This window comes from Monodelphis domestica, chromosome 3 (assembly GCF_027887165.1).
Source record: "Monodelphis domestica isolate mMonDom1 chromosome 3, mMonDom1.pri, whole genome shotgun sequence".
In the NCBI taxonomy this organism is placed as follows: domain Eukaryota; kingdom Metazoa; phylum Chordata; class Mammalia; order Didelphimorphia; family Didelphidae; genus Monodelphis; species Monodelphis domestica.
Genome location: NC_077229.1, coordinates 260,634,863 through 260,706,951, shown reverse-complemented (window position 1 = coordinate 260,706,951; position 72,089 = coordinate 260,634,863). Strand labels below are relative to the sequence as shown.

At 36.3% G+C, this 72,089-nt stretch overlaps 1 protein-coding gene and 1 long non-coding RNA gene across 2 annotated transcripts; one reads left to right on the top strand and one right to left on the bottom strand.

Moving 5' to 3' along the window:
- Window positions 1-13,539: 13,539 nt before the first annotated feature.
- Window positions 13,540-18,749, bottom strand: LOC130458384 (uncharacterized). Its single transcript, XR_008917671.1, has 2 exons — window positions 16,220-18,749; window positions 13,540-16,128 (listed from the first exon to the last, which is right to left on the bottom strand). It is a non-coding gene; the product is annotated as an uncharacterized LOC130458384 (long non-coding RNA).
- Window positions 18,750-19,238: 489 nt separating this feature from the next.
- Window positions 19,239-68,565, top strand: RAB12 (RAB12, member RAS oncogene family). Its single transcript, XM_001364739.4, has 6 exons — window positions 19,239-19,779; window positions 49,785-49,845; window positions 59,100-59,238; window positions 64,156-64,245; window positions 64,964-65,068; window positions 66,615-68,565. The coding sequence occupies exons 1-6, from the start codon at window positions 19,272-19,274 to the stop codon at window positions 66,726-66,728; spliced, it is 1,017 nt and encodes a 338-aa protein (XP_001364776.2). The 5' UTR covers window positions 19,239-19,271; the 3' UTR covers window positions 66,729-68,565.
- Window positions 68,566-72,089: the final 3,524 nt, after the last annotated feature.

Genomic DNA, 72,089 nt, shown 5'->3' with positions numbered 1-72,089 from the left:
TAATAGATAGACCTGTCCAAAGTGAAATTGATTGGAATTGGTTCTCTCGGGAGGTAATGACATGCCCTTCACTGGAGACCTTCACATAGAGATTGGATGGCCACTTGCTAAGTAGTTATATTGGGCCATCAGACTAGATGGTCACTTAGATTCCTTCCAACACTAATAACATTCAATGATTCTATAAGGGAGGAGGGAGAGAATGGTAACATCCTTTGTTATTTCTGCTTTGTTTGTCTCTTACTTCCTATGATTTCAACTCTTGTGCCTTTTACTTACTGTAATGACTAAGAAGAAAGTGAAATATAGAAAAAGGGATCTGATTCTAAACACAACTGGAAAAATGATATAATCATAATTAAGTGTTTCTTTCTTCTGAAACTACTAGCCTTCATAGATGTATTTTGCATTATATAATCCTAAATTCATAATTATTCTGATCTAACTCTATGTCCAAAAGTCTTGTTTAAAGGGTGTTTAATGCTCTGTGGAAAAAGAAGACGCTAGCTATTTTAGAAAATTGTTTCAAGTTGAGGCTGTCAGGAGTAGTTTGCAAAAGACTTGTAAGCTTTTCTGTTAGTGTGAACTACCATGAGATACCCCCTAGAAGTCTAAGGTACCACTAAATATAGGTGCTTTATGACTAAACTAACAATAATTGGGGGAAATTAATGGCTCATAATATCACAGAAGCAAGGTGCCAAAGAAACCTTTTAATGGGGTAGTGAAAGGGAATAAAAAGTCATTAGGGGTTTTCATAATGAAAACAGGAGGTGGGACTGGGAAAGTTAAAAGGGTACATTTTCTTTGATTCTTTTTGGAGCAGTGATAGAAAAGTTTTTAGATAGAAAAGTGAGTTTTTCTCACTAAAGTAAAATCACTATCTGCAGAGAGATAAGAGAGGCTGAGAGGGCTCTGACATCTGGCGAAGCTTGAATTCTGGAACTCTAGATAAGTTTTCGGGACTCACTGAGGTAGGAAGGGAGGAGAAGAAATTTACAGGCTCTTCTTTGAAGCCAAAAAAGGTAAAAGAGAGGTAGGACTAAAAATCGTAACAGGCAAAGATTAATGAGTATTGAATTGGGCCTTAGATTTTGGTTTTCTTTAAACCTTGATCTATGTTGATATAGAGATATTCTTTAAATATAGAATTTTGTAAATTATATTTTTGTAAATAATAAATGAAAAACTATGGTTCTAATCTGGATTTCCGGTTAAATAAATGACATGTAGTTTGAATCATGGACTACCTGAATGAGACACTATCGCCACCTAGTGTCATAATATCTCATTGCAGCAAAAAAAATCCCAGGGAGAAAAAGTGATTACCCCAAGTTTAAGTAACAGAAACATTACAGTGATACACAGTTGTCTGTTTTCAAATACCTTTTTTATGTCAATTTTGTATTCACAAACAACCTATTGAACTCTCACTAACTTGCCTGGAAAACAAGAACTGAAATTTAAATTAAGTAATAATTATAATAGAGCCATCTTAAAGTAGATAGTTATAGTAATTAATTTAATTAATTAACATTTTATTATTTATTAATTTTTTGTTAATTTAAAATAAATTAAATTAAAATATTAACCTAAATTAATATAGTCTAAAGATACCCAAAATAAAAACTGCTTCATTCACCATAGCTGAACTTGCTATAATTATGACTATTTCATCATGCATGAACTGTCACCATAATCCAAGTAGCTTCTACATCATTTGATTACATAAGAAAAAAGCAAGTTCAGAGAGGAAGACAAGGGACAATCATTTGTGAGTGGGATGGGGGTAGGGAACTAGAGAAAAAGTTGGCTATGGATAGAGAACTTGGAACAATTTTGCTGGGGGTTTAAGTACTTAAACTTGTGGCACTAATCAACTTCCTCCATGGAGAAAATTTTATTTATAGACTATATTCAACATCAGGGGTGAAACAAAGTTATACTCAATAAGATCCCAGAGCAGACTATGTCCATTCGTATCAAAACTATGCTCACCATAATTCTCACAAGTTTAATGTGTGAATAAGAGAAAAGATAAGCAATAAAACGGGCTGTATGACATTCTGAGACAGGTCTTAGAATAAATAAAACTCATTGAAATGCAACATGAAATTCTCATATGCTTAATGCCTCGACTATCTTGAACCTTGCTATCTGACTATCTTACCTATTTAGAATATTGCTGAATATTAGGAAATAAACAAAATGGTCATTTGAGTAAACAAAACAAATATGGCAGAATTCACACACTAAATCCCCTGAAACTCTTACTCTTGCTGAGTAAACCATACAGATCACCAAAGAGCACCAACATGGGTTAAACTAATTAAATAAATAGGCCCAGTAGTCAGCCTTTCTCATTGTTAAACATTATTAATAGCAACACCTTTTACTCCTAAACAAGTTTACTATTCTATTCACCTGGCAAAAGTTTGGTACTGTCTATCCCTTTAGTGCTGAACCAGAACTTTACCTCCATAACTCACTGTGGTGCTCATAGTTTTAATATTATGAAGGAATAATAGAACACTTTGAATCTGAAATATATTCATGGTACTCATAAATTATGTGGAAGCTAAGGGTGAGTGAATTATCTAGGTCGAGAATTAGGACCATATTTTAATTTAAAATCTAAGAATTTTTTGAATTTTGATTTTTTTGTTTGAGATTGTATTTTTATAAAAATCCAAGAATTTTGATTTTTTGTTTAAGATTGTACTTTTATAAAAAATTCAAGATTTTGATTTTGTTCGAGAAAAGATCTTCAAGAAAGAAGCTTGAAACTTTTATATCCAGAGAATGAACTGTTGCAGAAAGATGCCAGAAAACTTACACTTCATCAAGAAGATCAAGAATGAACTTTGGATTTGATTGATTGAACTGAACTTTGATTGAACATTTATTGTAAATGTACACATTTATGCCAAAAGGGACTGCCCCTAATTTGGCTTTCTGTCAATGCGCCTAAGCAAAACATTGCTTCCTTTTCTTTTCTATTTCCTCTCACTATTCTAATTTCTCTTAGAAAATTGAATATCGTGTATATCTATAGTTAGAAGTGCATTTTGAATTACAAAATTGATTATGTTAATTGATCAATGGGGAGACTAGTCTCCCATGATCATCAGGGGGGATTATAAACCTCAAAATTTCTCAGACTTATGAATGTTAGGGGTTTCCCCCATTGGGGAATCTTCTACTTAAAAAAATTCCCTACCAGATGGTGAGAACTCTACTTGAGTGTGGAGGCTCCTTGCCTTGGGAATGTCCCTGCTCCACCCTACTTAAGACTACTTTAGGACAGAAAACTGCTTGCTAAACAATGAAAGTACTTTGATCCATGCTTATGGAAGGAACAGGAAGTTCTTTGAGTCATGACTGTTTTAGAATTGATACAATGGGATACTAAGTACCTATAAAGGTGGGGCAACTTGTAAACTACTTAAACCTAAAAGGGTGATAACTTATTCAGAGGTTTTTTCTTAATGAAATTTGTCAACACAGCAGCATTTTTTCCTGACTTACTAAAGAGATTAAAACTACTCAGCTGTGAATTCAAAATGGGCGGTCCTTTAGAAACCTCTACAGTGATTGGTAGATGTAAGGACTTAGGGGAGGTGACAGAGGAGATTTTGCCCTTAAAAATAAGAGCTCAGAGAAGATCAAGGGCTCTCGATTTCTGACTCTCATTCTGAAGGAGAGCTCCTTGAGGAGCTCCTCTGAGGGGCTCTGTCCCTCTGAGGTAGGAGCTCTGGAGGCTCTTAAGAGAGAGGCCCTTTAACACCATTCATAAGCAAAGGATAAACTATGGGAGTGGAAACACCGAGAAAAAGCAACTGCCTGAATACAGAGGTTGAGGGGACATGACAGAGGATAGACTCTAAATGAACACTCTAATGCAAATACTATCAACAAAGCAATGGGTTCAAATCAAGAAAACATCTAATGCCCAGTGGACTTACGCGTTGGCTATGGGGGGTGGGGGGAGGAAAAGAAAATGATCTATGTCTTTAACGAATAATGCTTGGAAATGATCAAATAAAATATATTAATAAAAAAAAAAGAGAGAGGCCCTTTGAAACAATCTCTGGCTGGAAGACTCTTTGAAGAAGGATGCTGGCCTGGTGTTACTAGAATCCTTGTTTACTCAGACCTTGTGGTGAGTGTTAAAAAACTGACTGATTTCTCTTTTAAGACTCAGGTCTAGGCCATATTGGCTTGAGGCCCTTCATACTTATTCCTTTCTTACTCTCTCTCTCTTTCTTTGATTACTCATTGTATTGTTAATTAAAAATCTCTATAAAACCCAATTGACTTGGGTATTTGAATAATTGAGAATATTTCCCTGGCGACCACCTTATATTTGATTTTAAAACCCAAGACACTATAGTGAAACATATTTCTGTGGTCAAATTTACTCACCCTCTCTTATATCTATCACAATTTATATCTTCCACTATTTTAATCACTACAGTTTAAGACCTCAACCATTTTAAATCTCACAGGACAGAGATTAGGAATTCATGAAAGCAATCTTCTAGAAAGAGATCAAGTTATTTTTCTACTTTCTACTAATTAAATTTTCTTTTCCATTTTGAGGGTATGTAGAAAAGTAAAACTGATATAGGGCAGGGAAAGTGAGAAAGATGTGGTTTTGTAGTTCAGAAAAGTTTCCAAAATTCATCCCCTGTCATGTCTTCCCCTCATAGATACCATCCTATGCATTTCCGAGTTAAAATTGAGCCAGGAGGAATAGTAAAGACCTGATATATCCCCTTTGGGTCAGAGGATCACTTCAATTAGGACCCTTCAGTTAGAAGGATATAGGGATATTTCCCGGTGATTCATTATTATTTAAGTTTTCTAACAGACTCCCTATTTCCTGTAGAGACTGCTGGAAACTTGCCAACTGAGATATCAATGTTAGTATTATAATTATCAATAGACATCTCATTTTCTTCTAGCTAATATCTTCTAGGTGGAGGAGAGGAGTAACAATATATAGCTAGCAATCATGGCAATGATGCACACTAGTCATCAATATTCCCCATTGATGGGCAATTGATGTTGAATCCCAAGGGTGGGATGCATAATTTTCTGACTATATCTGCAATGCTCAAATCCCTTCTTAGATGTACTACATGTCTTGGCACTAAAACAGCTCGAGGTTTGGCTATGGACTATGGAAGACTTGTAGGACAACAACATAGATTTGCCACAAATATTGTTTTATTTCTCTAGGGGTACAAAATAATAAGGGACAAAAGAAGGGAAAACCTGGATTACCACAACTGAGCTACTACAAAATTTGTAGACACATCTATTCACTTTCCTACATGTTACAAGCTTTGGGATCAAAAACTCACTATTTAACAAAAATTGATGGAGAAAACTGGAAAGTATGTCACATTATATACTAAGATAAGGTCAAAATGGGAGTCATAACTGATATAAGAAAATTAGGGGAGCATGGAAAATATTTACTTGTAAAATCTATGGATAATGGAAAAAACAAACAAAAGATAGAAGGGATCATGGGAGGAATAATAGGTAATTCTGATTACATTACATTTTAAAGAGTTTTGCACAAATAAAACCAATGCAACCAAAATTAAATGGAAAAGAGGAAACTAGGGGAAATTTTTTGACAAAAAGTTCTCTTATAAAGTTTTCTTTTCTCAAATATATAGGAAACTGAATCAAATTTATAAAAATAAGAACTATTCATCAATTAACAAATGGTTAGTAGATATGAATAGACAGTTTTCAGGAGTAGAAATCAAAACTATATATAGTCATATGGGAAATGCTCTAAATCACTATTGAATGGAGAAATGCAAATTAAAGCAATGCTAAGATATTACCTCACCACTATCATATTGGCTTACATAATAGAAAAGGAAAATAACAAATGTTGGAAGGGATTTGGAAAAAAAGAGGTACACTAATAACAGATGGAGTTGCAAACTGGTCAAACCATTTTAGAAAACTACTTGGAACTATGCCCAAAGAGCAATGAAACTGTGTATACCGTTTGACCCAGCAATACCATTACTAGGTCTTTGCCCCAGAAGAAAAAGGGAAAAGTCCCAAGTGTACAGAAATATTTATAGCATGTCTTTTTAAATGATGTCAAAGGGATGTCTATAAATTGGGAGATGGATGACTGAACAATTTATAATATGTGTTTGTGATCAAATGCTATTTTGCTGTAAGAAATTATGAAAGGAATGGTTTCAGAAAAAAACTAAAATAGGAGATATATAAATTGAAGCAAAGTGAAGAACAAGAACATTGTTCAGTAATAGTAATAGCAAGACTGATGATGAACTGAGTGCAGATTAAAGAATATTTTTTATTTATTTTTCTTGCTTTTTAAAAAATATAGTTAATATAGAAATGTGTTTTGCAAGACTTCATAGTATATTTGATTCTATATTTCTTCCTTTCTAAATGGGTTGGGAAAGGGTGGAGGGTGATAAAAAATTTGGAACTCAAAAAAAATTTTAATCAATATAATAAATAAATATGTAGAGCTCCCGGCCTGAAGTCAGGAGGACCTGAGTTCAAATCTGCCCTCAGATACTTCCTAGCTATGTAACCCTGGTCAAATCACTTAACCCCTTTTGCCTAGCCCTTGCCCTTCCATCTTAGAGTTATTACTAAGACAGAAAGGAAGGCTTTAAAATAAATTAATGAATGAATAATTTGAAAAATAAAAACATAAAAAGTTAGTTGGGCTAGAAAAAATGCACAAATAGCTTTACAAATATTATTTCATTTGATCTTTGTAATCACTCTGGGAAATAGACTTTATTATTATTCCTTTTTTTACTGATGAGGAAAATTATAAAAACAGAAGTTTAATGACTTTTCTAGGATCACAGAGTCAATAACTACCTGGGGCAAATTTCAATTTAATTCTTTCTGACTCCAGGTCCAGAATGAGACAGACAAACAGACAGACAGAAAAAGAGAAACAGAGAGACAGAGATACCATCTAGATGCTAGTTCAGAATCATTTCTCATCTGGACTATTTCAGGATTCTTCTGATTAATTTCTGCCTCAAGTCTCTCTCTCCCTCTAATACATCTCAGCTGTCAAAACTTATTTTACTAAAGTTAAAATTCATTCCTTACTTTATTCAGTAAATTCCTGTAATTTCCTATTACTTCTAGGATCTAAAATAAACTCGGTTCGGCTTTTTAAGCTCATTATAAGCTGACCCTAATTTACCTTTCTAGATTTATTATTCCCCATCATGTGTATTATGGTCAAGTTGGCCCTTTGTTTTACTTCCTTATATATAGTACTCTATTTCACACCTGGCTGCAATAATTTTGTACTTCTTTGATTTTTCTAAAAGTGTTCATTTTAGACTTCTCTACTAGGTTCCTACATTGTATACCTTTCTCCTCTTCTCCCTCTCCAATTTTCTTTTGTATGTTCTGTTAGACTATAAGCTCCTTGAGGACAGGGACTATCTTTTTCTTATTTGTACCTGTAATACTTAGCACGATGTACATAGTAAATGCTTATTAATTTTTTATTGATTAGTAGTTGCCTTCAGATTTTTGTACTAATGAACTTATGCACTCCTTTCTCATGTCCATTTCTCAGAATCCAATTTACTTCACATCACAGTTCACCTGCCACCTTCTACATAAAGTCTTTCAAAATTTGTTCCTACCTCCTAATGTCTTCTACCTCAGATCTAGTACTTTTTTCACATTCATGTATCTATATATTTATTTCCTCTAGCAGTCCTGCAAATTCCTTGGGAGCAGAGATTACTCTTACTTTTGTTTTTGTACTACAGTGCCATCTCTAGGGTCACTCACTTAATGAATGCTTTTTGACCCACTAATTGAAAACACTTCTATTCTACATAATCTCTAAGACTCTTTTAAGATCTAAGAATCTGTCATTCTATGGTGAAATCCCCAGGAGCTCTCTCTCTCACTACTCTCACAAGGTTATCAATCCTTGGGAAACAGGTAGAGTTTCCTATTCCTAAACAGGCACTGTTTACTCAGATGGATTAGGAACAAAGTAGGTGAAGATGAGAACTTCTGCTTGAGCAGAAATTTTGTACTTCCACAGTAACAGAAATATTAGATGATGATCATTTGTGAAAACTTGGCTACTCAGCAATGAAATGATTTGGGACAATCCTGAAGGACTTATGATGGGAAATGCTGTCCACCTCCAGAAAAAGAGTTGGAGTTATATTTCACATCAGCACATTTATGGTTTCATTTGGGGGTTTGAGTTATGTCTGAGTGTGAGTGTGCTCTTACAACAATAACCAATATGGAAAAATGTTTTGCATGACAATAAAAATAAAATTTAAAAGAAAAAAAGAAATGTTGTACTTCCAGTCAGTCATGAAGCAGAGTTACCCACAGTGGCAAATGTTAGAAGTTATATCTCTGATCTGAACTCTAAACAGAAGAAAGAACATCAACTACTACAATGGATTACAAAAGGGTCTTTTCTGCTATATTTTACATATGGACTGTAATATCTTCAGTAACCTAACCCTAGAATATAAATTTTAGAATTAGCTTAAATCAAGAGGTGAATGAGAGAGAGAGGGAGAGAGAGAGAGAGAGAGAGAGAGAGAGAGAGAGAGAGAGAGAGAGAGAGAGAGAGAGAGAGAGAGAGAGAGAGAGAGAGAGAGAGAGAGAGAGAGAGAGAGAGAGAGAGAGAGAGAGAGAGTACTAAAACATTGTGTCTCACTTTCTTTCCTAACTTTCTATTCACACAACTAGCATCAAAGCTCAGACCCTCATCCCTCACTAGTACTCTTAGGATAGGTTAATTAGCTTCTTTATGTTCACATCCTTCCCCCTCTAATCCATTCTGCATATTGCTGGCAGATTTATTTTTGTAGAGTACTGGTTTAATTATGGCACTTTCTTGCTCATAATTTTCAGTAGCTACCTATTTTTTGTGCTTAAAATTCCAACTCCTTGGCTTGGAAAGTCCTTCATTATTTGGCTTCAATATACTATTCCAACCTTAACTTGTATTGCTCTGGGTAACCTGATCTTCTCACTGTTCCCCAAACACATCTTGCCCTTTTCAGATTTCACACCTATTATCCATGCCATTCATTCCCTCTGAATGCTCTTACTCTGTTTCTGTAGATTGATATCTTATCAATTTTCAAGACTAAGCTCAAATGCAACCTTTCCATAAAATCTCTTCTCATCAACCCAGCCAGAAATTATCTTCCTTTAAATCCCTCTAGCACTTTATTTCTACCAATGTTTTGTAATACTTATCTCCAATTGTTATACTACCCTCTCCAACTAAACTGCAGTTTCTTGGAATTGGTCTTTGTCCTATATTTATTTGCATTGCTTACAGTACATAACACAGCACCTTGTCAATGGGGGGGGGGGGATTAAAAAATGATTTCTGAATGAACAAATTTTTTAGTGATTAATACCTTGATTGAGGGTGTAGTAAGGGAAATTTTTTTTATCAAAAACAGATAGTCTATTAGACTAGGAATCTCTGGCCTAAGTAGTTTTAGGAGGAACAAAAACTCTAGAATGTAGTATTACTATATATTCAGAAGGAAAAGGCAAACCACTCCAGTATCTTTGCCAAGAAAACCCCAAATAGGGTCACAAAGAATCAATCACAACTGAAACAACTGAACAACAACAACAATATTCACTCAGGCACCTTCCTTGACCCTGGAATCAAGAGTTCATGGAAATTTATTATGAAATATAGAATATTTTTTCTTCCTATTATATTCTTTTTAAGTTTGACCAAAGAAAACCCCACAGAAATTGAGGAAGTAATGAGGTATGAAGATAGAAGCATCCTACTTCCTCAGAGAGCTCGATAAAGCCCTATAATGGCAAACCAATGGGTAACAGAGATTCCTGGGACTTTGTGTTACCAGTCCCACAGTGAGAAAGGGTTGTGGATAAGATGAAAGCCAAGCATGATGTCTGGCTTACAATTACAGTTTCTCCATCAGAAAAAAAAAATGCAGATTATAACATTAGGCAAATGTCCAGATATCAATGAGGCTAGCCCAAACCTGAAAGAAATGGTTTGAGAAAGATATTTAAATGCTAAGTATGAAAAATGGATTTTTTTGCAGGAGAAAAACAATAGCTCCATCTCTAATGAGATATTATTCATGAATAAGTGACTAGTCACAGTGGGAAACAATAGCTTCAGACTGTGGGGATGAAATTAAAGAAGTATGAAAGAGAAATATGTACCATCTATATGATGAACTATCTTGAATCTAACAATGTTGCATAAACACCAGCTCTGAATGATCTCACTTAGCCTTGTGGTTTGCCTGTGTGAAACTCTACTTGAGAGACAGTGTCACACTGGAGAGGAGTCATTTCACACCATTAACACCAGCAAGTATGTTCACTTTTAAAATATAGAATCCCTGGGGTTAATCAAAGTCTGAAAGCCTTGTTCCAGAGGAAAATAAAGATAAAACATGGATTTGTTTTTCCATATAGCAAACATTAATGACAAGTCAGATGGATATAATGGAAATAAATCATTAAAATATATAGCTACCTATTAACACAAGTTTTCTGCTTTGTGCTAAAAGTATCTACAATACTTCTTTCTTATATACTTGCTTTATTGGAATGGATACTAAAGTGTATTTTCTTTATTGCTTCCAATTTTTCTAATTACTCTGGGAAGTTTTGGGGGGAAACTAATTATGAACATTTAGATGTTAAATATCTACTTTCTCTTTGCTACCCCTTCCATGAAACCTTTCCGGATCTTCATATTAGAAATAAGTTTTCCTTCCTTGAACCATGTATATTTCATTTTGTATCTCATTGGCTCACTGACCATGTTTTATTTCATACCATAATTATTTGTATATGTGTAGCATTCCTTCTTTTAAATTATAAGCCAAATAGATTCAGCAGTTCTTGGTTCAAATTCCTTAAATACTTTAACTTTAAGGATATAAGTTTCTTCATCTGTAGGATGAGAGGTTGAACTAAAAGACTAATAAAGTTCCTTCTACCTATACTACAGCCTATAGTAGCATCATAGACAAACCCTTTAATCCATTGAGGTTAAAGACCTATTCTTTACTAATCTTGGGAATTTCCTTTTGTGATTATTCATACACTGCTTTCTACAAACCAGATAAACATATGTTCATTTTAATTTAATCTATTATTTTAACTATATGGAACAGAGCTATGTGAACAATACTAATCTTTCATTTTTAAGGTGTGATGGAGTGGAATCATCATGTTTGCTATTTTTCTCAGTCAAAAATATTTTTAAAATAAAGTTTAGAAAAAAGTTATTGGAACAATATTAATTTCTTTAAATGAATTAAATTAAAGGAAATAGAGAGAAGGGGGATTCTTTAAATTGCTCATAAAGTATTGAGAGAAAAAGCACCCTCCAAAAAACTCAATGTGTCTTTCAAGGCCCAAGTTATCCTATTTAAAAAGTGGTATAAGAAATTCTCTTGCAATGAGACAATACCCATGTCACACTATTTTAGGTATTTTGATCTTAGGGGCCATTGGTAGAAAGGTACAGAGTTAAGGCAAATTGCACAATGCCATTCACCTTTCCTAACACTCTCCAATTGTTTACATAAGTGAAATACCATTAAACTGGATGCCAAGGGCAGCTTTAGACAGGAAATGAGCCAAAAAGAACAATCTTAGTGTGTGGAGAGGCAATTACCTTCCCACCCCCATTCTATCCCAGAATGATACCATCTGCTGCCAAGTAGATTCTGATAGTATAACCTGTCCTTGACTCACTCTTCCTTAGGCATGGTTATGACTTACCCTACTTTCTCAACCATGGTGTAGTAAAATAATGATCAGGAAATATAATTGAGAGTATCTCAGGCTGGGCTCTGAGAGTTGATGGCTTTTGTAAACTCAGACAAGTCACTTCCATTTTTTCATCTAGGATTTTAGCATTAGCTGACCTCACAGGCCTTACACTAACTCTAAAAATCTTTTAAATGTTTTTCCTCATTACTAATATCCTAGGGAAAATTTATTTTATAATAGCTATTTTCAAGCATTTCAAGGACCGTTACATGGAGAGAAATTCAATTCAATAAAATCAAAACTTTGACCTTAATTAGTACAGAAAATAATACTCATTAGTATCATAATTATAATCCAATTCAATTCAACAAGCACTTAAAAATTTGATCTCATTTTATTTTTAGTTCAAAATTCTCTCCCCCCTCTCATTGAGAAGGCAAGAACAAAGCAAAGCCCATTACAAATATGGTTAGTCATACAAAACAAATTTTCACATTAGCCTTGTTCTCCCTAAGCCTGTTTTTAAACAAAGGAAGAAAAAAGAGAAAAATATATGCTTCAATCTACATTCAGAATCCATCAGTTCTTTATGTAGATATGGATAAGTTTTATTATGAGTACTTTGGAATTGTGGTTGGTCATTATATTTATCAAAATTACTAAGTCTTTCAAAGTTTATTATCTTTACAAAGTTGTTATTATTGTCTACAATGTTCTCTTGGTTCTGCTTACTTCACTCTGCATCAGTTCATATACATTTTCCCAAAATTCGGATGCCTTCGTCATTTGCCACCATTTTCTCTGGTTGCTTTCACTGTCACCACCATCATCATTATCATTATCATTATTCCCTCCACAAACTCATCACCAAGAAATTCATCATTGTGGAAATTGCTTCAGTGGCTTTAGTAGTCTCACCTCTTCAGTAGCCCCTTTTGCTTCTGCCTCTCTGATTGGAGAGCTGGAAAGTGGATCAAAAATTTCTCCTTTAACTTCCTTTAATTTTTTTTTTAAACCCTCACCTTCCATTTCGGAGTCAATACTGTGTATTGGCTCCAAGGTAGAAGAGTGGTAAGGTCTAGACAATGGGGGTTAAGTGACTTGCCCAGGATCACACAGCTGGGAAGTGTCTGAGGTCCGATTTGAACTCAGGACCTCCCATCTCTAGGCCTGGCTCTCAATCCACTGAGCTACCCAGCTGCCCCCTACTTCCTTTTATAGAAGTCTTAAATCCCAGCCATCTCTTCATTTACCAGCCATTCTTCTACTTGGTTTTGACTCCATCATCATCATCATGCTGTTTCCCCCCACACACCCTTTCAATGTCCTTTTGAGTATTATCTTTCCCCATTAGATTGTAGCCTATCACATAGCAGGCACTTAATATATTTTTATTGTGTTTTATAAGCATATTTGTATACACATTTTTTCTTGCTTTAACTTGCACAGTGTTAAAGTCTCTGATACCACAGGGGCTGTTCCCCAGAAATCTGGCACTCTTACTCTTGTCATGTGTGGGCAGATGGTCTTCCATCTAGTCTGTTAAATAGCATCCCTTTCAGTGCCATGGTATCAGAATAATGGCATGAAAAGGAGTATATGTTTGGTTAAGCTGACTGAGTATGTATTAGGCTCATGGCCAAAATAAAAAATGAAATATGAAAATTCTAAGAAACCTTTCAGCATAAGAAAATAATTATCAGATGGCATAAGAACAGGCACATTGCTAATCTTTTATTTCAAATAACAAGAAAAATAAACCATAAATCTATAAAATCTAAGGAAATTACATTTTAAAACCAGTTAGGACATACAAAAATGTTAAACACCACGAACAGAAACATGAAAAATTAAAAGCAACATGTAGGATGTGGTTTGCATTTAAATCTGGGTTATGCAGATCTGGTGACAAAGTGACTTACACTAACCATTACTCACTTAAGACAATAACACTGATAGAATGTCAGTAGGTTTTCATATTTTAAAGGAAATACATATGTGTAGAAGCATAACATATTTTATATCAAGTAACTATGAAACAAGAAGAATATTAATGAAATCATCCCAAGTGATTCAATATGTAAAAATAATTTTGAAGACTTTGGACAATTTTTGTTATTATACCATCAAGTATGACTTTCCTGACTCAACTTGGGAATTTCTTGAAAAAGATACTGGAGTAGTTCACCATTTTTTTCTCCAGCTCATTTTACAAATGAGGAAACTAAGGCAAACAGGGTTAAATGACTTGCCTAAGATTACCCAGTGTCTGAAGCTATCTTTGAACTCAGGAATAAGTACCTTCCAGACTCCAGGTCAGCAATCTATCCACTCACTGTACCACTTAGCTGCACCCTACTAGACACTTGGGCTGACTATTCAACTTTCCAAATTTATGTCCTATTGTACTATGAGCAACATTTCTGCTCTACTCAGACTGGTATTATTATCCTAAAAAAGGACTTTGTGACAATCTATAATGACAAATCAGTGGGTGTAAGCTTAAAGTATTTTGTGGCTGCAGAAATGTATATTTCTGTCACAATGGGGAAGATTGTGGGTAAGATGGAAACAGAGTTTTGTATCTGCCAGATTTGTTCCTCATCTCCAGGAGGATAAAAAAAAATGATCATCAGACAAATACTGAGGTATCTGATCCAACTCTGAAAACTCAGCAGATCTGTTGACTATCATAATTAAAAAAAAATCTAACCTTTCACAAATTATTCTTTTCTGGGGTTTCCTTTCTGATATTTTTGTTTTAGTTTTCTCTGTACCAGTTAAACCTAAAAGAAATGTTAGAAGTAAAACAGTATTGAGAGAAGTATGGACTAGTGACAGTTTTGTTGTTCTCACTGCTCCATCCTATAGAAATGCTAGCAACACAGAGGGTCCTCTGGAAAAGAGGGTTTGGCCTGAGTCTGACGGGAAGATATCCCTACTTAATTAAATTCTCAATAACTTCATTAAAAATTTGGACCAGAGAATTTCAGCTTGGAAACTGAGGGAGAAAGGGAAAAAGAAAGAAAAGGGGATAGAAGTAGAGAGAGGAGTTATACTTATTTGGGAGGATTTTCAATTGAGCAGCTTATTGTGCCCTTCTTTTCCCCATAAAGAATAAGGCTACTAGGTTATTCTCTAAATTCACATAGTCCATATGTAATGTAAAACCCAGGTGTAATAATAGTTTTACTTGGTGAGGTCTGTGTTTGATGCTTGGGGAACTCTAACACCAGGCAAGGCCAGTAGCAGTCTCATGCTAGCTAGCCAGCCATAGTAATATCAAAGCCAAACAGCTCAGTAACTGAGGTGCCAGTTTTCTCTCTGAATGGGACTTTCCTCAACCCTTTTTTCCAATTGTGGGTCTCCATAATTATGTATAAAGGTTTAGATCAAGGGTGCTTAACTTTTTTATATGCCATGGACCTCCATGGCATTCTGGGGTTGTCTCCGGACCCCTAATGGCAATTTGAAGAAGATTATGGATTCCTTCTCAGAAGAATGTCTTTTTAATGTATAGCAAGGCTATCCTCTCTATGTAGAATGGGGGTGTTGTTGAATGGCTCAAAGGGAAGTCAGAGTAGACAATCTAGCATCTCCTCCCCCATATTTCTCAAAGGAAGGTTTTAATTCATTCCAGGAAGGAAGCAAAAGGTTGAGGTCAAAGACTTGGCCACTCTGCTCTCCTCAGAAAATGGGGACACCAGACTAGAATTGTTCCCTTATGCTTATTGGTCTAGTGAATGCAGTTTTCATGTTCAGGCTAATGTATTTATTAATGGGGGAAAGAAGACCTTAATATTTATATACAAGGCTTGATTCCTTTCCTACGAAATACTAGTTTCACAATGAGCACACACATCACAAACAACAAAGAAATCCACTTATTTAAGTCAATAGAAATCAAAGAAAGCATATATATGAGAATATATGCCAGAAAATTAAGGATGAGAAACCTTTTTCATTAGAAATTAGTTAAACCAGTCAATAGAGTTATATATCTCATCTAAAGAGGAAATTTCCCAAAGTCCCTAGTGTAGTAGGTTGAGGATGTGGACATGGTGAAGACCACTGGCTTCTCTCATGTCAACTTTTCCCCAGAATCTTAGTCTTCCTTCAACAATCTAAAGTGAGGTTGGCATCATCCATCTTCTCTTTTGAAGCTGGAAGTCAGAAGTGTTCTTTAGCAACTGGAGAGTCTGAAGAGCTTCTCTCTCCCACTTTACAGCTCTATCCTGTCCAGGGGCAGGGGACTGATCTCCATTAGTGAAAAGAGAGTCCCAGAGCAATGAGCTTTACTACCTGAATTACAAACGAACAAAATAAAATATATAGGTTTATAAAGGAAGCTATAGGTTATCGAAAAAGATGTAATTTCACTCAATTCCCTTACATCTGTCCATATATCTCAAGTTAAGCATCTCTGGTCTAGCAGATAGTCTGGATTCATATCCTCTTTCACCAATTGGTTCCAGAGTCTTCTCCAATCCAACTTTCACTTAAAAGGAAAAAAAAATCTCCCTCTTTAAAAGAAAAAAAAATTATCTTTCTCTTCCAATTATACCCCACTGGTATAATTAACTATATCAGTCAGGGTTGTTGGTTATCAGTTTTATCAAACAATTAAAATAGCAAAGAAATGAAAAGATTTAACAGGGAAATAGAAGTTTAAATGCTTGCTACCTTTGATCAACAGTGCAACTAGATGGCATAGTAGAAGGAGTGCCAGGTCTGAAAGCAGGAAGACTCATCTTCCTGAGTTCAAATCTAGCCTCAAACACTAACTATATGATTTTCCACAAATCATTTAACTGTTTAACTCAGTTTCGTCCTCTGTAAAATGAACTGGGGAAGGAAATAGCAAACCACTCCAAGTATCTTTGCTAAGAAAACCCCAAATGGAGTTACAAAGAGTGAGGGAGGGTTAAACAACACCACCTTTGAAAACAACACTATGCCTTTCACTCCTTTCGTTAAGCAGAAGGGAATCAGGAAATAAATTGTCCAGCAGTTAAATGGAGAACTTAGCTTCAGGCTAAGCACCCATTAAAAAGCAAAGAGAAGAAAAAATTTCAACTGTCTCAGCCATCAAATCTAACCCAAATATGCACATCAACCTTCAGCTGTCTCTGGTTATTCCTCATCATTTGCCATCTCCACTTAGGTCAGCAAAGAGTCCATAGATGAAGGTCACACTGCCCATGAACCCTCCCATTGCTCCTCCCCAATCAGTTCAGCTCCTCTTAGGCTAGATGGATACCGAGTCCTGTCCCGTCTTTCAATCAAATCTTCTTCCAATACTACCAATACATGGTATTGACCAATGCCATGGGCTTGGGGGGAATTCTAGGCAAAAGTAAAGCAAAAGTTACAAGCACATTAGTGGAAACATTATAATGTCAAGAACACTGGATTTAGAGTCAGAAAACCTTCATTTGGGTCCTGACTTTTTTATTTATTAGCTATTCCACCTTGGTGAAGTCTACTCCTTTGGGTCTCAGTTTCTTCAACTATAAAATGAGAAGCTGGATTTTACAATTGCCAAGTACAATTAATATAGGCTTTTTCATTTCTAACACTCTATGACTCAAATGGTAAAGATTACAGACCTATATGGAAGGAGACAAGCATTTAGGATTTATTCTACATTATATCTATTTTATAGGTGATTTCCTTAGGGTTACATAAGTAGGAAGCATCTGAAGCTGTATCTGAACTTGTCTCCCTGACTATAGGGCTCTATCCACTGTTTTACCAGCTGCTTGACAAAAGGTGTTATATTTTAGGCTAGGAAACTTTGAGCCCCTGAAACCATGACACTAGTAGCTGCCTATTATATTTATGATGGCTATCATTATATGCTGAAATTGATATAATTCAAAGTTTAAGACTCTTTACTGGTGTACCTTGCTTTATTGGTCAACAAATATAAAAATTCTGTAATCATTTTTGGATGATGAAGGTAAATCACAGCATTACACTTTTTAAGAGTTAGAAGGGTTTTTAAAGACAAAATTGTAAACACCAGAGGAGTTTCTTACTTAAAGGAACTCTCTTCTATGTTACATTTTGTACAAATCAAGATTTTCATACCTTAGGCTTGCTGAAAGTATACATGTCTTATATTTGCCAAATACAGTGTCTAAATATAGCCCAAAGAGTTGAATTCAGTTGGTAACTTAATCACTCTTTGCAAATGTGCCAGCTCATATCATTTTTAGAACCCCATGTTCTTATGTGTTCTGTTCATGGAATGAATTTGCTAAATGGATACAAAGGCAACAAATGACAAAAGATAGGTTTTCTATACCCTAGGAACTTCAAATAGAAATTAAATGTATGTCTAATCTATATTTTCAAATTTTTATGGTGTTTCAACAAATATCATTGTTTGATTTTCTAACATCTAAAATACTAATACTTACCAAGTAATACTTGCAGGCATTTACTTTATTTATTTGTTATAATATGAATTATGAAGAAGATTTGATTGAAAGACAGGACAGGACTCAGTATCCATCTAGCCTAAGAGGAGCTGAACTGATTGGGGAGGAGCACATGGGCAGTGTGACCTTCATCTATGGACTCTTTGCTGACCAAAGTGGAGATTGGGAAAGATGAGGAATAATCAGAGACAGCTGAAGGTTGATGTGCATATTTGGGTTAGATTTGATGGCTGAGACAGTTGAAAATTTTATTTATATATTTATGGAGATACAAATATACATTATCTCATTTGATCTTCAATGTCATTGTTGTGGAGTCATTTCAGTCATGTCTGACTCTTTGTGACCCCGTTTAGGATTTTCTTGGCAAAGATGTTGGAATAGTTTGCCATTTCCTCCTCCACTCAAAAAAGGAAGGAAGGAAGGAAGGAAGGAAGGAAGGAAGGAAGGAAGGAAGGAAGGAAGGAAGGAAGGAAGGAAGGAAGGAAGGAAGGAAGGAAGGAAGGAAGGAAGGAAGGAAGGAAGGAAGGAAGGAAGGAAGGAAGGAAGGAAGGAAGGAAGGAAGGAAGGAAGGAAGGAAGGAAGGAAGGAAGGAAGGAAGGAAGGAAGGAAGGAAGGAAGGAAGGAAGGAAGGAAGGAAGGAAGGAAGGAAGGAAGGAAGGAAGGAAGGAAGGAAGGAAGGAAGGAAGGAAGGAAGGAAGGAAGGAAGGAAGGAAGGAAGGAAGGAAGGAAGGAAGGAAAGAGAAGAGCCGGGTAAAGGGAGGAGGGAACACAAGCTGCGCGAGGGGTACACTGCAAGTCAGAGTTGGTGCCATCCTCCAGCTCCATTCCCCACCGGAGCTCGGACTTGGTCCTCCCTACCGCCAGGGGTCGCGAGATGCACGCTCTCAGCGACTCCCCGCCTGGGCCAGACCCCTCCCGCTGGCTCCACAGCTCAGCGGCCCGCCCCCCGCGCCCCTCCCGCGGGCTCGTCCCCCTTCCTGCCCCTCCTCGTCCGGGATGTTGCTGCCGCTGCTGCGGAATAGCTGCTTCCCTTCTTCCTCTCCCGGCGGCGGCGACGGCGACGCGGGTTCGGGGAGCCGGCCGGTGGGGCAGCTGCTGCACGAAACTCGCGGGGGGGCCGGGCCCGACGAGCCGGGAGACTACGAACCGGGGGCCGAGTCCCAGCTGCGGCAGCGGGAGGAGGAGGCGGTGGGGCCAGAGGCCGGGGGCCGAGCCCGAGGGGCGCCTCCGCCGGGGAGCGGGCCGCGGGCAGAGCGGGAGCCGTATGTGTCCATGGATCGGGGAGCCGCTCTGCAGAGGCGAGGCGGAGGCCTGGGCGGGGGCGTCTCGGCAGCCGGCTCCCCGGCGCTGTCGGGCGGCCAGGCCCGCCGGAGGAAGCAGCCGCCCCGGCCGGCCGACTTCAAGCTGCAGGTCATCATCATCGGTTCCCGGGGCGTGGGCAAGACCAGCCTGATGGAGCGCTTCACCGACGACACCTTCTGCGAGGCCTGCAAGTCCACCGTGGGTAAGCTCAAAGCCTGCCCCCAAGAGCAGGGGGACGGGGGACAGCAGGAGGAGACTAGTAAGATACTGGGGAGAGGACTCCTTGGGTAGGACAGGGGAGACATCCTGAAGACGACCAGGAAGGCTCCCCTCGGCCTGTGAGAGGCCTAGGACCCCATTCCCCCACCTTCGAGATGAAGACCGGGACCCTGGCAGCTGGAGCCAGCCCCGAGGCACCTCCTTCCTCTTTTGTCCCGCCTCTCCCCAGCCCCCAAATTCCGGGGTCTCCCCTCTCCAGATATCCACCCTCCCCACCACCACCCCGCGACTCCTCTCCTACCTCTCCTCGCCCCTTCCCCAGATTCCCGGTGTTGACCTCATTTGTCCATGTGTCCTTGAGCCTTTCTCCATTCCCGGCACTTTCCCACAACTCTGGAGTGAATTTCTCCTTTGCTTCGATCCGACACAGAAAGTGAATTCACTGAGCCAGGAGCTTCTCTGGGAAACTTATGGCCGCTTCCTACTCTGACGCTTTCTTTTTTGTTGTTGTTGTCATTTGATTGTTTGTTTTGGGAGGGTAGCCTTAGGGTTATTTTTCTTATCAGCTTCCACTGATACTAGTATCTTGGTCCTTCTATATTTGTGTATGTTCATCTTTCCACAAAATTTCTCTTCTCTTGTTCCTCTCCAAACAAAAAATCAATTTTTTTTTCTTTTGATACTTTTCAGGATGACCTGCTCTCTAGACCCTCTTTATTTGTCTGTACTGAGGTCAGATAACTGAGTGATGCATTTGCTTTGGTTCAGCTGTCCTAAGGAGTACCCAATCGAGACTCCTGACAGTTTTAAATTACTTGGAAAGTGGGGGGGTGGGGGGGGGAAGAGCTGGGGAGAAGGGGAGGTCACTTGATACTTCGAGGTGGGACTCTGGCAGCATGTTGTGAAATTGAAGATAAAGATAACATTCACCTGCTGTGGCATACTCAGTGGCTTTTATGACCTTGATTAAATAAGTGATAAAGGTGTATCAAGTTTTATCTCTAGCAAATTTTTACCCTCAGAATTTGATTTTTAAAAAGCCAATTCTTTGAAAAGGAAAAGAACCACAGTAAAACTGAGTGTGTGCAATAATGAACTTTTATGTGATGTACTGAAATTCAAAATACTTTTTAAAACTAAAGAAATGGATGAAAATATTAGGATAGTTCAAGTTTGTTAATAAACAATATATTAAAGGACAAATGAGAAAATAAAAGACTAAACTTTGAACCCTGTTTCACTAACAATAATTCTGATAATCCATTAACAATTAAATGACCACCCAAGGAGACTTAATAAATACTTAGTACTGTATAATAACATAGTAGAATATCACATCAGAAAATAAGATAGTACTACTTAATAAAACTGAAGGGAAATTTTATGAAAGAAGGCAAATTTATTTATAGTAAGTTCAAAAAAAAAGTTCACAGAGTTCATATCATTTTATACCTAGCATAGTTATGCAAAGAACCTTGGAAATTTAGGCGACTCTGTCCTTTTGTAAATGAAGAAAGTACTTTGTTTTGTACAGTTATCAATAGCTGTTTTTGTGAAAAATTTCATTAAAACTAACCTGGATCTCATGGCTTCTGGGTTGATCTATATGTAATCTAAATAAAGAATAGAAGAAACTGGAAAGAACTTTATTACTTGGTGGTATAAACTGGAGATTCTTTAACACAAATGGGAATCACCTTGAATCATGCTATTAGGAAATTCCCCCCTCAGGGAATGTCCAAGAAACAATGAATTTTTAGATTTTTTTTTTTAATTTTAACTTTTAGAAAATAACCTTTGCAAATCCAATTTTGTAAGATGCTTGAAAGTCCTAATTAATTTGGAAACTTTGCTCATTCCTTTTTTTGTGCCATTTATGAATTTAAAAAATACTTCAGTACCTAATGTTGAAGGACAGAACATGTAGATAACAATAATTATAATAAAGCTGTTGTTCCATGCTGAATGGACATTTTTAGTGCTGTTTCTTCTAGGGCATGTTTACACAGATTTTTTAAATAAATGTAGTTTCTAATGTTTTTAATTACAGCAACCCACCTCTCCAGAGCCCTGATGTTTTACATATTTTAAAAATCAAAAATTCTGGTTTAATAACACATGAGAAAGAGAGATTGATTCTGTTTTCCTTAATGCTGTTTTGAAGGAGTTAGCTATGGGAGTGTTTGTTCTTCCCTCCCATTTCCTTTGTTTCCTTTCTAAGAGTTACTCTTTTGGCACTTATTTGCTTAAAAGTCTGATTTAGTTGCAAATAAATTGTAGATTTTGTGAGAGTGATAAAACATTATTTAATAAGTTTATTCCTATTTTATTTGAAGTTAAGAAAATGATGACATATTTACAGATTTATCTTTCTTAATTTTAAGGATCACTTTTAAATAAATGAAGGTATATCACCTATAATTGTATCCTTAAATTTCCATTTGTGATCACTGGGATAAAGACTAGGAAATATTAATAAATCATTGGATTCGACATTTAGGTCATTGAACACCAATGCTACTGTTTATGCTAAAACTGCCTGAGTTGGGGTTACCTAAAAAATATGACATTGTCTGATTAATTCAGGCCTACCATGACTTGGGCCCTGTGCTTAACTATACCCCCCCCCCCCCCAAAAAAAAATCTTAGGACATTTTTTCCCCTCATGGGGCTTACAAAAAGGAAAACTAAAAATACCAATCAAGCCTATTAGAGGTCTAAGAGAAGGTTGGAATCCTCCCCCTATTGGAGGAAGAGGATTTGAACCAGGCTTTGCTGGAAGAAGATGACTTAGACAAAGTAAGATATAGATGGAATTTCATGTAGAGAAAGAATGGTAAGACTAGACTAACTGCAAGTAGATGTTTGGTTATATCATAGGACTCTTGTTAGAGGAGTTGTTAGGTCAGATTGTTCTATCTTGAATGTCAGGGTAAGGTATTTAGAGTTTATCACTTGGACATTGAGTAGTCATTAAAAGTTTTTGAGCAAGGGGATCTTCAAAATGATTATGTTAGGAAGTTAATCCAATAGCACTTTGTAAATAGGTGGGAGAGATGAGAGACTATTTTGCACTGAAAAACCAGTGGTAAATTTGCACTAATTCAGGAGGGAAATTGTGAGAATTGGGGGGAAAAAAAGAAACGAGAGAAATTTCCAAAGAATTGTTAGTCTGTCAATTGTGTTAAATACCTATTATGGGAGAGGCTTCCATGGTAAAGGATGAAGATACAAAGAAAGATAAATTATAGTTTCTGCTCTCAGGGAACTCACCATTGAATGGCAGGAACAACATGTAAACAACTGTACAAATAAGCTATATACAGGATAAACTGAAAATCCTCAACAAAACGTAGGCATTAGAATTAAGGGTGGTTAGGAGAGGCTCTTTGTAGACTAATGGTGTCAAATCATGAAGTAAAGGATCCCTGTGGTCTGCATGGTGACTTAGAAAAACTCAAATGAATATTATCTATATTGAATTGTATTTTTATTTCCTTAAATATTTCCTAACTGTTTTAATCTGGGTCTGACTTCACTGGGCAATTTTGCTGCTGGCTGTGGCTGTGAGTTTGACACTTCCTCTGCAGAAGTATTTTAATAGAGACTTGAAAAAAATTAGGGAAGTTAGGAGTCTTGAGGTAAAGAGGGAGAACATTCCAGGCATGGGGGAATACCTAGTTAAAGTGGCAGAAATTGGTAGTAAGATTCACTGTTCAAGGACCAACAAAGAAGCTATAGTCACTGGATAGCAGAGGAAAAGAGACAGAAGGCTATAAAGTGTAAGAAGATTGAAAAGGGAAGGAACAGGTTATGAAGACTTTGAACACTAGACAAGATTTTATATTGAACTTGGAGATGATAAGGAGCCATTGGAGTTTATCGAGTAGGGGGTGACATGCTAGAACTTATTTGTATAACTGGGAGAATGATAGAATAATTACTAATTTATATTAACCTCTAAATTTATCAATGAACCTTTTAAAACAATTCTTTGAGTTAGTTGGAAATAAGAGAATGCAGAGGGTAGTAGATTTGAGGGGAAAAACAAATTCACTTTCAGATATTTTGAATTGGATTAGCTATATACACATGTTAAATAAGGATCCATCTCTTGTTCATGTGAGGAACTCAAATGTGAAAAATCTACCAATGCAGATTAGGAACTCATCTGTAACATATATAATAACCTTAGAGAGTTGGAGCCCTGTTTTGCCCTTGATCATACTCTCAAACATGTAACAGATTTGTATTACACTTTAATTGAAGTCTTTCTGACCCTAAGGCCAACCCTTTATCCATGGTTCCAAGTCATCTTTCTAACAATAGAAAAACAATCTGTGGAATCTTTTAACAAATACTATGTCCCTAATATAGTCTAGGCACTGGAAATACAAACACAATAAAGAATAGCCCTTTCCCTTAAGGAGATTGCATTCTATTGACAGTACCATGAAGTTTACCATGTAACAGGCATTGATGAAGAAAACAACATGAATCTAGGTAAGTAAAGTTCCAGTTGAATGATACTGTCATGCAGAGAACAGTCTTAAAAGTTCTAGTCTGGAGAGATCAATTTCAATTTAGAGTAATTTTATGGAATAAGTCTTTTTAAGCTAAGCCTCAAAGGACCCAATATAGGCAGGGAGGCCAGTTTGGAGACTTAAAAGGCCATTGTGACAATATGATTAAAAATGGGAATAAATAATGGCAGGACAATGATGAATTGGGAAAAGGGGGAAATGATAAATACCTAAGAGTTATGGGACCATAAGTGAATCCTTTTAAATCTCCTGATTTCCATTTCAGTTTTTATAAAGGATATACCCAAAGTCATTGTAGTTTTAAACTATTAAAGTTTATTGTTTTAATATTGAATCTGCACTGAGAATTTTATTATGCCTTGTATAATAAAAGTGGCTGCATTTATTTTCCTGACAAGAATATTATAAAGGTTGATTTATTCCTGGGATTTCTTGGGGTACAGTGATATTTAACAATTACCTAATGTGGATACATACAGTTTACGACATTAACTCAGTTTAGGCTAGTTTGGGAAATTTGTTCCTTGTCTGGTTCATTTGGCTTCACACAGAGGGAAAGATTGTTCCATGGATGACAGATTATGCCCCTAATTTGACCACCATTCTTATAAAAGTTTGCTTTTGGTAACATGAAACTGGCCAAGAGTATGGGTTCACGCTAGGAAAAATCACATAGTATTTGTGCCCAGTCACCGATAGGTATTGGATATTTTGTATTTCAGAAAAAAGATGGAGTATTGAAATGTTTTAATAAGCTGTCTCTAGAATAATTTGAGCTTTCCTTACAAGATTATAGAAATCGTTTTTTACATTTTGAATGAGGTAAGAAACCTTTCTCTGGTATTTTTAAGTGAACAAAACATTGCCTGATGTTTCCATTCAATACAGACTCATATTGTAAAAACTTTATTATAACCCAACAAAAAGCACTTAAATATATTAATTGATCTACATCATGGATATTTCCTTTGTTTAAGGCATTTAAGGATAAGAATTTGTATTATTCATGCTTAATGTTGGTTACTTAGTGAAATTTTGCTGTAGTGTTTTTGGCAGTTTAAAAAAAATGTTTATAAAATACAATGGCAACTTTTCAAGTTTGAAACTAGATACTAGATATAGAGATGATCTGCCTTGCAAAGAATAAATACCAGCCAACATCTCTTTGACTACTGTCATTCTTATATGCCTCTCTGTTGTCCTGTCACCTATACTATGAACCTTCCCGTATCTTCAGTTTGGTTGGGTCTCTGGTCTCATTTGGTGAGTAAAAAGGATACCATAGAAACCTGGTACTGCCTCTTCAATTCCTATGAGTTATTGGCCTCTTGTGGTTTTTTCCAGCTCCTCCTTTCAGAAGCAAATGAATGAAATTCAGATGAAATAAACATTTGAAACATTGACCTAATGTCCATTTTATATTCATAATAATTTTTTTGCCTTTAAAACATAAAAAACCAGTATGTTGCACAGACAATAAAGTAAATTGTGCATAAGAATTATTATGTATATTTGCTGAATTTTCTTGACTGCTTGCATCATATATTGGAAAGAACTGTGGATTTGAAGTCAGAACTGGATTTGCAGTCTGATTCTCATAACCCCTTTGATTTCCTTGATTCTCAATTTCTGTGTCTGTAAAATAATAATCATTTACAGGATTTTTGTGAGCATTAAATAAAATAATCTGCATTATAAACTAAAGTGTGCAAAGGGAAGCTATTAAGTGAATTAATGTTTTACTTTTTTTTTTTAATTTGAGGTAGTGAAAGTAACAACAGGATTGGGAATTGGGAAACATGAATTCTAATCTTTGATCTAACATTAACTTTGTAACCCATTACAATTCCCTTAACATATCTGGGCCTAAATTTCACAGAATCTTAGAGTGAGAAGGGACCTCAGAAGTTACCTAGTTCCATCCTCTCCCTAAAATGAATTCTTTGCTGCAGTATCTTTAAAAGTTACTATTCAACCTGTACTTAAACAGTTCTAGTGATGGGAAGGTTACAAGCCCTTTAAAGCAGTACATTTCCCCTTTGTGTAATTGTTAAATGAAGAGATTGAACTAGGAAAAGGTTCCTTTTATCTCTAAAATCCTATTGATTCTGGTACTATTTGTAGCACTTAAATTAATTTATGGATAACATTTTGTTTCCAGAATACCAATATTTCCCAAAGTATCTTCATGCTGTCCATTCCAAAAAGCCATTCCTTATTCCAAAGAATAAAAAAAGGGGAAAAAAAGGTTCAGCAAAACTCAGACTTCAAAAAGAAGGGTATTTTCTCTGCAGTGTTCTCTCCACATTCATAGACACATTCATAGACCTCATCACCACCACTTCATGGTAGGGTAGAAGATACCTTCTTGTATTTCTTATTTGGCACTAAGTTTGGTCATTGTCATTTTATAGCATTCAATTCAAAATCTTACACTGTTCTTTCTGCTTAAGGTTATTATAGTCAATATGTATATTGTTTTCTTGGTGCTTTGCTTCAGTTCATATGCTCTGTTGTTTCTTTATAGCAAAGTAATATTTCATAACATTCATTAACCACAACTTATATAGTCTTAACTAGTTGATGGCCCCCTGCCTTGTCTCCAGTTCTTTACCACTAGAAAAAGTCCTATGTAAATATTCTGGAATATTTCAGAACTTTTTTCTTATCATTGACCTTGTCCAAACTTCTGGAGTAAAGGATACAGACCTTTTAGTAATTTCTTCATATAAATCTAAATTAATTACTTTCCAGATTAATTGGAACATTTAACAGGTCAATCAACTGTATTTTAATGTGCCTATATTTTCATTATTCCTCCAACACTGGCTTCCCCTTTTTTTTTTTTTTGGTCATCTTTGTCAACTTGCTGGGTATAAGGTGACAAAACCTCAGTATTATTTTGATTTACATTTCCCTTATTAGTGATTTGGAAAATTCTTCAATATGGTGGTTAATATTAATTTCCTTTAAGCACTTATCTATTGAAGAATGACTTGATCTTAAATCTTTGTTAGTGATCTATTTATTTTGAATATCAAAACTGAATCAGAGAGATTTGATTTTTTTTAATTATTTTCTCAATTAGCCACTTTTCTCCTTGTTCTAATTGCATTGATTTTTTTCATGCAGAAGCTTTTGAATCAATTTATGATCAAAACTATTTTTTGTTATTCCTGCTTATTTGGTTAAGTGTTTACTCTAAGCCTAGTAATTGGAAGGCAGTTGGTCTGTTTTTTAAGATGGACCCTTTAATATTCAGATCTTATATAAATTTTGAATTTTATATAGTGTAAGATATTGGCCTAAATTTAATTTCTTCCAGATTGCTTTCCAGTTTTCCCCTGACAAATATGATTCCCAGCCAGTTGGGAGTTCTTTTATAAATATTTTTTATTTTGGAGTTTTATTATCCAATGTGTTATTGAATTCAGTTACTTCCAGTTTTGCCTTGCTAATCTTTTTCACTGGTTTCTATTTTTAATCAATATGAAAAAGTTTTGATAATTACATGATTTGAAGTTGGGAGGTACTATTCCTCCCTTTTTTAAAATTTCCTTTGATTTATATATCTATAGCTATTCGGTGTGTTTTGGTAGATTGAGTCTTAGGTATTTTATGTATTTTAGGGTTGTTTTTATTTTTAATTAAATTTATTTTTTCAATTAAACATTCATTTTCTCTCACCTCCCCCTGGGGGAAAGAAAAAAGAAAATTCTGGTAACAAATAATGCACAAGCAAAACAAGTTCCCCCATTAAAAATGTAGGCTTCATTTTGAATATTAGTTCATCATCTCTGTCAGGAGATGGATAGCATCCATTATAATCAGTCCTCTGAAGTCCTGTTTGATCATTTTGTTGTTCAAAGTTCAGAATTCTTACAAAATTGTTCATTTTACAATGTAGTTACTGGATAAATTGTTCTTTTAATTTTACTCACTTCACTCTGTTTGTTTATACATACAGACTCCCTAGGTTTTTCTCTACTTATTCTCTTCATTTCTTATAGCACAATAGTATTCCATTATATTCAAATACCAGCATCTGTTTAGCCATTTTCCTAACTAATGGGCACTCTCTTGGTTTCCAGTTCTTTTGTATAATTGTGTGATCATTTTAAATTGAATATTTCTCATCTGTTATTTCTCTCCTGGATTTTCTTATTGCCTTATAGAATTGTTGATTTTTGTGTATGTGTCTTTATTTCAGTATCCTGCAACTTCATTTCAGTATCATTGTTTCAGTTTCTTTTCTGATTCCCTAGGATATTCTAAGGAAGGCATAGTGTTATCAGCAAATGAGATAATCTTAAAATAACTTTTTAAAAATGAATTGTGAGATGTGAATCATTTAAAATGAGCTTTTACTTTACCTTCTTGCTTCAGACTTTACTTTAAAAGTACCTAAGAATTAAACTAATTAAGTCAACCTTCCTTTATTCTTTATAATTTATTCTTTGACTTAATTAAATAGATGTGTAGAAAAGAAGATTGCTATAAGCTTTTTAATTTTAGTCTAGTTTTCATTCAATAGATATTGGGCAAAAAGTGACCAGAATTGTTCCTCCCAACCTGTAATATGAAGTTTGATGGAAAGAACTAGAACTTTTGACACTGCTGATTATCTTTTCTTCCTGCATATTTCTCTCTACTTTCATGACACTGTTCTTTCCCTATTTATTTGTTTGTTCCATCTTCAAAATGGTTGTCTCCCAATAGTCTGACTTTTCTTTCTGTGCTCTCCCACAATGATTTCAGCTGTCATTGACTCCTGTTATTATGTCTATAAAAATGATGCTGAAATCTATATGCCTAGCCCATATCTCTCTCCAGAGTCCCATGTCCCTCTCTGTTGGATATGTCCATGTGCCTATTCATTGGGCACTTCAAAATCAGTCAGTAAACATTTATTAAGTTCCTTCTATGTACCTGTGAATAGTGCTGAATAAATCAATATATTAAAAATTATTTCATCTCTCTCATCCCCTCACTGATCCTCCCCCAAGCTTCCCTGTTTCTTTCAAGACAATATCATTCTTTCATTTGCCCAAATTTACAACTTTTGAGTTATCCATCAGTTTCTTAAAACAGATTTAAAGGTGTTCTCAACATGTTTCTGTGGTACCCTATTGAGTCTAAAGTACATACAATTGTTCTTGGATTGTCAAATCTTTCACAGTATAACTAGCTTCCCTTTCCAGATTGATTTCATATTACTCTTCTTCACAAATTCTAGCCAAACTGGCTTGCTTACTATTCAGCTTTCCATTTCATATCCCACCTCCCTGACGTTGTATATATAGCCTTTCTCCTTTGCCTGGAATTCATTTCCTCCTCATCTCTGCCTTTTAGAATCCTTAGTTGTCTAAAATGCAAACTCAGGGAAATTAATACTTTTGTGTACCTCCTGGCTGGTTGTGCTCTTTTCTTTCCCAGGTTATATTTTATTTACTTACCTTTAAAACTGTTGTGCCTGATTTTAAGAGCAAGAACTACTTGAAGTTTTTTTTTTTTTTATCATTTCCTAAAACAACTTCTGCATATAGTACATACTCATGCTTATTGAATTGAATTAGAGAAAGTGTTTTGAAGTATTTACAGAATTGTCATGTGGAAGGGGGAGATTAGATGTTATCTGCCTGGCCCTTTAGGGCAGAATTAGTTTTAACTGGAATTTATAAGGAAGTTTAAGTGGACTTTCCTATAATCGAAACAACTCCCTAAAAGAATAGAATATTTTACAAGATAGAGGGCTCCCTGTTTTTGGAAGTATTTGGATCAAAGCTGGTTGATCATTCATGAATTACATTACTTACATTTGCTATGAATTCTATGAAGAAATATTAAGCATTAAATATAGTCATAAATTGTTCTGGGTGATGCCATTTGGTCATAGTTGGCATTTATATTGTAACTTTGGCTTTAGACTCCTAGTCAGACCTACTGGGTTCAGTCTCACTCTGAACAGATCATGTTTAAAGGATCTAGGGGTAGGAGTAGAAAGAATGAATGTGTGCTGATAAGACCTCAGAGTGACAGGGGCAACTAGGTGACTCAGTGGTTTGAGAGCCAGGCCTAAAAATAGGAGGTCCCAGGTTCAAATTTGGCTTCAGACACTTCATGGCTTTGTGACCCTGAACAAGTTATTTAATCTGCATTCTCTAGCCCTCACTGCTCTTCTGCCTTGGAACCAAAATACAGTATTGATTCAAAGATGGAAGTAAAGTGTTTTTTTAAAGGGGAGGGGGAAGACTTCGTAGTAGCCCAAGGTTCATTATCTATTAGTTTCAACAATCTAGAAAGAATTTAAATCAATCAGGGAAGAAGATAAGCCAAAACCACTGACAGAAATAGTTATACTGATGACCTTGAATACAACAAGATGTTATATAATAGGTTATTTTCTTGTTAGCCTCACTAGATAGAAGAAAAAAGGGAAAATCTAAAAAAAAATGTCTTTTTTTCTGAGAGTTTTGCCTGCCCTGAATCCAGTATAAGCATTTGATATTGGGGAACAAGTAAAATAATTTGTTTTATCTTCATCTTTATGTGTTTGTATTAGTCTCAGCTCTTGTTCTATGCTTAAATGTTCCCTTTGTGAAAGAATGGGGGGGGGGGGGAAGGTTCCATCTACAACTTTAACCCTGAAAGCCCAGAATCTTGCAGCTCCACATTGTTTTGGCCAGGAGTGTATACAGAGTTTATATTACCAAGATGATGTAATGCAGTGACTCAGGCAAATGTGAATTAGAAACTGATATTGCTTATGAAATGTGTAATTTAGACTAGTTAATGAATTATATAAACTAAGATGTAAACTAATTGTAATAAAACAGGATAAAAATCATTACTTTCAAAGAATTATATTTTGCATGTAATAAATAGTTCAAGCTATTTAGGTAGAATTAAAATCTATTTAAAACCTGGCCAACTACATAAACATTAGTGTCTGTTTTGGCTATTCACAGATCTGTTTTAAGAAAGATTTCATTACACTTTGAATTGACAAGACTTTTTAGAGATTCTCTTTCCCCAGTATACCCTATGTAAGATCTTAGATTTTGCCCTTCAATTAAGGATTTGTTTAATTTTTTTTACTTTTAAAAAACATTTTTTCAATGCAGAAGCTATAAACCAAAAATACTGTACTTTGAAAGAAGAGACAGGTGGTATTATTACCATTTCGTGAGGACTATCCTTGGGTACTTACATAGTAAAATCAAGTAAAAAAATGAAATATAAATATATTAGCTTCTAGTCCATATTTGGATAGTATGGTCCTACTGGAGTAGCAGTGGGACCTTGTTATTAATTGAAACTGTATGCTTTAGCCAAAGCTAATATCTAGATGACTTAATTTATAATCTTGATTCTTTTACTGAATGTATGATCTTGAGAAATATCTTAATTTCTTGTTTTCCATCTGTAATATTGAGGAAAAATTTCTGTTCCTCCACAGGAATAATTTTATTTAATATTGTTATGGATCCATGATCTCGTCCATATGCATACTCCTGTCCATTGCCTTTTCATGTGCCACCCTCATTCATGTTCCTTTGTCAAGTCTTCATAGGGTTACACTCAGTGTCCTGGGGGCCTTTTCTTATTTTTTAACATTGTAATGGAATATATGTATTCTGTCTATGGTTAATTTGCAGCTCTCCTGATGTGACTAGCAAGTCTCTAATTTGACAGTATCTTACAGGTTTACTTTTACATTGACATTACTAATTACTAAAATGCACATTGGTTTTATTAGGAAGAAGCCACATAATAGCAGGAAAGAGTTCTGAGTTAGAAGTCAGAGAGCCAGGATTCAGGTCCTGCCTCTGATACTCATTATGCCTATGTGACCTGGGGCAAGTCACTGAACTTCCTGGGACCTCAGTTTTCTCTTCTCTAAAATGAAGTTGAACTATATGGCCTTAGATTAATGATGGTGAACCTTTTAGAAACTGCCTGCCTGTGTATGCATGTGCGCACACACACATAGACACACTCACATACCTTGCTCCACCCAGGGGAGGGAGGAAACTCTCCCATTGGGCTGCTGGGTGGAGGGGGGTGGCTGAAGTGAGGAATGTAGTCAGTGAGTGTAGAGATGGGGAAGGAAATGGCTCAAACGCACCACTCTCCTCCAGCTCTGCCACCTGTGAGCTGCCCATCTTACTGCGTAGGCACTCCCATTGGGCTGCTAGACAGAGGGCCATGGATGTGGGGGAAAAAATGTCCTTAGGCACAGTGGAGAGGAAGAGGGGAGCAGCTCCAACTAAGTCCCTCTGCTTTTCTAGTAAAGGTAGGGGATGGCATGTGCCAACAGAGATCTCTCTGTGTTCCCTTTTTGCTACATGTGCCATAGGTTTGCCATCATGGGCCTAGATGATCTTGGAGATTGCCAGTTCAGCATCTCTAATCCTAACTTTTTCATACAGTTTCTCTACCTCCTTATTCTGACACAGATTTAAGGCCTTAAAGTACCTGGTGTTCTTGGTGCTCATTTCACAAATGCTTATCATGAGTACTATAAGATAACCAAATGCCCAATGAAACATTGTTTCTTTTGTGGCCTTTGGACAGAGAATAAAACCAATCTCTTTCTCACCTCTTACTGGCTTTCTAGGGAGACCCCCCCCAAACCAGCTTCCCTTTTACCTGACATTTTTCCATTTACAGTGTGAATATAAAGAATATGATATACTTCCTCCTTTAGTATATATGCTTTTTGACACTTAAAATATTGACAGCTAATTTAATGCTCATAGACTATCTAAGGACTTAGGTTCTGTTTGGAATTTTCCCCCTTTCATCCCACTCTGTCACAGACACTTTAGGGGGCAAAAGGATCACTAAGAACCATTTTGTTTTCTTTACCTTTGTTTTGTGGGTTGCTATGACTAAAGAATTTGTCCCCAAGTGGCCCTTCTACAGTTAGACTTCATATTTAGCTAGGCTAGTCCTTGATCAACAGAAATAGTCTGATGGTGAGACTATACTTGAAGACTTTACAGCACGATAGATTGTACTAGATCTTGTTTTTTGCTGACATCAGCAACCCAATATCACATGTACCCCATATGGGAGAAGCAAAATTTTAGTTGCTGCCCCTATGCTACTAGTTAGGGTAGTTTTTCATTAAAAGATAGCATGGTTACCATCCTAAAGACATGGTTGCCCCAAAGGAATAGAAGGCCCAGGGTGTTAACACCACTTATTAGTTGCCCAAATATAAAATAGCCATGAAGAAGCCAAAGAATTTCATTTAGCTAAATCAGCCAGAGGATTTCTTTCTTTGTTGAAAATCAAATCAATGACTATCCCTATTGAATATTCTGCCATGGCTAAGTAAATCTTATGTTGAATCACTTATGAGTATATACATTTTTTCTTTTTTTTTTGTAGAATCAAAATTATCAGGGGACTCACCTGAGTCAGGCCCTACTGCTAAAATTGGCATAATATTCTGTAAGGTAGGAAATAGGGGTGGCGGATGATATTACATGTTACAGTGGGGAAAATGAAACTTCAGACAAATAGCCAGAATGAAGACAAGAATTCTAGTTGATCACTGATTAGCTGTGTTGTTAATATTATAATTCTCTGGTGACTATCTTAATTTATAATTATTTATTAAATAATAAAAAAGCTGGCCAGAGAAAGAAAGGGCACCAGCCACACTTCACAAGCAGCCTTCCTCAGCCAGCTGCACCAGCTTCACAGCCAGACCTTAGGCATGCTGGCACTCTCTTGGCCAGCCTGAAGCCCAACGGTGTGTACTGGGGTTCCCCTAGCCAGCAGTTTCCCATGCTGGCACTCTCCTAACTGCCTCCACTCAGCCAGCTATGTGGCTATACCAAGGATGCACCAGTGCACTCCTAGCTACCTCTTCTCTGTGGTTCGGAGGCAAAAGATCTGCTTCCTTTCTCAAATCTAGTTTATGCTCTTTGTGACTTCCTTTTTCTGAGCCCCTCAGATTTGGTGGACTGTATCCACGGTTCATTTAAGAGGCGAATCTTCTGCTTACCATGAGTCACCACTGTCCTTAGACTGGATGCACAGCACTGCTACAGTGTGTCCCAGAATTATAGGGAAAACTCCATCCATCCCCTCAGAAATACTGTTCATAGGTTCAGAAGTAACATCCTTTGCTTTAAAATCCAAAGTTATCTTCTCGGGCTAGTGTTACATTTTCATGGTGTGAAAGAGAAAGAACCCCCAGAGTTTTCAAGCAGTAAAATAAAATTTTAAAAGAGAGAGATGAAGCATTTACCTAAAAGCATTTGCAAATATTCTTAACGGGGAGAAGCTGACAATCTTCCCAGTAAAATCAGGAGTGAAACAAGGATGCCCATTATCACTAATATAATTTAACAGAGTATTAGAAACACTAGCAATAAGAGAGGGAAAAGAAATTGAAGGAATCAGAATGGGCAAAGAGGTAATAAAACTATGCCTTCCTGCAGAAAATATGGTGGTATACATGGAAAACCCTAGGGATTCAACTAAAAAAAGTTAGTTTGAGTTTTTGTACAGGAAAACAAGTTTTACCAAGATTAGACAGAAAGCAGAAGTAATGCCATTTCTGGATCTGCTTCCCAAAGAATGGGGGGGGGAGGGGGTGGTGAAGAATGTTCCAAAATATTTATAGCAGCTCTCTTTGTGATGGTAAAGAATTAGACGTTGAAAGGATACCCATCATTGCTAAACTGGTATATGATTGTGATGGAATATTACTGCACTGTAAGAAACATTGAACAGATTAATTTTTTTTTTAACTTGGAAAGAACTACATAAAATAAAGAATGAAATCAGTAGAACCAAGAGAGCATTATATATATATATATATATATATATATATGTGTGTATATAGTTATGCAGTTTTAATATTTGAACAATAACTTGTGAATGTTCACCTACAAAGAATGAACTGAAAAATGGAAACAAAAGCATAATCTTTACATTTTGCCAGATGATGCCTCCTATGGTGTGGGGAGAAGCAGAAATTAATAAACAAATAAAACGTGACTTGGAAAATGTTGAATTTTAGTTGGTTTAGGGATATCTAGAGAAGATGAATTTGTGAGTCTGAAGCTTAGGAAAAAAGGCAAAAACTTTAGGAGTCATCTGCACAGAATATTTTGCATTGATACATTGATTTTTTTTTCCAATCTAAGATGGTTGTCTGATCTCTAAATATTTCATGTTCCATAACAGATTATTTTATTAAGTTAAAAGAATGTTGCAGAACCAGCTTCAAACCCAGGTCTTCTGACTCCCTGTGGATCATTCTTTCCTATACCAAACTGCTTCACTATTTCTTTTCTGCTTTATTGCTATGCTCAAAGAATTTCATGTAGCTTATTATTTGTCTATATAAAAGTTGATTCCTAGTTCAAAGAAGTCAGTTGTTTTTAAGTTCCATATTGAATATTATAATACTAAGACAAGTATTCTGTTTTTATTTAAATACATGGACTTAGCACCATGAATGAGGTTCTTCAAAATTTTTTAAAACTGCTATAAGTACTTATTTTGCCAGGCTTTGAAGAAACCAAGAAATTTATATCATCATAATTTTTAAAAAAGGAAAAGTAGGAGTTGGTAAAATGAACTCAGATATGAAAAATTAGGACCCAGAAAAGCCTACTGATTCTGTTACATCCTGAAAAGATGTATGTCAAGGCTAATGTAACAGATTTTAGAGACATTGACATCCCATGTAACTAGGCTGTTAGGTGTGTCCCATAGTTATCACATCAACTTTCACTCCTCCCTGTTAACTGCTACTTATTTCCTTATCAAAAGCAGTTGAGGAGAAATACCTTGATAGTTCCTTACAAATAGATAGAAATGTACAATCTCTCCCACCAATTAGCTCTGAATTCTCCATCCTAGTTTATAAATAAATTATACAAACCTTTTTTTGCCCATAACCTTTCACTCATCAGTCTTTCATTATCAAACTCTGGTCCCATAGGCTTGGATAAATGTGTTATTTTTCATACAATTTATACAGTAACAAATAATGCAAAGACTTAAGTGTTTACAACACAATGGCATAAAATTCACTCCCATAGTTGCCTCTGTGCTCTTCAATAGCAGAAAAAAGAAAATATTCTTACCAACACCAACTCCTTGAATTGCAGAAAATTAATTCAGTTAGGATGGTAATTCTCTTTATATTTTCTCTTTACAAAATAATAATTAAATGCAGATCTTGCACAATAGCCCTTCAGATACTTTCTTCTAGACCCTATTTCTCAGGAAAGCTTCTCTCAATTCTTCATGTAGCCTCTCTATTCCATGACAGCTAACTCACTCCAGAGAAACAATTAAAATGTTACTCTCCAAGATGCTATTTTTTCTTAAAGATGCAGTAATAATATCCAAGTGATAATGACTCTTTAAGGTAGGGTTATAATACAGGAAGTTGGAAAGAACTAATGTCAAGAAAGGGGTGGCTTACGTTACAATTGATTTAAGATGCATCTGAGGTTAAGTGTAGAGAAACCATGCCAGGTAAGTTTTAGAGAGCTGAAACAATGTCCTTTCCAAAGAGGGAGTTGTATGAGACCTGGAAAGGCAAACAGCATATGCATGGAATAATAAACATAGTTGTTCTAGTGTCTAGGGGCCCAAATTTCAATTCCACCTCTTAAGCTTTTGTTGGGCAAGTCACTTAACTTCCCTGGACTTTAAGATTCTTCATCTCCTTTAAAAAAAGAGAGTAAGTTGGACTTGATGGTCTCTGAGATTCCTGTAATTCTTTGAGTATGAAGGAATGAGCCAAAGTGGGGGTGGGAGGTATAAGGATGATATTAGAAAATAAATATTGTTTTATTAGTTTAGAGATAAGAAGTAGAGTGGCTGACTTGAGAAAGAATTGGAGTTTGAAGCAGAGCTGAGAGAGCATGTCAATTTCAAATGTTGACAGTTATAACTTTTTCTGTCAATTACTCTCTGGCAGTTGGCAGAGACACACTCAGAGATTCTCTCTCAGGGTTGGAGGAGGTAACATCTTTGCCTCTCTCTCTCTCTAAGAGAAAGACCTGAAGGAGCTTAGTGTTTTCTTTTTCCACCTTGGGAAACACTATTGACTATCTATTTCTGTCTTCATAAATTGGTTTATATCTGAGAAGACCAAAGAAAGCTCTAGTATTTGGTTTGGACTCTGAGTGGTGATTCTTGTTGGGAATCAACCAGCTAGCTTTTGTTATTTTATAACTGGAAGGTAAAGTTAAGAATTATAAGAATAATAGTGATAGTTTTATTTAGAATAGTATAAATTTGGGTTAGTCAGATCAGAGAGGATTAGTGTAGCCTGTGAAACACAGGAGAAGCAGTTCCTTGTAGAACCAGGGAGTTTATTTGGGTGGATTTAGAATCCCTTAGTATTAGAAATCCTTGTTATCCTTATATATTTCGATAAATATTTTATTTTTTATAATAAAAGTCTCTTTAGTGTCCTTGTGCCTGACCCTGAAGGGAAGTTCACATTTGAGCTTTGCTTCACTTTATCACTGAAAATACTTTTGATTACATCGATCAAAAGTATCTGAATAGTTTTAAACCTGCATTGACATAGTTTTCCCATCTATTTATGTAACTCAAAATTATTATTTTTACAGAGGGTAAAAGGTAAAATATTCTTCTGGGCTTGGACAGGACTGCACTGATCACTTTGAGATTTTCATTTGGTTTTGTGTATAATTTTTTCCACAGTTAAGTAATATAAATGCCACAAAATATTTAATCAATCTAATGTATTATAGACTTTATTAGCTCTTCCTCAGAAACAATATTATTATACCTTTAAGAGGAAATAGAATCTTAGATAAACTTACAATTTCCTAAAGATTCCTTTCTCTCTTAAAAATATAGTAAGGTATCCATAGTTTCTGTGGGAGGGGGTATTGAAGCTAGTATTACATAAACATAATAGGCTTTTGTATGATGGAAAGAACACTGGACATTAAGTTATAAGACCTGGGTTTCAAATTTCAATGATACAGGGTGACTATGGCAGCAGGCAGAGATAAAAAAATGGCCTAGTGGAGGATAATATAGAATAAAGCATTGTCTAGGAGTTTGTGGCCAGGTAGGTATAGGAGGCCAAAGTAAGGATTAATTTACCCTCCAACTAATAAATCTGTTTTAGGGTAAATCCAAAAGTTGAATGGGTTATTTTGGGTTGGTATATAGACACTATATCTATTGGATAATATGTCAGTACCACCAGAAGTATACAAGATTTAAATGTAGTGATTGACATTTATAGTTTCGTTGTCCAAGATTTGTACATTGTCTCTTTTAAATAGCTGAGGAAGTATTTATAGCAAAGAAAAGTAAGATTAATGGATCGTGATTATTTTGCCCATATTGTGCCTAAGTGGATTTAGACCAAATCAACTTAATTGCATGCATATAGACCCCTTCTGTAAGTGATTCTAGATGAAATAGAACCCAGATTTTTCAGTCATGTGATTGTTTTTAACCAATCCACAGTTGTTCTTTGCATTAGTTGAATATACACATTGTATACAATTGATACCGAAAGCAAAACTGTGAGATTTAAAATGGTTGAGGTCTTAAACTGTAGTGATTAAAATAGTGGAAGATATAAATTGTGATAGATATAAGAGAGGGTGAGTAAATTTGACCGCAGAAATATGTTTCACTACAATGTCATGGGTTTTTAAATCAAATATAAGGTGGTCACCAGGGAAATATTCCCAATTATTCAAATACCCAAGTCAATTGGGTTTTATAGAGATTTTAATTAACAATACAATGAGTAATCAAAGAAAAAGAGAGAGAGAGTAAGAAAGGAATAAGTATGAAGGGCCTCAAGCCAATATGGCCTAGACCTGAGTTTTAAAAGAGAAATCAGTCAGTTTTTTAACACTCACCACAAGGTCTGACTAAACAAGGATACTAGTGACACCAGGCCAGCGTCCTTCCTCAAAGAGTCTTCCAGCCAGAGATTGTTTCAAAGGGCCTCTCTCAAGAGCCTCCAGAGCTCCTACCCCAGAGGGACAGAGCCCCTCAGAGATGCTCCTCAAGGAGCTCTCCTTCAGAATGAGATTTCTTCCAAGAGCATTTCTCCTCAAAGAGATCTATCTCCAAGGAAAGAGCCCTCAAGCATCAGTCCTCAAGGAAATGAGTTTCTCAGAATGAGATGCTCCAGAATGAGAATCAGAAATCGAGATCCCAGAATGAGATCCAAGCTCTTATTTTTAAGGGCAAAATTTCCTCTGTCACCTCCCCTAAGTCCTTACATCTACCAATCACTGTAGATGTTTCTAAAGGACCATCCATTTTGAATTCACAGCTGAGTAGTTTTAATCTCTTTAGTAAGTCAGAAAAAAATGCTGCTGTGTCGACAAATTTCATTAAGAAAAAAATCTCTGAATAAGTTATCACCCTTTTAGGTTTAAGTAGTTTACAAGTTGCCCCACCTATATGGGTACCTAGCATCCCATTGTATCAATTTTAAAAACAGGCATGACTCAAAGAACTTCCTGTCCTTTCCATAAGCATGGGTCAAAGCACTTTCATTGTTCAGCAAGGAGTTTTCTGTCCTAAAGCAGTCTTAAGTAGGGTGGAGTAGGGAATATTCCCAAGGCAAGGAGTTTTCACATTCAAGTAGAATTCTCACTATCTGCTAGGGAATTTTTTTTAAGTAGAAGATTCCCCAATGGGGAAATTTCCAACATTCATAAGTCTGAGAAATTTTAAGGTTTACAAAACATTTTGGGGGGAGGGGATAATTTCACTTGGACTAATTAACAGAACTAATAATTTGAGAAATGCTACCTTAAAACTGCAATGAATTCTTTTATAATTCATCATTTGCTTTCTCCAAAGAAATCACCTCTATGCAAAATAGAACAATAAAAATTACAGGATTTCTAAGGAAAAAATGGAGTTAGAGGCAAATCCAAGTTTTATCAGTGACCACCCCTACCCCCCCCATAAAAAAAGATAGGAACCTAATAAAAATGATAACAGTTTTATACATGTTAAGTGGTTGAGAAATACATAATTACTACAATAAATAGTGGTGACACTCTTGACCTCAGGCTGCTGCTCAGCCTGCTCCCTGTTTCCTGGGGCATGGCTGTAGCCTTGGGAAAGTTGTAGTGTGTGGGTGTGGACCAGCCCCCTTCCACACACAGTTCCAACACAATATATACAATAAATGAGGCACTTAACTTGAAAAAGAGCTGACTTCTTCATGTGGAAATTGGCCCTGAGAAACCCCTACTCTGCCACCTTTTGGGATTTGTTCTATCTGGTTGAGAATCAAAAGGGAGTTTTCCTGTCATACTTCCTCCCTCTGCTCCAGTAGCTCTCACTGCATCCCAGGTTGAAGAAAATGATCACTACTGTGCTTCCCATTCCACACACCCCCAACCCCAGTTCCCAGCAAACAGAAATTTAATCCAGGCATCTTCTTTTCCCTCAGATCCAAGGCATGCTGGCTGTACCTCTTCCCCTCTGTATGTCAGAATCATTCCTCTGACTTGGACGGAATGGTAGACGAACAACTGCAACTTGTGGGTTATTCCAAAGTAGTAAAAATGTTGGTGTTTCCCTGCCTCTTGAAAGTGAAATGACATATAAGCAAATAATAAATTCTTATTATCCTCAATCCATTCCCTAATACATCATTTGCATTGGAACAAATTCAAGTTTTCACATCAAGCATTTCTAAAGCTGATATAGCTTAAATGGGAATTTTTCACCCCCTTTTTAGATACTTCATTGATAACATTTTATTACATCAAGCCATTTTCACATGAATCTTATCCCCTACCTCACCACTATAATGAACTTACTCTTATATAAAAAACAGTTCAGCCAAAACAATTTTTAGATTGATTTCATCCAATGGTGTATGCTACTCTCTGCCCCAAAAGCCCCTCACCTCCCTGCTAAGAAGTAGGATGAATGTTTCATTATCCTCTGGTGATTGTAAGCAATTGTTACTATTACTTAGAATTTGGCTTCCCTTTAATGGTTTTTTCTTTAATGTTATTAGCAAAATAATTTTTACATCCTGTTGTTCTGGCTTTATTTTGTTTACTTATTGTATCAGTGTGCGTGTATAGAAATATATATTATATATCTATTGTATTTCAGGATATAATAGATATATAACTTTTCATCTTTTTCTTAGTCTTTTGTCATTTGTTACTGAAAAATAATAATCCATTGCATCCATGTACCACAGTTTGTTTGGCAATAAATATTTACTTTGCTTGAGGGTTTTTTTACATCAAGAAAACATCAAATGGAATGATCATTTCTATAACAAAAATGTTTATTGGTGATGAATTGTTGTAACTACTTGGTAGTAAGTACAATCAAATTGATGTTCTATATTTCATTCCATCTTTAATTTAACAATCTGATTTGCTTTTCAAATTCAAAAGATACTCTGACAATTCTGAACCTTCAGAATAAACCTACAGAATATAGAAAATATAGAAGCAGAATATCTTGAATATGAAGTGTTTGAAAATCACCTTCAAACAGTAGTATTAGTCTTTAAAGGACAATATTTAGTTGTATGAATATCATAGTTCATAACTAAATATATATTATTATCAAAAGGTAATGAAATGGATCTTTGTTAATTATAAAAACATGGCATTTATTATAATTTTCAAGCATAATTGAGATCAAGATTTAATATTTATACAATTATTTTGCATCAGTCTAAAAAGATGAAATAAGTAAAAGTTGTGGAAGGCTTTAAATGCCAAAGAGTTTATATTTTATCTAAGATGCAATGCCATTGAAATTCCTTGTTGAAAGGATTAAAATGGTTAGACTTATGATTAACCACACACACACACACACACACACACACACACACACACACACACACACTCCATTAGGATCTAAGTAGGGTATGGTGATGGAAGTTCCCCTTGCAGTTCCTTTTTTCATTATAATGAAATGTGCACATATAGTGTCTTCTAACATCTTTGAGAATGCCTCTACTTGCTTCCCCTCATTCTCTTTTTAAACCTATAGTCTGGCTTCCAACCTTATCTTAACTCAAACTTTTTTTCCAGAGCTAATAGTGATCTCCTACTTGCCAAATCTAATGGCTTTTTCTTAATCCTCATCCTTTTTGACTTTTCTGCAGCTTTTATTACTATAGATAACCCTTTTCTTGACTCTTTCTCTCTGTTTTTATGACTAATCTCTCCTATCTTCCCAGTGCAGGTACTCCTTCTACTCCTACAATGCACACCTGTGTTTCTGGATATTCATCCAGCTTGTGCCTGCTAGCTAGGGGTATCCTACAAGGCTCTGTTTTGGGCCCTCTTTTCTTCCATTATACTATTTTACTTTGTTATCCCACTTCCTTGTCTTTAATTATCATTTCACCACTAATAGACTAACCTCTTTCTTTACTTCCAAATTCGAATCACCATCTACCTGTTGGTCATCTTTAACTAGATGTCCCATAGACAACTTAAACTCAGCATGTTCAAAATTGAACCCTTTATTTTATGCACCAAGCTTTTCCCTGTTCCTAACTTCCTTATCATTGTTAAGTGTACCACAATCCTTCTAGTCACCCAGAGTTGCACAGCCCAGGTGTCATCCTTGATTTACCTCTCTCATCCCCCATATCTAATATGGTGCTAAATCTTGTCATTGTTCCATTCATAACATCTCACAAATACTCCCCATTCTCCCTTATAACACTGCCACCATCCTGATTATAGGCCTCAATCACCTCACACCAGGACTATCAGAATACTCTTTGCTGGTCAACAGTGAAATTGATCTTACTAATGGACAGATCTAACCATTTCCCTTCCCCTCTTCAATAAAAAAACTACTGATTCTCTTTTACTTCCATAATGAAATATAAAATCCTCTATTTAGTATTTAAAGCTCTTTATAACCTTTCATCTTCCACCTTTTTAATCTCCCTGTCCTATATATACATGCGTTCTCTCTCTCTCTCTCTCTCTCTCTCTCTCTCTCTCTCTCTCTCTCTCTCTATCTATCTATCTATCTATCTATCTATCTATCTATCTATCTATCTCTCTTTCAGTGACACTCACCTCTTTGCTGATCCTCAAACAACTATTGTATCTCCCAACTCTAGTTGTCTGTCCCTTACACTTGGAATACTATCCTTCATCTCCACCCCAGCTTCCTTCAAGTCCCATCTAAAATCCCTCCTTCTGCAAGAATCCTTCTCCAATCCCCCTAATCCTAATGCTTTTCCTTTATTGATTATTTTCCATTTATTCTGTATATCTCTTATTTATACATAGTTGTTTGCATATTGTCTTCCTCTTAGAGGAGAGGGTAATCAACTATTTTAGAGGCTGCAGAAAGATCAAAAAGAATGAGGACAGAGAAAAGTTCATTAGATCTAGCAATTAAGAAATCATTAGTGAATTTGGAGAGAACAGTTATTAAGTTCTAGAGCCAGATAACAGAGTTTAGATGAGTAAGAGAAATGGAGGTGTTGATTGTATATGACTTTCTTAAGAAGATTACTAAAAGAAGAGATACAGCTAGTGAGTATGGGCAGATTAAGTTAAGAATATTTTTTGAAGGCTAATGGAAATATGAATGTAGGCAATAAGGAAGCAGCCAGTGAACAGGGAAAGACTGAAGATTAGTGAGAATGGATATAATAAGAGGGGAGCAATCTTAAGAAGAAGACAGAATGGAATTGAATCATTTGTGTATCTAGGGGAATTAGCCTTGGGAAGGTAAAAAGGCATCTATGAGACAAGGGTGATGTATAATGTGAGATGAAGAGGGGGAAAAAAATCTCTTGGAGAGCAGTCTCAATTTTTCATCAAAGTAGGGGACTGAGATTCTCATATGAGAGTGAAGAAGGCATAATGCTATTTCAGGAAGCTCCAGAAGGGATCAGTTGGAAAAAGTTGGAATAGTTCTGATGAATAAGAAAGTATCTTGATTAGGGACGTATGAAAATACTGCTTTTTGTTGCATTGAGGACTTAATTGAAATTATGAAACCCAAAGCTGTAGTTGGTTCAGTGAACACAGTTTTACGATCTTCTCCAGCTTCATTGAGGACCACGTGAAGAAGAGCAAAAGCAGCAAATAGTGGAAATAATCTATGGTCAGAGTTTGAGTTTGGCAAGACATGATGGATGATAAAAGAAGGAAGCAAGGGACATGGGGTAGAGAATACTGGAGAATTTAATTGGTTCACCAAGAGGTCAGGGACCCGTGTGCAGGCAGAACAGAGGTTATGATCTGGGAAAGAATTGAGGAATGGAGGCATTGAATAGGGGTAATGATGAGGATGAAGAATAGGAATAGGGGTTGTGTGGAATAATGATCAAGTAAAGAGATTTTGTAATTCTTGAACCTGGAAAAGGAACATTTATAAGTACAATTTAGGAGCTGGCAAAAACCATCTTTTTGTGTAGCTGAGGTAACGTTTAGGATTAGGTTATAAGAATTAGTGATTGAAGAACTGGGAATGTAGGGTGTTTGAATGTCAGTATGAATATTGGAGTTCCCTAGTATAAGGATGGGACTTGGGATGGAAAAAGACTATGAACTAAGTACTGAAGAAGGAAGAGGAAGATGTCTCAAGACTCAAATGATAGATAATGATTACTCAGTTGATAGATAATGACTACCCAGTTTTTTTTAAAATGAAGATAGAAAGATAGAGTTTAGTTAGATTTAGTGACACACTTGTATAGTCATTGTTACTGGGGAGGTCGGTATATTGCTCAAGTGTGGATATCCTGAACTTCAATAGATCTAGTGAGTATCCAAACTGAGCCCAGCATCAATGCAGTGAACCCCAAAGATCAGAAGGCTTCCAGGCTACCAAAGGGTGGGCAAAACCACTCAGGTAAGGAAAATGAGCCATTTAAAACTTCTGGGCCTCTCTTGTGAACATTGTGATCAGGTCTATAAGAGGCCACTGAACTTCTAGCCTGGGTGAGAGAAAGACCTAGTCTCAAAAAAAAAAAAAAAGTGTTTGGAAAGCATTTTTTGGAGACAATCCTTTTGATGATACAGTTTTACTTTTTAAATTTATACTTATTTCCTGATTGTTATGTACTTGAATGTGTTCAATAACCTATAGAGGTTAATTTTTAAATAATTCAAATTTAATGGTTTTGTTTTATCAAGATATTTTTTTCACATAAAAACCATTTAATTGGAGCTGATAAATCCTTTTTTCCCTTCTCATTTGGCAAACTAGGATGAAGAAATTAGTAAACTAAATATGCATTGCATTGAGCCAAATTCATCCCTGGGCTGAGTTGCTTCATTAGACAGTGAGTTATGCCTTTAGGGAGGTAAAGTCCTTCCTCTAGGCCTTGAAAGTATTTTGTTTCCCAAGCTTTTTTTTTCTTTTTTTGTGACTAGGCACTCCCTTGAACTTGTCTGAACACATCAGGGAGCTTACTTTCCTTTCATAGCACCATCTATCCATCTAGATCCTCTATCTTGACTATTTTACATATAGAAGAACAGAATCAGACTCAGAATTGGAAGGAACTTTGGAGTCCCATACCTTAATCCACTCTTCAGCATACCCAACAAATAATGAATCATCTAGCCTTTGTCTAAAAATCTCCAGTGAGGTGTCCAACTTAGGACAACTCTTAATTTTCAGAAAGCTTGAGTTAATAACAAACCTAAATCATTAGCCTCTTTGCAACCTACTCATTTTCACTGTTTATGCATTCTAGAAACAAGTAGGACAAGTATTTACCTTTTTTCACAAGGTATATATAGCCTTTGAAGATAGCTGTCAAGTCTTTCCCTTAAGTCTTTCTTTTGTTCTTAAAACTAAACATCCCCATTTGCCTCTGTGACCCTCTTGGTTGAGGCCTTTTATCATTCTGGTAACCTTTTTCTTTATTCTTTCCAGCTTATAAATGTCCTTCCTAATAGGTACCATCCAGAACTGTGCCCAGTATACCAGATGTGATGGAACCAGGGTTCTGACCCTCTGATCAGATTGCATCCACTTCTTGGCTACTGTGTTACACTATCAGGGTTACACATTGAGCACACAGACTAATAAACATCCTAGACCTTTTTATTTTTTTTTTATAAACTGCCTACTCATACCTCCATCTTGTATTTGGGAAGTTGATTTTTAAAAAAAGCAAACCAAAGTATATTCCTATTAATCTTTTCACCAGAAGATATCCTAGATGATGTTATAACAGACAGACAACCCTCCAAAGTGGCCTGACATACTACTCACTTGAGGGTAGTGGCTGTATGGCAAAGATCTCATAGCACCAGCCCAACTAAAACTTAGTAGGTAAGTAGTTTGGGGGATCAGAGAGGTGACATGATTTTCCCAAAGTTATAAAGCTAGAAAGTGTTAGAGGTAGAGTTTTGAATGTAACTCTCACTGACTCCAAAATCCCAATATTTTCTCTGCTTGGTTACATTGCTTGTGATGAGGTTTAACGTTTCCAAGGCAAGTTATTTGGAATTTAGAATGCCTTTTCCCATAGCAGCAATGACTACGACATGGCAGTATGACTAGAATACTGGACTTTTTCTACTTCCTAGTAATGTTATTATGAGTAAGCCATTTAATTATCCAGAGCCTCAATTTTCTTATCTGTAAAACAGAGCTTGCAGTACCTGTAGTACTGATTCCATACCATTGTTGTGAGCCTTGAATGAGATAAGTCACCTCTTGTGTTAGCAGCCTTCTAGAATATTGAGACAAGTAGTTCTCCTATAGAAAAAAGTCCCTAATTTTTCTATGTACTTTATATATGAACAAAACCCACATTAATTCCATACTGCAATTTCAACACTTTCCTAAAGCTGGGGAAACCCCAGTCTGTTGAATGTTGTTATCTTGTCCTTGAGTTCCTCATTTATCCCCTATTCTAGATTTCTCAAGTCCCCTAACTTCTTCATATAAAACCCTTCTCTCTTCAGATTCAGACCAATCTAATTCTTCACCCTTGCTACAATAGCCCTTAATGTTTTAGCAGTGCTTAGGATTTAGAGAAGTAGCCTCATGCTTCTGGAGCTACAATGTAAAAGAGACATGTTTCTGGCATCTGTGGGAGCTCAGAAGTCATTTTTAAGTCATTGTTGTAAATAATGATTAGGTGTATTTGTTCAGAACTGCATTTCCAGCATAATATGCACTGGCCTGAATCGCTATCCTCCATTTATAACATAGATTTTTATGGAGAAATGTTTTTTAAGTTCTGGTTAACTTCCCATGCAACTTTTCTTTAAAACCCTTAATTGGAATCAATACTGTGTTTTGGTTCTAAGGCAGAAGAGTGGTAAGAGCTAGGCAATGGGGGTTAAGTGACTTGCCCAGGGTCACACAGCTGGGAAGTGTCTGAGGTCAGATTTGAACCCAGGACCTCCCATCTCTAGGCCTGGCTCTCAATCCACTGAACTACCCAGCTGCCTGCCCCCTCCCTTGCAACTTTTAAACACCATCAGAAATTAGGGAATATCTGTAATTTGCTAGATAGTACTGTTTCCTGGTAGCCAAAAAATGATTGTCTTATTCCAAGTGTACAGCTTTTGAACACATAATGACTTAAGCATTAAAAGTAATGCTTTATTTATAAAACAGGAATTCTTTTCTTTTTTTTCTTTTTTTAATAAAAACCCTTACCTTCTGTCTTGGAGTCAATACTGTGTATTGGCTCCAAGGCAGAAGAGTGGTAAGGGCTAGGCAATGGGGGTCAAGTGACTTGCCCAGGGTCACAAAGCTGGGAAGTGTCTGAGGCCATATTCGAACCTAGGACCTCCTATCTCTAAGCCTGGCTCTCAATCCACTGAGCTACCCAGCTGCCCCCAGGAATTCTTTTCTAAATTCTCCCCAAAGTCCTAACCACACTATAAAGTGAGATGATAAAGAGGTAAAATTGACATTTCCTTATGTTTTTGGATGAGTGTTAAATTTTAAGATGTAAATTTCTGTTATATTTAGTCCAAGACTATTAAAATCTCTAAAAATGCCTTAACTCTACAGTATTACCATACATGATTTTGCCTTTAATGCATGATTTCCAAATATCATAGCATTACACAGTTTTGGTAGTTACCTATGTATGAGAGGCAGTGGATACCTATGTATGAGTATAGTGGATAAAAAGCTGGTCTTGGTGACAGGAAGATCTGAGTTCAAGACCCTCCAAACATATATTGGCTATGTGATGTGACTTTGGAGTATTTGCTTAACATCCCAGCATTATAAGCAACTAAGACTATATAAGTGGCAGAAAAGATGCCCACCTGCTTTGGTAGAGAGAATTCCTCACCAAGAAGGGAATAAGCATTTATTAAGCACCTACTAAGTACAAGGCACTAGATTAAGTGTTTACAAATATCTCATTTGATCCTCATAACAACCCTGAAAGATAGGTGCTATTATTAATCCCCATTTTACAATTGAGAAAACTGAGGTAGGAGACAAAGATCACAGCTATTAAGTATCTTGGGCTAGATATCGATTCAGGTCTTCTGACTTCAAGCCTGGTGCTCTCTCCATTGGGGCCACATAGCTCCACTAGGAACTCTCTATAATAAAGTTTAGTCCCTACTCATCTATAACATTATTTATAAGGATTTTTACCTGTCATTTTACCTAATACTTGTAATTTCATTTTTTTAAAACCTTTACTTTCCGAAAGCCTTAGAGTCAATACTAAGTATTGGTTCCAAGGCAGAAGAGCTATAAGGGGTAGGAAGTGGGGATTGTGACTTGCCCAAAGTCACATAGCTAGGAAATTAGTCTGAAACCAGATTAATATTATAATTTTAAAGAATCAATAATATTAGATGGGGGCAAGTGCCTCTAGTGTATTCCTTAAAGGAAATCTTTTCATATTAGTCCATAGTATACTTTGTAAGCCATAACTTTATTAATTTAGATATATATATATATATTCTAATGAAGCAATATGATAACTAGGAAATGATATGTAATTTAGAACAGTAAGTGCTGGGTAATTCATAAGATAATCGAGTATTGAATATTTGAATTTTGTACCAAAGTTGGAAAACAAATTAAGTTTTAAGTTTATAAGCCAGCCACATTCTTCTGTCTCTCCCCCTTGCCCCTTTTTTAAACCTTTACTTTCTGTCTTAGTATCAATTCTAAGACAGAACAGCAAAGGCTAGGCAGTAGAGGTTAAATGACTTGCCCAGAGTCACACAGCTATTACATATCTGAGGCCAGTTTTGAACCCAGGTCCTCCCAACTTCAAGTCTGGGGTTCTATCCACTGTGCTACCTAACTGCCCCAACTCTGCCTCTCTTTAATGACTTATGGTGGTGTGACTATTGTATTTTTATATGCCTCTGTAAAATAGAAAAATATGGTATTTTTATTGTTTTCATTTTGTTTTCATTGTTTTGGCTTCTTATTTTTCCTCTTTACTCTGTTTTATTCATAGGTGTTGATTTTAAAATCAAAACAGTAGAGTTAAGGGGAAAGAAAATTAGATTACAAATCTGGTAAGTAAAACAGTATGCACCTATGCATCCAGCAATGTGTTTGTGTGTGTGTGTGTGTGTTTTTAACATGGATCCATATGCTTGTCTAATAAAATTAACTGTTCCTAAGCTGTTTTTCTGTATTTCCATTTTCTTCCTCTTACCTCATTTCAAAACATATTGAACTTAGATTACTTCTTACTTCCTCAGAAGCCATAAACTTCATTGCACCTCAAAAGTGGCCCAGCATATTCTGAGTATGAGGGTAGAGAAAATAAACAGATAGAGTAGAGTTGTACCACTTTAGTGAGAAAAACTCTGAGCTCAGGAGTCAGGGGACATTCCTTTTAGTTCTGGTTCTACTTAGTTATTAATGGTGTGAGTCAGAGCAACATTTAACTCTGAGCCTCAGCTTCTTCATGGATAAGGTGTCCAGCCTACCATGGAATTATATTAAATACTTTAAAACTATAAATATAATGCAAATTAAAGCATTATTATTGGAAATTAAGAGTTGTAATTTAGTCAGCTCTAAGACTGTTCGCCTATTTTGCTATTCCTTACAAATAAACATTTTAGGAAGATAAAAGCTACTATAATAATAAAGAGAGAGAGTATTTGTTAGTTCCTTACTTTATTTCTAACTTGTTAATAAAAATATCAGTAAAATGGCTCAAATGGTAATCTTTAAGATTATATTTGTATTTATATGAAATTCTGTAACAGTATCTAAAGATCCCAATGTTCAAAGCCATAGCAGGTCAGTTAAAAAAGGGGGGTGGGGGGAAACTGTCCCTAGAAAGTAGAGACACCTTTGAATAAAATAGCATGAGTTTTGCAGTGAGACATATGTAACCCTCCTAACCATAATTTTGATATTGCTTTATTGTGTTTAAAGTTCCATTTAATGCAGAAAAAGATAGCTAGAATTCAGTCTTAGGAGAGCCTTTTACTGTTCAGTTTTAATACCGTTATTCTTTGATAGCTTTTTAGTATGACTTAAATTAGAACTGTAATGAAAGAGTAAGCCAACTCTCTTGTTAGGTACCTTATAAAAGCTGCTAGCTTTTCTTTTCTGTTAATGCTTGATGCACAGATGGCATTAGAAAATACATCTCGTGCTGAAACTTCTGTGGGAAAAAAAGGGAAATGAAATCTAGTGGTGGTTTTAAAGTGACACCATTGAGATTTTCTATAATGCCATTTTGTTTTTAATGACATAGATGCAGTATACTCAGCTTACTAACTCCTCTTGGCAGGTAAACCTCAACTCTGTTTGTCACACCATGTGTTTGTTTGCTTCCATCTGCGTTAATTGCTGCTTCATCTTTGGCATCACCGGTCACCTAATGCTTGAATGTTAGTGGCATGTCTTCATTCTTCATCTGTGTCCCTGTTTGGGACATAGCTACAACAGAACCAACATTGCTTGTCAGTGACCTCCTGGAGTTATATCTGAGGTAATATCTTTTTTTTTGTCATTCATAAATATCTAAAACTCATTTTAGGGTTTTTTTTCCCCCTTTTAATCATCAAGTTTTTGTTTAAAATCTTATGCAATTAGATTTCATGGCTGTAAATGCAAGAAATTTTGATTTGTAAATCATGTCCCTTCAAAAAATTAATATTTGAAAATACTAACAGTTTTTTAAAGCAACATAACAGAAACTACTAGAAAAGATTAAATTAGCAGCCTTTTAATGATAGAATACAAAAGGGGTAAAGAATTATTTTCTCTACATAAACTATTGTTCCTGTAAATACTTCTAAAAAAAAAGAATTTTTATAGTAACCACAAAAACATATAATGTTCAATGGTAGTACCATTTCTGATGATATGAATGAGTTTGACTCTTGTGAAAGGGACTTTTAAAGGTTGCTATGATTAATCATTGTAGACACTTCCTTCCGCAACTGTAGCCTATCTAAAAAGATGTTTGTCTTGCATAATATGCTTAATATTTTCAAGGAAAATATTAGTAATGGAGAATAATCAGATCCCTTAAGTTGTCTAAATATGCTAAGGTTTCATTATAATCACACATCTCTGAAAGACTGCTTTATAATGATTATCTTTTGATACATCACTAAGTAAAAACACCTTTGGATAGAGACACAGATAACTGACCTCTATACTGAATATCATTTTATGGGAAATAAATAGTTTTAGAATAAAGGCCTGTGGTATACACTGATATTTTAAGATCCTACTATTATAGGCTCATTCACAGAATGCCAACTTTTTTTTTTAATAGAAAAATATTTCTCCTGAAACAACCATCATTTCCATTTCCTTTCATTCTTCACTCCCTTGTTATAAGTTGACCTCTTTTTCGAAACTCTTGGTATTAAGTAAAAAAGAGAATATTAGGCTAACCATTCATGGAATGATTTAATGATACCACTTTTTCAGACATTTGTATTTGTTTCTTTACTTCATATCTTGTACATACTTACAAGCTGTCACCAGAAGTAGTTCTTACTCCCTGAGTAGGCCAAGCACTCTATTAAGCATATCACATAATTTCAAATGAGATATTTTTAAAGTGCTTGTCACATTGACTGGCACATAGTAGGCACTTAATAAATATTTATTCCTTGCCCTTTCCCTTTTGAAGGAAAGTATGGGTATTGCACTCCAGATGGAAACTTGGAGAGATATAAGTACCAACTTGAAAAAAATGTTTTTGCTTTATTATTCTTGGATTAAATAGGTAGAAAAACCCTAAAGGGAAGTATAGGACTTGGTGTTTCCCTCTTTTGCAGTGAAAGCTACACGTGTTTTGTTTTGTTTTAGGTGATTGATATATTACCTCATGCTATTGTAATTTTCTGTGTTATAGACATTTTATTTTAACCTGATTTCAAGGACATATTGATACCTTAAAACCAGGTGCTAGAAGTATAGTTTGAAAACAATATTGGTATGTAGTCATATGGCAGTTTCTCCCCATCATCCTCCCTCCTTTCTCAGCAACTTCAGCACCTAATTCACACACTCACCCTAGTTTCTGCCCTCATATTAAGGGACTTTAGTATCTCTTGATGGTCCTTTGTGTAGCTTGTTCTTCCAGATCATTGACCACTTAGGTTCTTTTGACCTCCACCTTAATAATAATAACAATAATAATAGCTAGTATTTATTTAGAACTTCAGTATTTGCAAAATATTTTACAAATATTATTTTATTTTATCCTCACAATGACTCTAGAAGATAGTTGCTATTATTACTTCCATTTTACAATGAGCAAACTAAGTAGACACAGATTTTAAATAACTTGCCCAAGGTGACACTAATAATAACTTTTTGAACTCAAGTCTTTCTCACTCCAGATCTAGCTTTTTATGCCCCTCTTTATTTTACCTCATACACACAGAAATAATCATGCCTATGGTCTCACCATCACCCATAACTATTCTCTCTCCCATGTCCTGAACTCCAAAATTCTTGTTTCTCATAACAGCTTCCTGTTCTTATGCCTCATAATCCAAAACCTTTTCTTTATTGCTGTGACCACTAGTCCTTCTATCTATCTCTTTTCTTGTGTTCTAGCACTTAAAGCACTATGCAGAACACAGGGTAGGCACTTAATCAATCAATGCTTGTTGACTAATGATCTTTCCAGTCTTATTTCATAACACTCATTTCTAGGAGACTGGCCTACAGATCATGTCCTCTGCCTTTGCTTAGGCTGATCCCCATTTCTGACGTGCACTCACTACCGTCCCAGAATTCCAACTTAGATGTCACCTGCACAAAGTTTGTTCAGGCTTCTATCCCTTTCCCCACCCATCTTGCCCCAGTTTTTAGTATCTGCTCCCTTTTGAAATTATTTTGAGTTTATACTTTGTATTTGTATACATGTTTTATCATGCCTGATAGAATAAAACTCTTAAAGGACAAAGATTTTTGTTCTTTAGATGAATCTTGAGCATGTAGCTATTTATCTGTATCTATAGCTATGTATGTATATACACATACATACATACATACATACATATATAAAAATGGATGGTTGATAAATATTTATTGAATCAAATTCTGGTTCTCTAATGAAAATAGATTTGCTCTATAACCTAACCTAACACATCAGCTATTTTATTTTATTAAAGAAATAACAACCAGTGTTTTCCTAAAGATATTAGAGCAACCTTATGTACAATTGCTTTTCAATTCCCTAAATGCTCAAAAGCAGGGTGAGGGGTGGGGTGTACATAGAAGTACTATTTATTTGGGGATTAGTCATCCTTATATTCTTTGATTACATGTACATAGAGAGAAAAAGAACTTTATTCATCATGTCTCATTTTGATATGCATTGCTTTGAATATATATTTGTATATACTCAAGAATTTTACCTAAGCATGAAAAGCTAAAAATCACAATGTCAGGACTCAATATTTCTTTGAGCATCTATTTAAAAACATATACTGGAAGTTATGATGGATAAATTAGTTCCAAGGAATTGGAAAGGGCTTAGAGAAGTTATAGATATTCTATTAACCATGTTTCCCAATATCCAGACTATAAATTTTAGTAGAGAATTTTTTGCATAAAGAAAGTAGCTGTTGAGATAAGAGAACATTTTATTATTACAAATATTTTTATTACTATAAAGCAGACTTCAATGAGAATATGTTTCATTGGTTGTTCAGGGCAGAAGAACTGTCAATTCTTTCCTGACTGATTTTTATTACATAAAATTAATGCTGTTTAAGTAAAAACAACCCCCAAAAAATGTGAGTTTATCTTTTTTTTTAAATTTCTTTAGGTTTTCTTTGTCATTTTAGTACCATGCACCTCTTTGGTAGTACATCTTTGGACCCCTTCTCAGAATAATGTTTTAAAATAAAATATATTACCAAAAAATGAGTAAAATTCCTTGGAGACTACATACTAATTTATAATTATTAGTAAAAGTTAGAGAAATCATCAGACCTCCTAACTAAAAGAAACCACTTCCATACTTCCTGGGCTCCAGCTCCCAACCAAGGCTCAAGCAGAGCTCAAGCAGAGAAGGTCACAAGTCTAAGTCCAGCCAAAGAGAGGGACCAGAGCTAAAGAGAGCAAACTACTGCTCCATCCCCTTTCTTATAATGTCAATGACGTCACTCCTACTGGGGCTTCTTTGATTGGACAGCCAGGACTCCAGGTACCCACAGGACACTTTACTCAAATGACTTGCTGGCATCCTGACTTAAAAGCATGAACACAGGTAAGGGGTTACATTTTGTATTAATTTCACACAATTGGAAAGCAACTCTACTGAAATTGATTTAAAAAATCATTTCTCATCCAAATTCATAGATATGCCCCCTGCAAAATCTAACCAGAGACTCCTTGGAAGTCTGTGACCCCAGGTTAAGAACCCCACCATTAGTGAGAAGATCATTTAAATGGTTGGAGGTTTTATGATCAAATCCTAGTTCTGTCATTAGTAGCATTATGACCTTAAGTCACTTCATCTCTGGGACTCAGGTTTCTCATCTGCAAGATGAAGTGATTGGACTGAATGATCTCTAATATCCCCTTTGAGCTTAGAATCTACAAATCTATTATATTCTATTAATATAATGAATAAGATGAATTATATTGTATGAATAGTGAATAAGATGCTCTGTAGTAAAGGTAAGCTAGATTCTTTGACATGGATAGTAACCCAGGTCACTAGGTTACCATAAAATTAATAGGAATTTAACAGAAGATGAACCAATATCTCTTAAGTTAGTAATAATTAATAGTATAATAACATTTAAAACGTAAAAGATTAACTTATTGCACTTAAGTTTCCTAAATCTCTTTGAATTACATTGTAGATGTCTGATCTTAGTCCTTCCTTCTCTCAAGTCTCCCCACCATATATCTCTCTCTATTGATTGATCTCCCAGCTTTAGAACACAGTTCAAACCTCTTATGACTGGCCAGGAATGATTTTTCCAGTGTGTCAAAATATGAGCAGTTCATCATGAAAAATTGAAGTCCATTGTAGCTTCAATTAAAATTCACTTCTAGTATCTATTTTCATTTACTAGGTGATTGTATAATACCTGTCTAGAGATATTCTCCAGAAAATAAATTCCTGATTTGCATACATTCTGCTTTTCACTTGGGACATCTTCCTCAGTTCAAATCCAGCCTCAAACACTTACTAGCAATGTGACCCCAGACAAGTCACTTAACTCTGTTTGCTTCAGGTTCCTTGTTTGCAAAATAAACTGGAGGAAGAAATAGCAAACTACTCCAGGATATCTTTGCCAAGAAAACCCCAAAGGGTGTCACAAAAAGTGAGACACCACTGAAAGGACTGAAGAACAGCAACAACTTTTCACTTGACCCTCTAAGGACCAACTCGGGACATGGTCAAGAAAAAAGAATGTTAGTGAAAAGTATCAATTACAGGATACAGTAAAAAGATTGACTGCTTTGTTCTTTTAAGTGTATAGTACCCATAACCCATTCCCAGTTTAGTGGTCCTTCCAGACTGCTTTTAATTTCTAGATAAGCCTTATTTCTTTGAGACAGTTTATTAGTCCTTAAAAGGCTATTATTCTCTTAGGGTAGAGATGGGGACCATAACTTTGATTTTTTTGGTCTAGGGAATTCCAGTTTAGGTTGGAAATATCCCTGCAACTTAGAGTCTCAGCAAGTTACTTATCTATTGTACTTTTAAAGTTAAGTTACTTGACCAAGATTACCTAAAGTGGGCTGATTAGGCAAAGGAAAAGATGGACATATAATCCTTCCTACCTTGTTAATTTGCTTAGCCAATATCTTTTCACTAATATTGCAATGGTAAAGTTCAAACTCTGTGATCAGTTTTTTTCCTATATTCTTAAACTTGTCCCTTTATTTTCCTTTTCCCTTCATTTATATATTTTGAAAATAAGAGAATAAAAGTTCTCCCCTTGCACAGTTTTATGTGACAAAAGGACTCTGTTAGTATAAATAATTGAAATCCCTGGATTTATTTATCTAGACCATCTAGTCTCTAAACTGCTCAGCTCAGTTGAATCCATCCCATTTTTCTACTCAAAAGAAGGCATGTTAGCCAATCAGGTATTATTTATGTGAACCTTCAAGGAAGCACAGACGATTGACTGGTCATTGCACAATAATTTATGGTTGTAAATGATTGCTTTTGATATTGAGTTTTTAAGAAAATTAGATTTTATGTCAAACCCCTCCCTCCCAACTTAATCATCTTTGCTATTTCCTTACCATCTCTCTGTACTTTACTTCATAGTAGTGAATCGGTGGCTTTGGGCCTTCTGGAACTATGTTTATGATCCATTGAATAAAACATATTTAGGTATCACGAACTGAGTTATTAACATTAAATATGGAATGTTAGAGCATCAACATGCATTTTCATAGCAAAAGTCAAAAGACCTTCAGTTTTACTCACATCAAACAAGGCTTCATTGTGTGTTTTTTAAAGAATTTTAAAATCAAGAGACCTGATCAGTTTCTCCTACCCATTTCAGTTCCTTCCTTTGTTAACAAAGACCTCTCCAAAGGACTGCTTTAGGGAGTGTAAAAAAGTAGAAAATACACAAGAGTTAGTGTCCAAAAAAGATTTATTAAAGGATATTTTGTATAAACAACTGAGGCCCCAGATCCAGATCTAGAGATAGTGGGAGACAAGGGAACTGGATGGTTTGTAGTCTTCCACACCTGCCTTCAGATTGAGAAAGGGTTATGATAGCTCCCAAGATGACTTCCCAGCTTTGTAGTTTTATCTCTTTCATGTGTTAGGGATGATGTTTTCTTCCTTTTTAGGGATTCCAGGATAGTGACTGATAGAAATCAAGATACCATCTGTTATCCTCAAGTCTTATTGCATACTTTAGGGTATTTTGATTTGAGTAGGATGAAAATTAAAGGATTATAATTATTTGAGGTATGCTAATAAGGAAGTATATGGAGGACCTTATCTATGACCCCAGGGTCTGTGGTGCCATTTGGGCCCAGGTGGACATTTATGTATGAAGTTGTCATTGAGAAGTCAAGAGGAGATATCACTTTTTCATCCCCAAATACTCAATTCAATGGGGCTGAGGTGAATAACCTCCCAATATACAAGGACCATGACAAGAGGAAATAGGTCTCAGCTCTTAAGATATTTAAGGATAAATTGTGAATGTATGAGTATACTCTAGAAATATCCATCCATTTGTACTTCTCCAGTGAAGGATGACACTTGAAGTTACAAAATTTTAAAAAAGAAAAGTATCCTTAAAGACCATAGAAACCATAAACCAGTCCTTATTTTGAGGGATGCTCAAACAATAGCATTATAAAGGTAACAGGTAAATAGGAATGGAGGGTGTTTATTTTTAAGAAAAGTAGATTAAAAAGGCTGCTGTTGTGAATATGGATGATGATTAATGCCCAGTTAGCACAAGAGCCAAAGAGATGGACAGAGACACACTATGCTGATGTGTCAGTTTCAGGAAAGTTAGAATCACTGCTTGTCTTTATAGTAACCATTGTATTGATTTGAAGAATTGTGTGTGTGTGTGTGTGTGTGTGTGTGTGTGTGTGTGTGTGTGTGTGTGTGTGTGCCAGCACTTTATAACAGTTTTTGAAAACTCTCAACAATAAAAAGGAAATTATATGCAGTCACATTTTTTTAAAAGAGCATCAAAATATTGGCTAGTCAATACAGAGGGATTCAGAGCTGGTTGTGGGTTATCTAGCATTTTATGGCATTTCTTTTATGTGGAGATACAGAAACAAAAATGAAACATTCATTGCCTTCAATGAACTTAACATTTATAAATGCCTATATTCCTTGTATATGATGATATTACATTGTTTTAGTCAATTATACTGTTATTTTTATGTTGCCTTTGTTATAGTTGTGTGTTACTGTTCATTTTTAATATTTTTTGTGAAAGTTTAATTTTTTTCTAAAGTTATAGTCACATTTCAATGTAATATATCATTAGTATCATTGATTTTTATGCCTTTAATTAGAAAAAACACTGGACATATTGTTGCTCCTTGTTCATAGGCTATCCCCATTCTAAATATCATTTTGGAATTAAATGTTCCCTCTTTTCCTTTAGTTGATAGCCCTCCATCAAGGAAACCTTCGTTTCAGAGGGTTTTTCTGCTCTTTCTTGACATAACTATTAAGAAGAAATGTTACACATGTATACTCTTCTACTACATAGATGTCTGTAAAGTTTACACCAGATATAGAGCATTTTTTGTTCATAACTTATGAGTTAACAGAATCTTTGTGCCACTGTTTACTGTTCCTTCCTAGGGACACAGCAGGTCAGGAGAGATTCAACAGCATTACCTCAGCTTATTACAGAAGTGCCAAGGGAATCATATTAGTGTACGATATTACAAAGAAGGAAACATTTGATGATCTACCGAAATGGATGAAAATGATTGATAAGGTAAGATTTGCATATTTCTCATAAAATTCGAACTTCTAATTCAGATTTATTATCTTTGTAATATAAATTATATAGTATAGTCATTTAAAAATGAAAAGTTTGGGGGTAAATAGTGAATAGGGAGCCAGGTCTGGAGATGAGAGGTCCTGAGTTCAAATCAGATACTTCCTAGCTGTGTGACCTTGGGCAAGTCACAATCCCCCATTTCCTTTACATTCTTTTGCCTTGGAACCAATACTTAGTACTGATTCTAAGACAGATGATATGGGTCTATTTTGTAAAGAAATAAAACAAAACTAGAAAAGTTTTTAAATTGTATCTAATACCCCCCCTCCCCAATTCTCTGAATAAATTGAAGTTTGGTTATTTACAGTATTTCCTTTAACCCCACCCCAAAAAATGTGTTTATAGTTCTTTAAATAGTGATCTACAATTATGTGTTCTATATATAATTAGAGTTTCAAGAGTCCAAAGTCCAAACCTGTGATTATACCAGTAAGAGATTTCTGCTGTGAATACTTCCTCTACCACTATGTAAGGTTTAAATTTAGGTTTTTTACTAAATATGAGAGTTATAAAGTAATATTGTGGTCACTGATTTTAAAGTATTATAACTTAAGTTAAAATGACTTAGCAGCTTTTATTTACAAAGAGGTAGAAAGAGTGAAAGTGTAAAGTGTAGATAAAGAGACAGATTCCTAACAAGCCTACCAGCCCTTCTCCGGTGAAGTATGGCTCAGCCCCAGCAGAGCTTCCCCAAGTCCAATCTCCACATGGATTTCCTGGTAATCATCAGCCAGAAGTCCTGGTAATGTCTTCAACCAGAGTTCCATCAACTCAGCCTCCACCAAAGCCAAGGCAAGAATCTCAGCCACTCACCCAGCTAACCAATACAGGATCCAGGGGAAAAATCTCCTCCAAAGTCAAGGTAGGGATCTTAGCCACTCACTCTAAGCACCAGGAAAGAAATGGTCCCTAGACCATGCTGGTCTCTTCTTTTATGCTCCTTTTTCCACATCACTTTCTGTCACTCCTCCTCTTCACAGAAACTAATTGCAGTCTTTCAATTTGCCTAGCACTGCCCAAAGGACAGGCAGGGGCCTTTGGAGGTGTGAGCTTACAGTAGTAAGTGACTTGTAAACTCTCATACTTAATGGTAAGTAGGGATACTTTATGTTCTTGATTTGATTACCTAAAAATAGACAAGGGGAGAGTTAATCTTATCTTCACAATTTCCCCCCCACCCCACCCCACCCCCTGTGATTCTTTGGGAGACTTGGCTCTCTAATGAATCATTTAACATAACCAGCTTATACCTCTAAAGATCTTCTAACTAAAGGTGCACACAATATTGCACTTTCTAAGAGGAAACTACAATAGTTGGAGATAAGAGGGAAATAGAAGAGAGAGAACAAAACCAATGTTTGCTAGGTGCATTAACAAAAAGCCAAGAAGGGGGCAGTCCCCTGTGGCATAAGAGTTTACATTCAGAATAAATGTATTCGACTCCCTTCAGTTCAATTCACTACATCCCAAAGTTTATTCTGGATCTTTTGATACAGTGTAAGTTTCTTTATGGCACCTTCTCCAAACAGTCCATTTTCTTGATTCAGAGAGTTAGCAGGCTTCTGCTGTTTCCACTTCTTCTTGTATATATAATTCCTCTAAAAAGACCACAATTTCTTTACAGATTCCAGTATTACCCAATTCCATTAATAATCAGTACAGTTTCTCTATTGGACAATTGTATTTTAGCCTTATTTCTATGGTATGATAGGCGGTGTATGGGGTGCTCAGGGAGGGGTAGTATCTCTGGTATGGAGGGCTTGTCGTGCCCTCCTAGGGCAGCTCTCCAGCCTCTGACCCTCACCTGACACCCAGCTCTCACTTGTGGCTCCCAGTAGCTGCTAGCATGCGGCAGCGGCCACACCCTGGGCAACGGCTTCGACAGGCCAGCTAAACCTTGTGAGGGTAGCCATCAGATCATTGTGGACCCCTGGTAAACCAGGGCTTTGCTCACCCAGCATGTGAAGACTGCTTCGGTGGAACAGGCGGAAGAAACCAATAAGAAGGTTCAACGGCTGAGATGGCGACGCAGCAAAGCACTGTGGAGTGCTCAGGGCGTGTTGGAGCACAAAAGACAACACGGCCATCCAATGCAGCTGAGGAAGTCTCCAGGTGTAACGACTTTTCGTGCCACTGGACCCAGGCTTCCAATGCCGAGAGAGTGGGACTGTCTCTGTGCATCGACTTTTCCACTTAAATCTTCACGCATAAGTGTCTTTGTGCACAAAAATGCACGAAGACAATCGTCATCCTCGGTTACTGAGAGACTACTACTATACTATACTATACTTTCCTGAAATTTCAAAATTTTTTAAATCTTGGATTTTACAAAAATTTTACAGTCCTCCCTGAGGAGGGTATTGATCAACACCCAGTTATGGGGTATATGAGTCATGTGTCAAAAGAATAACCAAAAACATTTTTTAAAAAAGGAAAACAGAAGAAAAAATTAAATTTGGGGATGAAAAAAATTCAAAATATCAAAATCTATGTATATAAAAATTTCTGAGTAAGCAAGAATAAATCCATAACAGGTCCTTGTATTAGGGTCCAATTAAAGTGATTTTTGTCCCACAAGTCTGTGTGACAAATGCAGTAATATAGCACTCACCCAATTGGCAGTCAGGACTACAGAAAGTTGCCATACTGTAGAGAGATAAAAAGGACTAGATTTTGATATAAAAGGGAAGTATGTGATTCTCTGGTCTGATTTTACCTTCACTCTCAGGGATAGGGAGCCAAAATGGCAGCCAAACTAAGATACTTGTTGGAATGTGGTGCGGAGAAGGCCATTGTCTGACGTATGTCAAACAGCCACTATCTCAAACCTTAAATAAGTCCTCTGTCTTGGCGCAGATCTCATTAATCCCACAAGGATTGTTGGTCTCCTTGACCTTGTGCTTCTTGTACAGTGGCTCTTTTGTGATCCCTTCTTCTGGAATCAGACACAATTATTAATCAAAGTCCCACAATATTTAACAATCAATGGCAATTTCCATAGTCTAAAACTTTTGGGTATGCATTGATATTAGAGCTAATAGATGTTGTAAATTTATCCTACAAAAAAAAAATTAATACTGATTACATGTACTTTGAGTAAAAAAGAAAAAGAAAAAAGGGGGGGGGTAAAAAGAAAAGCAATAATAAAAAATTTTAGGCATTCAATGTATCAGCCAAAACAGTATCCACTTGTTTCTTTTTATTTTTGCAATAAGATATTTGACTTATTCCCTTTCTTATTTCTTTTACTTGAAGTACATGTAATCAGTATTAATCAACTCCTGTGTTGACTGAGTTTCTAATTTTCCCAGTCATTCAAGTAGAACTTGGCTTCAGATCTTCCTGATCTCTCTAAGGCTAGCCTTCTATCCATTACATCACACTGTCTTTCTATATATTTTACATATACCTGTTATGTAAAATTGGATAACTCTTGTTCTGCTCAGTAGGCATACTATTGATGTGTACTTTCTGTAAAAAAAATTTTAAAACCTACTTTATTTTCACATTTCATCCAACAAAAAAGGCTGGCTATCCCCATATCTCTCTGTACCAAAGTTTTTAATGTCAGTTAGATTACCTTGGCAGGTAAGACCTAGATGTTACATTGGGAAGCGAGTGTGCAGGCACTTCACTGACTGCTTTTGTTTTGTGCTAAAGCCACAATACACAGTCAGAGAAATGTTCCTTAACCACCCATCATTATAATCAAAACAAAAGGTATGTTGTGATAGAGGCATGGAGAGAGAGAGGACTTGTAAGCCAAGATGCAAGAAAACAAGCTGGGGACCTAACCTGCCTGTTAGGTTCCCCTAACCTGGGAATGTTCCCAGGAGCGGCAGTTGAAGGTCTGGCCACAGAGAGAAGAATCAGGAACTTGAACTTTTGATTCTGTCTCTGGCCCTGGCAGTTGAGCCTGACTGAAGGGGAGAAGCTGAGAACTGATCCCGGTTAGCTTCTGTCCACGGGTGAAGGACCCTTGTAGGGCTGACTTGGCTTTGGGCTTTCTGATCAAGGGGAAACCTCTGCTCTCTCTGAGATTTGACTGACCAAGAGTTGGAGGAAAGCCAAGCTGAAGGAGAGCCTTTTCTTGGTGGCTTGGTGAAAAAGAAAGAAGATTTTAAACAGTTGTCCTCCATCCGTCTCTCTAACTGTCTCTCTGTCAGTTGGTGACAAGACTGATTATTTCCATAACCCTCCTAAATTCTCCTTGTAGTTTAGGGAAACCCTCATCCTTCTTACCTCAGTTTCCCTTACGTGAGAAAGAAAACTAGAGTATTTTATAGTCCACTGGGGGGGGGGGGGGGGGAGGCTTCCAGAATTGGGCGGTTAAGGGAGGGAGTGAGGGAGGAAGGGGGAGGAGGAGGTTAGGAAATAGACTGATCCATCAGCTATCAGTAGGGATCAGTAGGCAAACCCCAGAGCATTCCCCTGTAGCAGTATCCCTTGTGGCACCATCTAGCAGCATTCTTGTGGCAGTATCTCTCCCTATCTCTGTAGTACCATTATAGTACTTTAGTCTCCATTATAACTAAGTACCATCAGGTGTATCCCCATACTTAGTAGCAGCTCTCTCTAGTCTGTCAGAGTACCATTTCAACAAGAAATAGAGTCACACAAATTAGCATTTCTATTTCAATTGGCACCATACCAGCAGCAGTTCTCTAGTCATAAGCCAGAGTACATCAGTCACTGCAGCAATAAGTAATAATGTCACACAGATCACCCTTTCTACTTCAATTTTTTTTCTTAGATTTCTAAAATCTGAATTACAAACAGATTCTAGCCACTGTTTGGGGAAAAAATCCTATGTCTCTGGGTGCAAAAAATTGTCTTGTTTTAATTCCACAGTATGCCTCAGAAGATGCAGAACTTTTGTTAGTTGGAAATAAGTTGGACTGTGAAACTGACAGAGAAATCACTAGACAACAGGGTGAAAAGGTAAGAGAGAATGGGCAAAGTTCCCAGGAGCAGAGCTTTAAAAAACTAAAGTGATAAGTGGCTCTAATTTACCAGTATTATGTTCATCTTTTGCAGTAGATTTTTCTTTACATCTGATCATCTTACATTAAATTCATCTAGTTGTGGAGAAAGTATTGACGTAATATACACATTTCTCATATTGGTTTTACATTATTTGGCCTGCCATTTAAAATATTTTCATGTGTCATGTTATCTAATTTTGATCATGCTTTTTAAGGCTTCTTTTCCAACACATTCCAAATTATGCCAACTTTCAGCAAAGGCTTCACCACCATAAAGAAGCAAAATTTATATATGTATATCTATACATTTTTTTTTTGGTCAAATGATTCCTTCTATAGTGTGAGGAGGGGAGAGAGGGAGGGAAATACCTGAGTATTTTAATGTAACAAATAATTTTAAATATGTGTGTATGTATTCAAATTTATCCAAAATATATCCAAATTTTACAAATATAATTAATTAAAATTCAAAGGAAATAATCAAGATTACTCTTAAAATATAAGAACTCGTATTTGTTAACCTTTTATGAGGAAACTGGGATACAGAAAAGTTAAATAAGCTATGTAACCATGATCACATAGCTATGATCATGCTCCTGCATGAAACATAATTGCATCATACTTCTACCAAGTATTAAGTGTTAGTTTTTTGTTTTTTTTAATGTTTCCTTTAGTTTGCCCAACAGATAACTGGGATGAGATTCTGTGAAGCAAGTGCTAAGGATAATTTCAATGTGGATGAGATATTTCTAAAACTTGTTGATGATATTCTGAAGAAGGTAAAAATCTTTTTGTTATGCATAACTTCACGTGAAACCTTGTACTTTTACCTTTTGCTATGACTTGGTTTAAAGACTTCAATCTGGACATTTAAATTCCCTTGATTATTTTGAATGAATACAACATTAAACTATGTCATTGGTCAGCTCTTTAAGTATCACTAAAGATGTAGCTTGTAGGCCCACTTAGGCCAGATAAGAATTTGCAATGCAGGTTAGAGCTAACATGTAACACATTTCTCTAAATTCTTAAATATTGAGGTTTTAATAGAATAACCAGATGAGTGGTTTTTTTAAGAATATACTTTGTTTCTAGGTTCTACTTGATCTGTTTTTTCCTACTTGAATTGAAATGGATATCAACAAGGCATGATCTTTGTACTGTTTGAGTACTGAATATTCTTAAAGTGATACTTATCTTTCCATCATTTCTGATTTTTTTTTAAGAATAGAATGCAACATGGAGGTACTTCATAAGGTCTTTTTTTTTTTAACCTTTACCTTCTGTCTTAGAATCAATATTCCATATTGGCTCTAAGGCAGATGGTAAGGGCTAGGGAATGGGGGTTAAGTGACTTGCCCAGAGTCATGTATTCATAAAATCCTAAAACCAAGAAGTTATAAATAATTTTTGAACATATTAATTATCCTCATACTCAAAGATTAGAACTTTTTTTTTTACTTAAATGTTGATTTAACTGTTATGGTAACTTATGTGAAATACAAGTTCAAACATAATTTCAAATTTTTTTAACAGATTTATTGGTCTTAAAATACTATCTTTAAAGGCAGTTGTACTTATAGCAATGTATATCAGTGGAATATAGCCTCATTGGTGTGGCTTTCCTCCCCACTGTATAAACTACAGCCAGTACCATGTCTTCTTGCCCTGAATGACTTGTATCTCTTAGCTCCTTGGCTTTCTTTTCTACCACTCCACCATTATCATGGTGGACGTGCAAGAGGACTACATTGAACTGGACTGTGTTTTTCATGTTTTCTTTGAGGCATTTAACATCATCTGGACAGCTTCTTGGTAATAAATTGAGTCAACCCTCCACTAACTTCTCAGAAAACAGACCAGGACTGTTTCTCAGACCTGAAAGACTCTAGAGGGACTTTGATACCTACCACAGAGGGTTGGCAGGGGAGGTACAGCCCTACCAATGAGATGCAGTGTCTTACTTTACCAGATACCCAATTATCTTTCTCTTATGGTTTTGTAGAAAACAGTAACTTCAATTGATCCAAAAAAAAATAATTGAGTCATTGCTCTTATTCCCCTCCACCCCAGTAAACTAAATGAGCTTTAATTTTAATATGAAGTTCCATTTCCCAGAGTCTTTTTAAGAGAAGACCTCACAAACCCTAAAGGGTAGTTTAAATTGGAATAACAACTCTTGTTTGGGATTACTACACAGCTATTACTTATTTGGAGATTAATAGAAATTTTATTTTTTGTTTAAATTTTTACTATTTGAAAAAAACTGTAAAAAGGTTCATCTGTTAAGAAATACTTAAGCATTCTTTCCCTCTTACCTTGAAGATGCCTCTGGATGTTTTAAGGAACGAATTATCCAACAGCATCCTTTCCTTACAACCAGAACCAGAAATACCACCAGAACTGCCTCCACCAAGACCACATGTCCGTTGCTGTTGATTTGCTTCTTAGGGACATAGTGAAAAAGATTCTTGGGAAGGGGGTAGAGTATCTGTTCAACTCTGCACTACAATCATTTTGACAATTTCATGTCGCACTTTGTTATCCAAGTCAGAGCTACACACTAACCTGTAAATATGCAAATATTTAATCCTGTGTAGGATTTACCTATGTTACACATTTCCCCCCACATTTGTATATTTCCCTCATTATCTCAGTGTTATAAATATTGTGTAGGCACTGGGGAAACTGCAGTACTCCTGATATAAAGGAGTGGGAGAAATGAAATCTATAATACTTCAAATAAATGTTTTAATAGTTCTTGTCAATTATATTAAAATGGCAGAAATTATTCTGGTATGAAGAGAGTATTTGGTGCTTTGCTAACTATTTTAAAGATAAATTTGTAAAAACTGAAGAATTTTTTGAATAAAGCTTCCATAAATCATGTGTTTTTTTTCTTTATTCAAAAGACTTTTTCAGCTGTAGCATCTTTGTAGCATTGGAGTGGTTCTGCAGCAAAGCAAAAATCCATTTAATTTCCATCCTTTAAAAATATTTATTGATAGTATGTTAATATGATAGCAAATCACTATAGTTAGAGATATTGGGCTTGACTTAGACCTACGACAGCAGTATTGCTGCCACAATTTCTTAATGAACAGACTGTACACTATAAGAACAACAGAGATCACATAAAAAGAGATATATTTGAAACTATCACTGGTGTAAAAATAACACTGCTGCTCTAAGCAAATCCTGTTTAAAGGAATTTTTTTGAAGATACTTTTCCTATATCAAGGAACATATATGTATTTGCCTGATATCTTGGTCCTTTTTAATGGTAGAAACAAGTAAAAACCCTCTTTTAAAAAAAAAAGTGAAGCTTATGTTCTGTCCAGCATATACTGTATTCTTCTTTTTCTTTTTCTTTTTTTTTTGCGAGGATTGGGGGAGGGGGTCTGATAATGAATTTGTGAACTCTATCTTTGGTATATCTTTTATTAAGCTGCACTTTGTTTAGTTAAAGTAAATAAGTAGTAACCTATTTGAATAACTTTGAGTGTCTTGAATGTTGTGGCATTGAAAAGCATTGTGGTCTTTCTAAACTAATGAAGTCCAAATAAAATTTTGTATTTATGAATGACAATTGAATTGCTGCCATTATTTGTGTTTATCATAAAATGTGTATATAGTGATGGCCAAAGGATTAAACATCCTTTACGAAGAATAAATTTTGTATTTAAAATATGTTTTATACAGAAAAAAACTAGTCTTAGGAAAGACATAACTGTATATGCTGATACTTCAAAATATCTGTAATTGCATTATGAATAATCCTTTCACCAATAAACTTCACAATCAACTAGCCACTTGAGATTCTGTGACTGAAAGTCATCATCCGGTGGTGAATCATCTCTTTCCATTCCAGCCTACCTCCCTAGGTTTATTACAGCCATTCCTCCCTGTCACACACTCCTGCTGGTCCTCCCACACAACCCTCCTTTCCCATCTCCATGCCTCTGCACAGGTTGTCCCCTCAGACCTGGAGTGCACTCTCTCTTCACCTCTGCACTTAATCCCTGATTTTCTTTAAAGCCCTGCCCAAGGGCCACTTCTCAAAGCCTTCTCCTAATCACCCCATTGATAAATGCTTTCCTCCCCAAAAGATCATGTATTTATTTTGCATTTGTGTTGTATGTACTTAAATATTCTCCCCTTCTTTCTAGAATGTAAGCTCTTGGAGGGCAGGAACTATTTCACTTGTCTTTGTAACCCTACACACCTAGCATACTGCCTGGTACAATGGGGTTTAATAAATGCTTGTTGACTGACACCTTGGTGTCATCCTTGACTTTTCACTCTCATTCCCCCCCACCTATCGAGTCATTGTCAAATTTTGTCACATCCTTCCTCACAGCACTGCCCAGACTCAACCATGCACCACCTAGATCAAGCCCTCGTCCCTCCAGCCTGGACTAGAGCAGCACCCCGCCCCATTTCATCCCACCCCGTTGGTACACTCCAATCCAGTCCTCGCACAGCTGCCCAAGTGCTCTTTATGAAACAGCAGGTCTGTCACGGCCATCTGGAAAACTCTTCACAGACTGATTTCCTCCTTTTTTTAAAGGCCTCTCTCTTACCTAGTGCTCTGTTCACTGCATGGCCTAGCAATATGGTTTGAACTCGGTGGCACATTGGATACTGAATGCTGGACTTATTAGGAAGACCTGAATTTAAATCCTGCCTTCAATTACGGATCCTGTGTCAATCACTTAACCCGCTCAGTTTCCTCATCTGTAAAGTGGGGGAAATGCCATCTTTCTCACATGAGGATTAAAACCTTAAAGTATTCTATAAATGCTAATCACATTGTTCCATTTGCCATTCCTCGCTCCATCATGATCGGTTTTGGTCACTTACAATATTCAGCATTCATAGTTAGTAGGAGAAAACAAGCCCAGAGCGACACAGCATGCCCCATGTTGCACAGTTAGCAGAGCCAGGATTCGGCCCCAGGTGCTGTGTACAAATCTGGTGTTTTTTCTAGAATGCCCCCCATAACCCGACTGACACCAGGTCCTGGTAAGTAGGGCTCATACTGGATTGAAGGAATGAAGAGAGACAGGTGTGTCCCATCATACACATCTCCTGCTGATTCCAGCTTCCAAGGGGAAAAGCAGGCCCGTTCCATCCAGCTTCCAGCTCGGCCTCCTTGGGGGAAGCATCACTCTGCTCCAGGTTCTGGCTGCTCCTCCTCCTAAATCGCTGTCTCCCAACTGTTCCCCTGGGATTACACTACTACCACCTGAAAATCTCTAAAGTGTTCACTTAATGACTCACCTGGCCAGGCCCTCCCTATTCCAGGGATTCCAAATCCCATTCTCCACTCCTGATTCCTTAAACTTTCCTTCTCCCAAAGTCTTAAAAAGAACCTACCAAACTATGCCTTCTGGAATGCTGGTTCTAGATGCAGCAAATGCTTCCATCTTAATTGTTCTTTTCCTATTCTTAATATCTGAGTCACAGCAAGGCTTGGCTTCCTCTTAATGGCACAGCTTCCCTGGCCACCCTTTCTAGCTCATTCCCGGGTTGATATGGGTGTTGGAGTGCTTGTTCCCCATGACTGATTCTGGGCCCTTCCACTACCATCCTTTGAGTCAGGCAGTTCACACCTGGCACCTTAATCAGAGGTAGCTGTTGTTTATCAAGCCTCGGACCCTTCTTTCTTCCTCAGTAAATTCAGCCCTCCTCTGTCTTTCACTTCGCCCCCATTCGAGCCCTCCTGCTAGAGGACTTCATATCAATATCATATCCATATATACTGATGCTTCCGCCAATGTCCAAATACCCAGTTCCTCAACTTGCTCATTTCCCATGACCTGCTTCTCCACCCAACCTCAGGCACACACAGGGTCGTACCCTTGGTTTTGCCATCACCCGGTAGTGTACCACCTCTGTGTTCATGAACTCTGCTAGCCACCTCATCTCCTTGTGCCTGAGTTATCACAATAGCCTGCTGGTGAGTCAGTTTTCCACAAATCTCTTCCCACACACCCCACTACTCATAGTTCCAGGGGTTGTTTTTAACCCCTCTCTTAGAATCCATACTTAAGTATCAGTTCTAAGATGGAATAACAGTAAAGACTAAGTAATCAGGGTTAAGTGACTTGTTCAGGATCACACAGCTAGAAAATATCTGAGGCCACATTTGAACCCAAGTCTTCCAGACTTACCTTGCTACCTAAAAGTTGCCCCTCACTACTCAGTATACTCCAGTGATTCCCTCTCCCAGTATCAAATATAATCCTTGTCTTGGCCCAGTGGAATTGTTTCAAGTCCTATTTCTGACATACTCTAGCCCAGTGTCCCTGATCTAGTATTTTTATTTCTTAGTGCTTTAGGCAGTGGTCTAAAACTAAAATTAAAAGTAGTGGGCACTGTAGAAAGATGGATGGATGGATGGATGGATGGATGGTTGATTGGTGGACAGATTAGAGAGGGTATGTGTGTGTGTGTGTGTGTGTGTGTGTGTGTACATACATGTGTGTATAATATATATACTGTTGTAAGGAATATAGTGAGATTTTGCAGGGAAGTGGCTTGAGACTAACAGGAAGATTCCAAAATTTTGGAAGGGGTTTAGGCTGGGAGAAAAGATAGTTGGGGCTCTCTGGAAAGACTCTGGAGGTACCAGCTGTAGTTTTTTCTTGGAGTCTATCCTTTTTCCTGGTTTCCTGAGTTCCTGTTTTACTATTTGACATCATGGTGAAACTGATCCAGCTACAAGACCATGAGATCAAGTCTGAATCCTTGTGGATCTAAGACCTTCCCTGGCCTTAGCAAATCCTTATACAGACCCTTTTCCTTAATTCTATCAAAGGGAGGTATAAGTGAGGGGTAGTTAGGATTAGGGATTGTAGATTTGGGTTAGGGAGAGTAAGGAATTTCTACAGAAAAATCCTTTTGAAGGGTTAATTAGATCTGGTGGGAATAGAGTAAATTTGATTAGAAAACCCCAAATCCCCTTTCCACCTTTCCTTTATGTATTAAATCCACCTGTCCAGTGTTTATATATTTTGTTTGTATTTATTAGCTCAGAGCCTGGCTCTAACAGGACCTCAACTTGACTACCCTTCCCCAAACCAGCTTACTGATATGAATAAGGGAATGGCCAAAAGCAAAGAAAATCAGAAATTTGAAGAAGATGCTTCAGGAGGAACAAATGGAACCCTCATATGACCTGCAGGGGATGGGAGAGTTCCATGAAGATTCAAGGGCAGTTGGAGCCAAAAAGATTGGCTCTTCTTATCTAGGACTCTGAGGGAGCTAGATGGAGAAGTACTCATCTCATATCCCTTTACCTGAACTGAACTGAAGTTCTTCATGCCCAACTGAAGACAACCTTTGGAATAGAGACTATATTTTCCCCCTTAGGGGAACTCAGAGCCATATTCCCTAGAGAGAATTTTGGTCAAACCTTCAAAAGTTGCCATAGGAAAGAGATAGTAGGTACCTTCCTCTTTTCCCTCTGCCCTTTCGCTTCCTTTCAAAATAAATTAGATACTTTGAATTATAACAGAATTGATTCAGAGTTTATATAATAGAAGGGGAATTTCCATCCATCAAGTTTAGAAGGAAACTGCGGGGAGTAGACTTACCCTCTAGTTTGACTGACTAACTGACTCCATTAGTGGCTGCTTAGCTCATTGGAAAGAAAGAGGAAGTGTCACACAGAACTCAGTCCCCCAAAACAGCTGTTCACTGGTTCCTTCTCCTTTTAAGTTCCCCTTGCTATTACACTGGCCCTAAACATCATACCTGAACCTAACAGTTAAGTCAGATAATATTTAGAAGTAG

What these genes read in the sequence shown, in the direction of transcription:
- RAB12 (XM_001364739.4), top strand. Translation starts at nt 19,272, where the DNA reads ATGTTGCTGCCGCTGCTGCGGAATAGCTGCTTCCCTTCTTCCTCTCCC. An exon ending in AAAATTAGATTACAAATCTG is followed by an intron (nt 49,846 to 59,099) that starts GTAAGTAAAACA and finishes GTTCCTTCCTAG; the next exon opens with GGACACAGCAGGTCAGGAGA. An exon ending in GGATGAAAATGATTGATAAG is followed by an intron (nt 59,239 to 64,155) that starts GTAAGATTTGCA and finishes TTAATTCCACAG; the next exon opens with TATGCCTCAGAAGATGCAGA.